Source organism: Ziziphus jujuba, chromosome 12 (genome assembly GCF_031755915.1).
Source record: "Ziziphus jujuba cultivar Dongzao chromosome 12, ASM3175591v1".
In the NCBI taxonomy this organism is placed as follows: domain Eukaryota; kingdom Viridiplantae; phylum Streptophyta; class Magnoliopsida; order Rosales; family Rhamnaceae; genus Ziziphus; species Ziziphus jujuba.
The window spans coordinates 1,557,876-1,629,964 of NC_083390.1; the positions used below are offsets into that span (position 1 = coordinate 1,557,876).

At 35.6% G+C, this 72,089-nt stretch overlaps 2 protein-coding genes and 1 long non-coding RNA gene across 3 annotated transcripts; 2 read left to right on the forward strand and 1 right to left on the reverse strand.

Annotated features, from left to right (window-relative positions):
* Nucleotides 1–1,372: 1,372 nt before the first annotated feature.
* LOC132800319 (uncharacterized) lies at nucleotides 1,373–2,341 on the reverse strand. Its single transcript, XR_009635353.1, has 3 exons — nucleotides 2,066–2,341; nucleotides 1,872–1,929; nucleotides 1,373–1,725 (listed from the first exon to the last, which is right to left on the reverse strand). It is a non-coding gene; the product is annotated as an uncharacterized LOC132800319 (long non-coding RNA).
* A 7,501-nt stretch (nucleotides 2,342–9,842) lies between these two features.
* Nucleotides 9,843–18,725, forward strand: LOC107433948 (alanine--tRNA ligase). Its single transcript, XM_016045346.4, has 23 exons — nucleotides 9,843–10,261; nucleotides 10,615–10,853; nucleotides 11,680–11,820; nucleotides 12,237–12,383; nucleotides 12,658–12,810; nucleotides 12,924–13,053; nucleotides 13,285–13,381; nucleotides 13,785–13,905; nucleotides 14,272–14,331; nucleotides 14,938–14,988; nucleotides 15,064–15,159; nucleotides 15,341–15,442; nucleotides 15,883–16,005; nucleotides 16,180–16,323; nucleotides 16,419–16,490; nucleotides 16,584–16,659; nucleotides 16,746–16,888; nucleotides 16,990–17,098; nucleotides 17,184–17,371; nucleotides 17,525–17,614; nucleotides 17,730–17,912; nucleotides 18,143–18,322; nucleotides 18,486–18,725. Exons 1-23 carry the CDS (start codon nucleotides 9,937–9,939, stop codon nucleotides 18,555–18,557), a joined length of 3,042 nt encoding a protein of 1,013 aa, XP_015900832.3. The 5' UTR covers nucleotides 9,843–9,936; the 3' UTR covers nucleotides 18,558–18,725.
* Nucleotides 18,726–20,987: 2,262 nt separating this feature from the next.
* LOC132800235 (uncharacterized) lies at nucleotides 20,988–22,194 on the forward strand. The gene is made up of 2 exons (XM_060813493.1): nucleotides 20,988–21,259; nucleotides 21,354–22,194. Exons 1-2 carry the CDS (start codon nucleotides 20,988–20,990, stop codon nucleotides 22,192–22,194), a joined length of 1,113 nt encoding a protein of 370 aa, XP_060669476.1.
* Nucleotides 22,195–72,089: the final 49,895 nt, after the last annotated feature.

Consider the following 72,089-nt stretch of genomic DNA (forward strand, 5'->3'; position numbering starts at 1 on the left):
AGTTACACATATGTAGATGATAATTTCTATTTGCATTTTCCAATAATATATAAAAATAGTATACATATATGAACTTTTATTTTTTTTTAATATTTTTGCTTAACTCATCTTTATAATAATATTATCGGTTTTTTATCTATCATAAAGCTCTGTTTTAAATCATTTGCAGACCTCTATTTATGGCTTTGTTTTATACTGATTAGTTATACAAAATTTTTCTGTACCTACTGGGCTCTAACTTACGTCCACTATCATATGAGCCGTGTATTGTCGATAGCATTTATATACAAATATACATATATATATATATATATATATATATAGATATATATGTATGTATATATATTCATAAATTAGGAAGGATGATTTTTAGCACCAAGTCTTGATGTATAAGTTATTCAGTGACCATTGTTATAAGGATTTTCCCAAAGAAACTAGCATTTTTTTTTTTTTTTGAAAAGTAGCATTTACATACATACACATATATATATATATATATAGGTTTAGATCAGATTTTAAAGTTCCTAATTTTATTAGACCAATGCCTTATAATATGTTGTATAATAAATTTGTTCACGTAAAATATTATGAGATATTAGTTTGGATGAAATTCTAAACTTAAAAATCTAAACCCAACTTTTCATATATATATATATATATGATTATGTTAAGAAAAGGCCATCAATTTATTACCAAGAATAAATTGGATTTTCAAGTTTATTGCGCATAATACTGATGGAGAACTGTTGCACATTGCAACAAAGCAGTGTATATATATATATATATGATTATGTTAAAAAAAGGCCATCAATTTATTACCAACAATAAATTGGATTTTCAAGTTTATTATGTCCAATAAACTGATGGAGAACTGTTGCACATTGCAACAAAGCAGTACACACACACACACACACAACATCCGCATAATGGCACTCACATGCATCAATTAAAGTCTCTTCCTATTGAAAAAAAAAATTATAATAATAATAAATAAATAAAATAGTTTCTTCCTCGCAAGTAGGGGTGGGCTCGGTGCGGATTGGTTCGGTTTTTGAGATTTTTTTAAACCTAACCGACCAATTCGGTTTGGGTTGTTTACATAATCGAACCGAATCGAACCCAATACAAAAACCGAACCGAACCGAACCGACCATACTTGATCGGTTTAGGTTGGGTTTGCGGGTTGGGTCGGTCTGGGCTTCGTGTTGGGCCTCGGCCCAAATTGTATATATATATATATTTCGAATTTGGTATTTTTTGGACCAAAATTGTATAAAAATTTTTTTAGACCTTTTTAATCATCAATCTATATTTTAAATTAGATATTCTTTTCAAATTATTCTTTAAATTAAATAATTTTAACATACATCCATCCACCTAAACAAAAATACCAAATAAGTTAATTATTAAGCATCAAACATATTAAATAATACAACACATAATCATACAACTATAATACAAATCTACAACTACCACCACCCAATTATAAACCATACATCAACAAATAAAGTATATAACAAGTCTACAACCATTATTAGCTACAAAATAAAATACAACCCATTTTGAAATCTAAAATTTTAAAATAAACTTATAATTAAATAAACTAATAATCCATAAAAATAAAAATTAGTTTAAATATTGTTTTCTTCCACATTCTCCATTGCATGAAAAGCCACCAGCAGCAACCACAAGCTCACTACCTCAATAAACCAAATTCCATTCATCCTTCAACAAACATTAAAATTATACATAAACATTAAACATTAAGCATTAAATGTAAAGAATTAGCAATCCATAAACATTAAGTGTATTACTAAAATATTATCTAACTTAAAAGATAATTGATGATTTGGAATTAACAACAAACTTACCAAGTAATCATATATCAATTAGGTGGAGGTAAACTTTGTTTTGTAACCCAAGATGCTCCTAAACAAATTAAAATATGATATTAGATTAATTAGTAAGCTAAAAGAAGTTGTAAATATTACTAAAAAATTCTAAAAACTCTAAAATAGATAATAAAAATAAAATTACAAATAATAATAATAAAAAAAATTCTTACCCGATTCAATAGAATCATAATATGCGACATCTTCTATTGGTATTTCAACTCTATAATCATACGTCATAGGCTTTGATTGCAACCAATTTTGAGAACAAATCAAAGCCTCCACCATTTTTGGACCCAATGAACTTCGGAATGCATCAAGAATACGCCCTCCGGTACTAAAAGCAGATTCGGATGCTACTGTAGAAACTGGAATGGCGTATACATCTCTTGCAATTTGAGATAAAATTCGATATTTTGTCCAATTATTTTTCCACCAAGCCAAAATATCAAATTCCATTTTTCTTTTTTTAAATTGTGATTCTTTCAAACGCCGACGATCATCTATGCTTCCATCATCCAATGAATCCATCATCATCCCACTTTGTTGTGCTTGCATTGATTGACCATCATTTGAATTTGACACTTTAGAACTCCCATTCATAGAATCAATTTCCTTATAGAAGTTGTAAAGGTTAACTAAAGTATCTTTTACATCCCTAGTCAAAGATTCAACCATACCACTTTCATAAGCATCCTCAAAAAGATATGATACATATTCCAGCTTATATCGTGGATCAAGCACAATGGCAATAAGCAACAACTTGTTGACATTTCCAAGTGAACCCCAATATTTGTCAAACTTTATCAATATTTTCTTTGCCATATCGGCCATCAAATGATTTTGACTATTACTCCATTCAACAAGTGCATTATACATCAAACTCAATTCATGAAAACATATATTAGAAGTAACAGTCAAAGAGGCACTAAACTTTAAGGTAACTTCATAAAAAGTAGCAAGAAATTTCACAAAAACCCTTGCACTATCCCAATCTTTAATTAGAGGTGGTCCGGCTCTCTTCCTTCCTACTTCATGTTCCTCAAAATATCCAAGATAATGTCCATCAGCATCTATCATCCTATCAAAACCTTTTTGATACTTCAAAGCCGAGTTCAACATCAAATAGGTGGAATTCCACCTAGTAGACACATCCAAAACCACGGTTTCTTTATATTCAATTTTCTCCTTCTCTACACATTTTTTAAATTTGTTTAACCTTGAAGGAGATGATCGAACATATCTAATAGCATTACGAATTCCAGCAATACTATCATGGATTTCCTTTAATCCAAATGTCACAATTAAATTTACAATATGTGCAGCACAACGAACATGTAAAAACTCACCATCCAAAACATTTCCTTTCCAATAATTTAATTTTTCTTTCAAAAAATTAACAGCCACATCATTTGAAGAAGCATTATCAACCGTTATTGTGAAAACCCTTTCAATACCCCATTCAATCAAACAATTTTCTATAACCTTACCAATTGTCTCACCCTTATGATTTTGCACAATACAAAAATTTAAAATTCTCTTATGCAACTTCCAATCATCATCAATGAAATGAGCGGTAAGAGTCATGTAATTGTTATTTTGGATGGAAGTCCATGTGTCCGTCGTAAGACAAACCCTTTGCTTCCTCAATGAAAACACACTCTTCAAAATTTTTTTCTCATCTAAGTACAACTGAAACACATCTCTAGAAATTGTTCTACGAGATGGCGGTTCAAACTTAGGGTTCAAAGCATTACAAAACTTTCTAAACCCTTCTCCTTCAATGTGGCTAAATGGTAACTCGTCCATGATGATCATTTCTGCACATGCAAGCCTACATGCCTCTTTACTAAATGTTGTACTCATAGAGACCAAATTGCTACTACCACTTTCAAATGAAAGAACTTGTTGCTTTTTATCCTCCATCCTATTAGGGTATTTTTTGCATTGGTTCATCAAATGGTTTCGCAATGTACTAGTTCCACATCTCTTGGTATTACATGCATAATCTACCCCACAATGTTTACATTTGCACCTAGGATTATTTGGATCATAATCTGGAATTTTTTCAAAATGTTCCCAAACCCAAGATGGAGCCCTAGAAGGTTTTCTCTTTTGCGTTTTATAAGGTTTATCCAACTGTGAAGGTTGAGATTCAGCTTTATCTGATTCATTTAAATACTCTTCCAATTCATTAATATCATACAAATCATTGTGGCCCTCATCCATCTAGAACCTATTAAAAACAAAATAAACATATACATATATGTATATATATATATATATATATACAAATATATATACACAAATATATATACATATAGCTGTCAAAATCAGCAGGCCAGGTTATATTAACAACTTCACAGCAATCAAGTCACACATCACTTCACAATCTCCAAACTTCACAGCAAACAATTTCACAGCCTATGCTTCACTACACTTTCCAAAAGCAATTTTTGACCTTCCCACATGCAAAAATAACGAGAAAAAGGCTAAGTAACTTACCTCCAAATAATAGACAATCACACAATTGTTTGTGATCTTGGAATTAAACGAAGAAAAGGAATGCTATTCGATTTATGCAGGTGATTCAGGCAAGCTGTTTGGTCCTTGAAGGTGACTGAAGAAGTAGCTTTCTTCCAATATATTCTGCGATTGTGAACAAAAAATGCAGGTTAAGGTTTTTATTCATATTTATCAAGACAAAAAGTTTTAGTTATGCATAAATAATTTTGAGTGACTTGAGGAAAAGAACCTCATATATAATTATATATAAATATATAAATAAAAATTTGGCAAATGACCATGGCAGATTTAGAAGCCAGAAAGACCCAAGCAAGAAAAGATTGTTTACGACCACACCGCATTTCTATGGTGCGAAATAAAGGATCCACATGAATTAAAGGATATTAAAATTTGCAGTTGAACATCCAAGATTGTTTATGAGGTTTTCAAGAAGTGAATCAGTATATTTATAATTCTCCCACCAATTCTTCCAAATTTTGTTCACCTTCATTTAACAAACTAAGGACTGAATATGGACTTCTAAGTTCTAACTAATATTGTGCAGCCACAACATTAACAAATGTCCCAGTCATAAGTTACACTGACCTGCATATCTGAAGTCCAAAGAGTGAGGTTGTCCCTCAACAGTTGCATGATAAGAGTGCTGTCCTTGTAGGATTCTTCACCCAGTGTATCGAGTTCGGCAATAGCTTCCTCAAATGCCTTTGGATGACAAAGAAACAGTTACAGGAAATCTAGTTGAACATAATGCAATATTTCATGTAAATCAAAATAGATACTGTTATTACAGCATTTAATGAAGAGAGTTATGCAAAATATACAATAAACATAATAACAAGGTAGAATGTTTCCATTAAATGTTGTGTATTTACCATGCAGTTGTCATGTCTCTTTAACTGTCCATCTTTTTGTTTCTTTCTTCTTTAAATTTCTTTACTTTTTTAATTTTAAATTTGGTATGACATTAGAAATTAATTGCTCCAAACTATTTCCAAAGCTTTTAGGTGTTAATCTTACTGAACCAATTAGAATTTTAGTTAAGTCTAAACAAGCGTGTGTGTGAGAGAGAGAGAGAGAGAGTAGTAGAAATTTATGTGGTTTGGCAAACCTAACATCCTTGAAAGAGGGTGATTGACAATCCACTATCAAACTGTCATAACAAGGACTTTACTGCAACTGTCAATCATAGACTCACACACAAACCAAAACGTCTCCATCCATGGCAGAGAGAGATGGAAAATGCTCTACCAAACAAACACTACAACGATTTCCTGCAACGCTCAACCTCCCATACCCACAACCCAAAATCGAAAACCACAATCTATTCAAGTTCTCAAGTCTACTCCACTCTTAGACTCTATTAAACAACAGCTAATAGCCTTTCTATATGCTTAAGAAGAGCCTATACTACTAAGGAGTAAGAACACCATCAAGGAAGTCATAAATTTTCCCTTAAGCGTTATATTAGAAAAGAAGAAAATCAAATACTAAATAAATTTATATTAGCAAAGAAGAAAATCAAATACTAAATAAATAAAAAATTGAGACATATTTAACCACCCTGGTTCAAACTCTCCAACTTCCAAAATAACATTAAGGGTATGACCTTAGTAGTGTAATCTTCTTGCATAAACTTTATGTTAGGCTACTCCTAACTCTTCTTGAACGTGAAACAACTTGTATAGGTTTAGGCTAACTCAACCTTGAGAGTATATGATCCACCGCCCTTCGGCATGACAAGGGAACCAAATTCAGCCACTTTTTTGTGTTTTTAGATCCTCAATGAACCGCATCTGTTTAGCAATATTTCATTCTTCTGTGCCTGCTTCCCCCCCCCCCCCCCCCCTTCACATACGTGGCAGGGAAATTTGTGTGCTATGTGTCTCATAGCAATGCGTGAAAGGTGTAATGCAGTGGTTTTAATTGGTTGTGCAAGTTGCCAGTGTGGACTTATGAAGATTATATCATCAAAGCTTTGAAGTTGTTGATGCTAAATGCCAAAGATGGCCAGTAAGGCCTGTACAAGAAAGACAAATGGAAAAGCCTTAGACCTCCACGCCTACCTCGTTAGCTGTGAAACTCTATTATCGAGTTGCCAAGTGTGTGCATATTAGGAAGCACATTGGGTTGGATTTACAGAATCAACTTTATCAGTCAAAAGAAGTTTTCACAATCAATAATAACTATAATAATAATAAGAAATATAATGATTTTTACCTGCAGAGCTTGGGACTTGGGTGGGCGACGAGTGGTGGCGAATGGAGCTTCCGCTATCGAAGAAAACCGGAAAAGATTGGCTCGCCTCCTCCTTTATCCCCAGTTTAGAAACCTGCCCGTGTTGCCTGACTCCTAAAGCCTTCGAGGTTTTCAACACCGAGCCTTTCCTAGATCAGCGGCTGAATATGATCAAAAGCTTGATTTAACTCCAGGGCCTGGAAGTCGAAGTCAGGAATGGAAAGAAGTTGTTGAAACTCCGAAAAAGGAAATTGGGTCTGCCGACGGTTGTTCAAGTGGTGGCTCTTTCCATTATTTTCATTATTTTCATTAAATGGAAAGAAGTTGTTGCTTGGGAGTTCAATCGGGTGGTGGCTGGCCGGAGGATGCTGCCTGCGAGTGGCGACTGGCGACGCGAATGCTAGGGCTTCAATTTCGTTTTGTGAGAATCGGAGATTGTGTTGACTGTTGAGTGCTGTCACTGCTGTGTATTGTGTTTTCATCTTGAAATCCAACGGTGGTAATTAGATGGTGAGAGATCAATGGCTTACAAAATTGCATAGAATAATTTAATGAAAATAATTTTTGCAAAATGGCTCTTTGGGTATGAAACGGTTTGGTTCGGGTTGGGTGGGATAAAATTCCTTCCAACCCGTAACCCGAACCGAACATCTAACATTTTTATATGTATAACCCGACCCAAACCGACTAAACAATAAAAACCAACCCAAATTCTTCGGTTTGGTCGGTTTTGTCGGGTCAGGTCGGTTTTTGCCCACTCCTACTCCCAAGCCCAACCACATTTTCCTTATTGAAATTATTTTTCTTTTTTCTTGCCATTTTAGTATGTGCCACATGCCTGCCCCAATAGTACTTTTTGATGAATAGTTTGTATCAATTATTTATTTATTTATTTTGGCGATTAGTTTGTGTAATTTATGTTACAAGTCTTTAAGCCAGAGGTTGCTCAGCTCTTGCATTCTCTCTTTCTCTGCTATTTACTCGATCTTCTAAGCTTTGGATGTTTGACAAGTAATGGTGGCCACCCAATACATATCCAATCCCTCATACTAATGTTGATGTATAAATAATAATAGGGTTAATTTCATTTAAATCCCCTCACATTTAGTATAATTACTGATATTATCCTTAGTTTTAGTATAATTTCATTTGTTTTCCTTACCATTAAGTTTTTTCTATTAGATTTAACTGAAAATAGATAATAAGGTAATTTTAGATTAAAAATGTGGGTTTCATATTTGAGATGATGTTGAAAAAGACTTAAACAATGTGCAAATCATGTTGAAGAAGTTTCTAGCTCTCATGTGGGATTTTTTTTCTTCTTCTTTTTAGTATAAAAAATGTGGGTTTTTTTGCTTATTTTTTATTTTTTATTTTTTTTAACACAAATCTATGAGGTCTGCATTTTCCTCATCAACAACTTCTCTCTCCAACCAGACAAAGCTCTTGTCGTCTAGTCGTCGTTTCCCATCCCTCCGCCGTCCTCACTCTCCCCTGGCTTAAGCCCGATGGTCAATTCCAACTCAATGATGACACCATCCCACTCTCAGCAAAGATCTATGTCTCCATGGAGGATTTGGCCACTTTGTTGTTGCTGGATGTGATTACCAAGAAGAGAATTAAGAGGTTGGCGATAAAGGTGGGAGAGAACCTATTCAATTTCATGCAGTCATTTTGTGAGGTTTATGGGAGCAAATTGGTGGTTCTCTTAGATATTTTGAATAGATGGTTCAAAAAGTTGTGGAGAGGAGAGAGAAAGCAAAGAGTAAGATGAGATAGCAGAACTGGAAGATGAGCGGAATTCTTCCTAACCATTATTTCAACAATTTTTAAAATTTTAATAATTTTTTTATTCCCAACGGTTACGTCAACTGATGAAACAAGGATATTAATATCATTGCAATATACCATGTAAAAAAAATAATAATAATAAATATAAATAAATGTATAACTCCGTAAAAATGATGATTGAAATATTACAAACTTTAAAATCTATTTTGTATTTTTCCGAAGGAGTCTAATTAGAATTTTCCCATGATAATATAAGATTTTGAAAAACGTCCATGTCAAATTTTCTCTGCTTCACGACGAGGAAGGAGGAAGAGGGCTTGGTTTACTGTTTATGTGGGGTGGTCCGGCCCATTGATCATAAATCCCGTTTTCGGCCCTTAAAGGCTTTAATTCAATCCTTTATATTTAATTAAACACAAACATTCTATTATCTAGATTTTGCTTCTTGAATAATTTTCTACACGTTTCTGTGATCATCTTTACTCACCAAGAAGTATAAAAAAAAAAAAAAATCTAAAAATACCTACAAGATGCCTCTTTATATTCAGAACCCTAAAATTTAATAATAATAATAATAATAATAATAATAATAATAATTTTTAAAATTTATATTCGAAAAAATAATGCCTCTTTATATTTGAAAAAATAACATTTAAATTTTTAAAATTTATTTGGAATATCTCTATTGGTTTCGTATGTTGCAATGTTTTTTTTACTACATTATAAAGGTAGACATTTATTAAGAAAAATATACTTTCAAGGAGGATGTATACTTTGCATAACTTAACAAAACAATTATTATAAAAAATATAATATTTTTAGAAAAGAATAATGGTTAGATACATCATTATGAACAGTTAATTATATATATATATATATATATATCATTAATTAATAAAAATTTATATAAAATCATTAGATATGAATTTTTGAACTGAGTATAAAAATTTATATAAAATCATTAGATATGAATTTTTGAACTGAGTATTCATCAAGCAAGCACAAAAAAATACAAATTTCCTAGAAGGAAAATTAATGAAGTCACATTGTCTTGTATAATTTGCTTGTTATCTTAAGAAAAAAGAAATAAAAAAATAAAACTAGTGATCTACTTTTGAAAATATTAATATAATATTAAATTTAACAAACTGCAGAATAGAATCCGTAACTCAAACCATATGATTAGATTTAATAAGATCAATTAAAATTAGGATGAAAAATAATATTCGGATATAATCTGCGAAAAAAAAGAAAGAAAGAAAGAAAGAAAGAATCTATAAAACATTTGTACTCACATAAATCAAAACGTTACCCTTTTAGCAAAAAAAAAAAAAAAAAAAAAAAACCTTACCTTTTATAAACCAATTGGCAAAAAAAAAATAAATAAATAAAAAAAATAGAGAACAAGAGAAGGGGTGAGCATATATTCAGAAAGAGAAAATGATTTTATAACATTTTAGCGTTGAAGTTGAGAAAAAATGAAGGGGAATGAATGAGGTGTGGATGCCGTGGAATACTTAAAGCTTTGGCTTATCATCCTCTTCCTCTTCTTCCTAACCCTCTTCTCTCTACTGCTCCGAATACTTTTTTGGCGCCGCCACTTCCTTCTTTGTCTCCCTTTTTCACTCTCACTCGGATTCTTTCTTCTTCTTCTTCATCGTTTGCTATGCCGGGGGTCGAATCGCAGGGGTTGGAATGGCCGGCGAAGCGAGTCAGGGACACCTTCTTTAAGTTTTTCGAGGAGAAGGATCATCGAAACTGGAGGTCTAGCCCTGTTGTTCCTGTCAATGATCCAACACTTCTCTTCGCCAATGCCGGTACCTTCACTTTTTTATCTTAAATTTTGGTTTTCGTTTATTTATTTATTTATTTTTATCTGTTTCTGTTCTGAGAAAATTAAGCAAGACTTGATTTTAACTGGGATTTCATTATGTTCCCTCGGGTTTTTGACGTGGGTTTTGTTTTGATTTCTTTTTTATATCGTGAGAAAAAAAGAACCAAAATTGTGATATTTTTCATCTAGAGTTCCCTTTGTTATCTCTGTTTTCGAAGTGGGTTTACTTGTTTGGTTTCAGATATTGAGAATTTGCTATTTATAACTAGTTTAGAGCTCTGGTTATTATAATTATTATTATTATTTTTTAACTCTAAAATTCGATCGAAATAACAGGGATGAATCAGTTCAAACCGATATTTTTGGGGACGGTGGATCCCAATACCGAGTTAAGCAAGCTGAGTCGAGCGTGCAACACCCAGAAATGTATTCGTGCAGGTGGCAAGCACAATGACCTCGATGATGTCGGGAAGGACACTTACCACCACACCTTCTTTGAGATGCTTGGCAATTGGTCTTTCGGTGATTACTTCAAGAATGAAGCCATTGAATGGGCTTGGGAGCTTCTCACCAAGGCAAGTGAATATGCATACTTGGGTGCTTAGTTTTTATTCGTTAAAGTCTCACTTCATGTTTATCGAGAATGACACTGTCGAATATGAGTAGTCGATAAGAGTGGAATTGCTGCTGGATTAGTTGTGTTTTCCACAGTAGTTATTTGGGTTTTGCATTCTGAAAATGTTGGGCAAGTATATTAGTTGATGTAGAGCCGAACCATTTTGTGGCAAAATTTACTACTGTTGCACATTTTGATGATTGTTGGATAGTAGTTGGGATGTGATTATGGGTATTAAATTGTTGTCCCACATTTCTTCGTCCCCCTTGTTTCAGCCCTATTGTTTTCAACTTCTGTGAACCAAGAGTGTGTATTTCTGTTGGCTACCTGCCTGACTCTAGATTTCTTGGCATCTTTATATTGTTCTCGATCACATACATGAACTTGTTTAGACTAACTTCCATCCATCTTCACGTGTATTAACAACTGAATCATTGTAGCATTTCATTGTGAGCTAAGTTTATCTGTTCGAGAGAGAAAAAGTTAACCAGCTTTAGTCGGTACCACTTGAGGACTATTTTTTGCTTCTTGTACGTGGAGTTGTGGACCCAACTAAGAGTAACTTGAACGTGAAACTAGTGTGTGCAGAATCCTGTTGGATTTCAACATATATTTATGGAATTATATTACCGGATTAGAGTTCATTTTTCTTTTTGCTGAATAATATTTGATTTGTGAGCCAGGATCCATTTCATTCTTGGTGTTCTAATAAAAGCTTGCATAGCTTCTGTAAAGATGGGCATATATAGTAATTTCTTTATATGTTTTGGTTTATTGAGTTGCAGGTTTATAAGCTTCCTAATGATCGGTTTTATGCCACCTATTTTGGTGGAGATGAGAAAGCTGGTCTTGCTCCTGATAATGAAGCCAGAGATATATGGCTCAAGTATTTACCTCCAGAACGTGTGCTGCCTTTTGGCTGTAAAGTATGCTTTTTTCTGCTTTTGCTTTTCCTTGCATGTTTTGTTGATAAGGCCCCACGAATCTCGGAAATTGAATGTCAAGGGTATAATATTTTAAAATTGTCACTATCTCCACAAAATGTTGCTCATTTAGTTTACAAGAATCTTGCAGTTCAAGTGATTAATAGGAATGCATGTTATTAGTGACAATCTTTCCTTCTGCCCTTAACTTCAGCTTCTTTAAAAGCTTGTTTTAACTGAAAATAATATGTCACTTAACACATGACACACATATTGCTTATGTATTGAAGGAGCCAACTGAGTTGAAACTTTTATCACTCTTCATTTCTTAAATTGTATGTTAATTACGAATTGTTGTATTGGTTCACACTTTATGGTATCACTTATACATGGTTTCTCATTTTCGCATTACTAAATAGGACAATTTTTGGGAGATGGGTGATACTGGTCCATGCGGGCCATGCACTGAGATACATTATGACAGAATTGGTAACCGTGAAGCTGCATCATTGGTCAACAATGATGATCCTACATGCATCGAGATATGGAACCTTGTCTTTATTCAGGTAGCACCTTGTCATTGTTGTTGTAGCCCTTGGCATATTTATTTTATGATTATGAGCTCTTTGTAAATTCATTACCATTGCTATGATGGTGTGTTCAGAAAATCTGCCTTAATATGCTTGATTTGTGTTTTGACTTTTCTTATGATTATATGTCTACCACATCTGCGACCAAAATAACCTGCAATTGCTGGATGGCTAGTTCCTTATCTCTTTGGTGCCTTATGGCGCTAAGATTAGTGATTTTTTCATTTTCCCCCCTTGTTGCTGTGCACAGTTCAACAGGGAAAGTGATGGTTCCCTGAAGCCTTTGCCTGCTAAGCATGTTGATACTGGGATGGGATTCGAAAGGTTGACTTCTATCCTTCAGGACAAGATGAGCAACTATGACACTGATGTGTTCCTACCCATCTTTGATGCTATCCAACAGGTACAAAGTGTGTGTCTCCTTATAGATTCTTCTTCATTGCACATTGGTTTCCATTTAAATCGTTGTCATTGCTATATTCATAGGATTTTCTTTTTCTTTCAATTTGTTTGTAGGCAACTGGAGCTCTACCATACAGTGGAAAAGTTGGATCTGATGATGTAGACAAAATAGACATGGCATACAGAGTTGTTGCAGATCATATAAGAACTCTTTCATTTGCCATTGCTGATGGTTCACGTCCAGGTAGTGTTCTGGGATAGAGATAGAATTCTTGTTACAACTTTCATTTATGAGACCAGTGGCGTTTTTGCGGAGTTTCTTGACGAATACTTAAATTGATATTTTTGTGTATTGTTTCTTGGTTGCTGATGTATTTATATTTTAACCTTCCAGCTGGTTTAATATTCTGCAAATTTATATTTTGTAGTTGTGATTTGTTTGTGTGATGACTTGTGACATTTTACTTGGCATTAGGCAATGAGGGTCGGGAATATGTACTTAGGCGAATTCTTCGACGAGCTGTTCGATATGGAAGTGAGGTCCTCAAAGCTCAAGAAGGATTTTTCCATGGGTAAGAATAACAAATGTTCATCATTCTTCTGAATGATAAACTGTCATTATTACCAATAACCTAAGCTGTTAGGCTATGATGATTTAATTTTTCTCTTTGCAACACTAGAACCTATAGAAATTTATGATGTATGAAACATGACTTGAGGTCCAACTACTTCTTTTTTGTTATCATACTATGACAGCTTACCAACTTTTAAAAATAAAGAAATTATGCGTAGGACATGGTGAACCAATAACTTTAACCTTCTTCATTTGGTTTCCCAAATGTTGTTGTTTATGCAATCTTCTTTCTGATTATCGTATCCTTTAATTTCAATGTGTTGTTTGGAAAGAAAAAGTATTTTTTGGTAATTCACTTATAATTAATTCTAATCCTTTTTTAAATGTATTCCTAAATCCAGACTTGTAAATACTGTGGCAAAAGTGATGGGTGATGTTTTTCCAGAGCTGATACAACATGAAATGCGCATTAGGGAAATAATTGCTGAAGAGGAAGCAAGTTTTGGCAAGACATTACTTAAGGTGACCATGAGTGTTATCTATTGGTGGCTGCATTATTTTTATATTGATAATTTTTTGTTGTTTACAATGATATATGATGTGGATTCTCTTGGAGCTTCCTGGTTAAACTTTTCCCTGCAATTTAAACTTTTTCATATTGCTAAGTTAAAATATATGTCATTTTGACTTGAGAGGTCGAATTTACTAAAATTTTGCTTGAGAGATTTATTTTTCTATTTTCTCACTCTCTTCCATTTGGTTGTTATCCCAAAGGAATGTAACAAGTCCTTTTCTGTATGAGATGTTTTTTTAGCTTTCATGTAGACATTGTCTTTTCTTTGTAATATGCTGTTAACCTGACTCGCTTGATTGTTGGATTGTGCTAAGGGAATTGAGAAATTTAAGAAAGCTGCTCAAGATGTTCAAGGGAAGATATTGAATGGGCAGGCAAGTATCATCCCAAACTTCTATCCTTGTGAATGACCGTGTATTTTGCTTTGTAATAGGCATCAGTAAGTTGTTGAACTTGGTGAGATTACATCATTTCAGTTGGTTAAAGTTGATTTTCGAATGAAGTCTGCTGTTCGTCTAGGTGTTTCAGATAACTACTGTTTTATAGTGATTTTAATATTTGGATTGAAGTTTTTACTGCTGCGCTCATGAATACCAGTGTTGCTTATTATGTGGTGGTGCTCAAAGATCTGCATGAAAGTCTTTACTTTTCTTTATCATTATTATGTCAAGACAAGAAACCTTAAATGTACTTTTGGTTCAATCAATAAAACTGTTGGATTTCTCCTGGGAAATTTTGAACTCTTAGGTAATGCTTGTTCACCATGCCTCATCAATGTTGAAAATTGGACCAAACAAGTATACAATTAAAGGAGATATCTATCCTCCATTAATTGGATGGAATACATTGGAAGAAGATCTTGTGTGAAATTGTGTTTTTATTAAATTACCAGTCTACATGATGAAGTCTATGTTTAGGGATCACCTTCATGCTCTACCTAGGCCATGGGTAATTTAACCCCCTTCATGTTTTGGCTGCAGGATGCTTTTGTTTTGTGGGACACATATGGTTTCCCATTGGATTTGACACAGGTTTGTGGTGTTCATTGTTGTTTTGTGATACACTATAATTATGTTCCTGTCTCCTAATGGTTCTTTTCTCTACAGTTGATGGCAGAGGAAAGGGGCTTACTAGTAGATGTTGAGGGTTTCAACAATGCTATGGATGAGGCAAGAGAAAGATCAAGGAGTGCTCAAAATAAGGTTCTAAGTTTCTTTCATGATTTCATTTTTATACATCTACGTATAGCAACCCATGTTTTTGGATATGGTGCTGGCTACCACCCAAGAAAATTAATTATTCTAATGCTGAAAGTAAAGAAGCTCTTCAAAAGGAGGTTGTGCATTCAACTTTTGATTTTCTTTTGATATTAATTTTTTGCAGCAAGGTGGTGGTGCTATAGTAATGGATGCTGATGCTACTGCAGCATTGCACCAGAAGGGAATTCAAGCAACAAATGATTTCTTCAAATTTGATTGGCCCGAGGTTGGTGTACATTTTTTTTCCCGCATTCAATTCTACATTAGATGTTTTATTTGTTTACTTTTTGGCATGAGAAAACACGTTTCTAGTTCTTTCCTCTTCATGTGACAAACTTCACTGCACTAGGTGTACCTTTCATTACAATTTTGATTTGCTTATGTATATAATGCTTGAGACTTAGGATAATACTTTAAGTAATCTATTGTATATATCTGTGGAATTTCAATTCCATAAGTCTTATTACAATTTCGATTTGCTTATGTGGATGATGCTTGAGCTTTTGGGAGCACTTTACTAATTATAGGAATTAGGTTAAATACTTGATTAATCTATTGTATATAGCTTTGGAATTTGGATGTCATAAGTAATATTTACTTTTGTTGTTTAATAACTTCACTACATCGATCTCGGTTGATATATTGTTTTTTCTGCTTATCTTTCAGAGTCATGAGAGTGTGATAAAAGCAATTTACACAGGCTCTGAATTTGTTGAAAGTGCTGCTGCTGGCAATGAAGTCGGTATAGTTTTAGAGTCCACTTGTTTCTATGCTGAGCAAGGTGGTCAGGTACTGTAAATCCTGAGTTTATTTACTGATTATTGTTTGTACAGTAGGAATGAGAAATTTGCAATTTTGTTTCTGATTTGATTGAACAAGTGATGACATATTTGCTAAAGAATTATTTTGATATATTTTTGCTTATTTGTAATGGTGCACTTGATATTATTTTCTCAATTGTAGATTTTTGATACTGGATCTCTTGAAGGCCCCTTTGGCTCATTTCAAGTTAGTAATGTTCAAATATTTGGAGGTTTTATTCTCCATATTGGTTATTTATCTGGAGAGAGTGGTAGATTCTCTGTGGGTGACAAAGTCAATTGCAAGGTAATTATTTGTTATCAGATTTCAGTGCCTATTTTAATTATATGTAGGGATTTTGGTTTGTCAATGTAGTAACTGTTTTCTGTGCTCTGCTACAGGTTGACTATAACAGACGTAAACTAATCGCCCCTAACCATACCTGCACGCATATGCTGAACTTTGCACTTCGGGTATACTCAAATTCCAGTGCCCTCAACTTGCTATGCTTTTATTTATTAATATATTTGAAGTGTAGTTCTTAAAATTTTGTAACATGATTTCAGGAAGTACTTGGAGATCATGTCGATCAGAAAGGTTCCATTGTTCTTCCTGAAAAGCTAAGATTTGATTTTTCTCATGGTAAGATTGACTAATTTTGGTAGATTAAAGTAGAATAATTCGTTCTGTGCAAGAAATCCCTGTAAGTGCTTCTGAAATTTTAATAGGGAAGCCAGTAGATCCTGACCATTTGAGAAAAATTGAGTCCATTGTGAACGAGCAAATTAAAGATGAATTAGAGGTTTTTGCGAAGGAAGCAAACTTGGGAGAAGCCATGCGCATCAATGGTCTGCGAGCAGTTTTTGGTGAAGTAAGCTTATTTTTATTGACATCCATTTCCTTTCAAGCATTCTTGTAAAAACCATGTTTACTCGTATTATTATTATTAAAAAAAAAAAAAAAATATTTTAGGTTTACCCTGACCCTGTTAGAGTGGTGACAATTGGTCGGAATGTTGACGAACTCTTGGCTGACCCAGACAATAAGGAGTGGTTATCAGTTTCAGCAGAACTTTGTGGAGGTTAACATCTTGAAATTATGAGTCTCTCTTGCAGCCTTGCTTAGTCATAATTTATGCTGAAGTCTGATCTTTTGGACACATATAGGGACCCATATACAAAATACACGGGAAGCTAAGGCCTTTGCCCTTTTATCTGAGGAGGGAATTGCTAAAGGAATACGAAGAATAACTGCTGTCACAACTGATATTGCTTTTAATGCAATGGAATTGGCAAACTCACTTGAGCAGGAAGTGAATGATGCATCCAAGACAGAAGGAAGCCAGCTAGAAAAGGTAGTCCTTTTCAAAATTTACCATTATGCCCTCACTGGTAGTGTTTAGGATATTGTTTTTCAGTATATAGTATTGACTTTTGACCACAGAGCACATTATAGGTATACCTGTAGTTTATGCAGTCAATAAAATTTTAGTTTTTTTCCTTTACAGAAAGTTGCCTCCTTGAAAAGTCGTGTTGACTCAGCACCAATACCAGCGGCAAGGAAAGCTGATATCAGGAACAAGATTTCCCTGCTTCAGGTAATGCAGCTGGGCTAATTAGAATGTTTCTTCGGTTTTGGCTCTAGTGTTCTTTAATTTTGCCTTCCTCCTATTCTACTCAAACATTGTTTATTTATTTATTTATTTTTTATAGACCCAAGTGAGAAAGGCACAAAAGAAGATTGCTGAAGAGAATTTACAGCAAGCAATCAAGCTTACAAATGAGATTGCTGAAGCTGCTGTTTCAGATGGGAAGGCATTCTGCATATCCCATGTTCATGTTGGTTTGGATGTAACTGCAGTTCGTGAAGCTGTCCTGAAAGTTATAGAGCAGAAGGTTTTTAGCCAATTAACTCAATTTCTTTTTGGGTTTTTTATTTTCTCCATCATTGCAACCTGAATGGCTTAATTTGTTGTCTGCATATAAAGTTCATGACACACCCACTAGGAGTTTTTAAAGTTCAAGAATACTAGGCTTCTTCCTGAAATTTTAGAAGTTTAACTTCTGTCCAGTTATGCTTACAATGTAGCTAGAAAATTTAAGAATATGGTGGTGTGTGTGGACAGGGGATATCTGCTATGGTATTCAGCACAGATGAAAGTACAAATAAGGCAGTTGTATGTGCTGGAGTACCAGATAAAGGAAACAATAGCAAGCAATTGGATGTTTCAGAGTGGTTAACAGCAGCTTTGGGGCCCCTAAAAGGAAGATGTGGCAAAGGAAAAGGTGGTCTTGCTACTGGCCAGGTTTGTCTGCTTTTTCCGTACTTTGGAACGATAAAAGCTGTTAATATAGTCAGTGCGTCTCTATAATATTATAGATGTTGGATTTTCTATTTTTTGGGGTTTAATATCTTATCCCTCATCAATCTTATAGGTTCTGTTGTATTTGTTGATATGAAATTTTCAGGGAACAGATGCATCACATGTGGATGAGGCTCTGGCTCTTGCAGAATCGTTTGCATCCATGAAATTGAGATGAAGTGCCATGTTTTGCTGTTTTAGGCCTTACAGAAGTTGATATACTCAAAAGTCACTAGAAAATTGATTCAGGAACTAATCTGATGAGAAAACATAATTCATTTTTAAATATTAATTTGGATGTACTTTCATATTTTATTATGTTTCTAAATATAATCAATTACTTAAAGAGGGGGAACAAAAAAAAAAAAAAAGAAGAAAAAAAGATGAGAAAGGAGAGTTGACTCCCAAGTGTTTTGGACCATTTATGAAATTACCAATTTCTTTGTTTTGATGTGTCACCTCTGAAAAAAAAAAAAAAAAAGAAAAAAAAAATTAAACAAGAAAATTAAATAGAAATTGAATAGGTGAAATTGCCAAACAGTTTGGATAAATGTCGGGGATTTCTAAAATGGAATTCAAACTGATAAGTTGGTAGTGTTTCTGAATTACCAAAAAAATAATCTCAAGCAAGCACCAACAAGCGCACTAAGAAGTGCGGATGCTATTCGCTTCCGACTGGAGTACAAGCATTCTCAACCTCCAAGATATATTGGCCCAACTTTTAATAAGAAAAAACACACGCACACTCTCTTTCGACTTTGGCGAGGTGAAGCACGTAATTAGTGGTACCTTAAATTAAGGGTTTAATAACATGTGAGGGGGATTATCCAGCTATTACATTTATATATGGAGTCGACTTGTGCTTATGCATAAGATATTCCCAATGAAAAACTAGCCATAGAGCTGCAGCTATACCAGTAAACATATCTTAATCTTCATCCCGGAATTTGAAGATCGATCCAATAATCTGCATGTAGATTATTTTCAAGTTCCTAAAGAAACACCCCTTTGCATCCGCAACATACTGTCACCCTTCTTGAGTGACCTCCACTGCATGATTTGCAAGAGCTTCATTGCATTGCATGTTGCAGTAGAATCAAGGATGCATTTGTCCTTCATTGTACACACTGTTCCTTCAGTCTTAACATTGGACGTCCTTATGTAGAGCTTACTGTCAAATATGATTGCCATGACCATCTTCTTGCCTATTTTGATGGAATAGATTTTGATGATGCTGCCTGTGATACACTCTGCCATGATAACTTGTATTGTTGTTGCACCGGCAATTTCAATATCGACTACAAATGTTTCTTATATCCACTTATTGTTGATCACGAAGATCATGTGCACCCCCTTGCTCTTCTTGATTCATTGAAAGAAGACGAATCGAGTGTGTATTATTGTGACAGTGAAAAAGAATGATGCAAACCATGGCGTTTATTCATATCAAGGTTGCGAAGGATGTTTGCTTATTGCTCATTTTGAATGCATTCTTCATCCGGAGTGTATGCCATAATATTTTTATTTTTTTTTTGGGATTTAGAATTATCTACCAAGTTTATAAGTAAAAAGTTTGATTAGTTAATTAAATATGCCTCTAGCTTTCTTGTAATTGATTGGTTTCAATATCTCTGACTTGAGAATATATCCTATTTCCTTGCTTTTAGAACAATGAGATAATGGCAGTCATCCTCACATCAAATCCCAGCCACTGAAGGTAGGAAGAATGAAGGAAAAGAAGAATATCCAAATTTGGCATCAATTTCTGATGAAGTAATCTCACAATTGGATATGAAGATAGAAAAGATTGGAGAAACGATAAAAGAACTGCTTATGGAAAAACACCGAAAAGAAGCAATAAAGAAACTCGAGGAAACTCATCCACAAGCTGAAGGTATGCTAAGGCAACTGCAGGAACTAATTAATTTATACGAATTAGTACTGATTAGGCAAAAGTTGTAATCCAATGTTTTAGCCAATTCTGTATTCTTCATGGTTTGTATAACAAGTTTTTGTTACCCTTTTTGGTTGGAATCTGGCATCTCTTATATATTATCATTTCTAATAACTAATATAAATGAATGTTGTATTAATTATGTAACTTTAAAATGTGTTCCTTTAAAATCAACTCCAAGTCTCTGCTCTGCCCTCGTTAACTAAGCTCACATATTAGAAATTTTTGTGCAGATCAGAATTATCTCTATTATAATTTAAGTTAATGTCAAGCCATTTTATAAACTAATGTATTTTCATCAAATTATATATATTTGTTTTGAATAATTTTTTTTTCCCTTTAAAACAAAATTATTACTTTATTATATTTATAATAGCAATTAATGTTCTATATAGTTTTCCAGGCAAGAGCGTTGAGAGTAATGAACAACCTCGCCACCAAATTTGACTTTGTATTAGGATGTCCAAAATGAAGCTAATACATGCTTTTTAATTTATATATATATATATATATATATCTATATGGACGGCATCTGAATGAAAAAACTAGTCATGGCTGCAGTTATATAGCAATATTATATATAAGCATATCTTTATCTGGTTCTTCATATCTTGATCTTCTTGTTGTTCTTGTTCATCCCTGGAGATCGAAGAGATGGAGGATCATATTGTTAACCATCCGGGGCACAATCATCTATTGAGGGAATTGGGAAGGGGAACTGTTTTTCTGGACGGTGGTCGTGCATGCTCCGTATGCAACCGAGTGTTGGGATATCACCAGAATGTGTTTTACTGCCCAGAAGAGGGGTGTGAGTATTTCTTACACTCGTGGTGTGCTTACTGGGGATGTAAGGATGATTATTATTCAGATCAGATAGACCACCCTCTACACCCTCAACACCCACTTACTCTTTCACTCTACTACTAGTTATCCTCCTCCTCCTCCTAATAATAATAATAATAATAATAATAATGGTCGTCAAACTCAAACAACAGATGATCATTAGTACTTTGTATGCAGCTTCTGCAAGCAAACAAGAACTTCAGGCTTGTTACTCCACTGTGCTCCCTGTGATTTCTACCTTGACTTTTTTTGTGCACGAGAGTTTGAAGACAAGAAGCAGTTACTTTCTCAATATGAGGTTCAACATTTCTTCCATAAAAAACATGCCTTGTTGCCTCATCGTCATTCATTTTATTCATTTTCGTCCTCCGGTTATGAGCGTTATCATTATTTTTCTTCACCTTCCGGCTCCCATTTTTGTGGAGCGTGCGGCATCGGCATTTATGATGGTGAGCACGTCTTGAAATGCAGTGGCAGGGGATGTGAGGATTATTATCTCCATGTGGGCTGTTTTCGAGTCCCGGAAGAGATGAAACATCCGTTGCATCCCCAACACACTCTCACTCTTGTTCCAAGATCTATTATTCAAGTTGGAGACGAAGACAAAGGAGAAGCCCTTACATCCAAAACATACTATCACCCTTCTTTTAAGAACAGGATTCAAGGTGGAGAAGAAGACACATACTATCACCCTTCTTTTAAGCACAGGATTCAAGGTGGAGACGAAGAGGAAGAGCAAAAGCTTCGATGTGGCGCATGTAACAATCTAATCAAGAGGAATGCATTTGCGCTCAACTGTAACCAGTGTTCCCGAGGAGGTTTCGCTTTTGACATGAGATGTGCTTTTCTAAATCCCACTGTCAAATACGACCGTCATGATCAGCATCTTCTGGCACATTATAATCATATAGATGTGCAAGATGCTCTCTGTGCTGCCTGTAATAAGCGCTGCCTCTGGAATTTGTACCGTCGTTTTGCCTGCAATTTCAATATCCACAAAGCATGTCTCTCGTGTTAATGGAGCTTGAAGAATTTTGTAATTGCTGCAATATTTTGTAAAGAAGATGATGATAGCTTGAGAGAAAAGTTAGAAGAGAGAAAAACGTGTGCTCAGCTTGTATATTTCCATATTGCCACTTAATATTGCTGATTATGACCAACATGTGCATCCCTTTACTCTTGTCAATTCCTTGAATGAAGATCAATCTGGTACATATTATTGTGATCTTTGTGAAGAAAAAAGAGAACCAAACCGTGGCCTTTATTGTTGTCAAGAATGTGTTCCATCATTCGTCGCTCATTTCGAATGCCTTCTACCTCCAGTATGTATGTATATATGTACGTATGCCGATTATAATACAATCTCTTAGAATTTCGTATCAATATTATATCTTCTTAACTTGAATTTTATACAATTTCTGTTTATTTGAAGACCTACACAAAGGGAAACGAACCGTGGATGCGTCGAAAATTTATACATGAGGATGAGGAATTAATGCCTGATGATAAACAACTAGTCTCACAATTGGATAAGAAGATAGAAAAGATGAGAAAAATTGTAAAAGAACTGCTCCCGGAAGGAGTACTTGGGAAAAATGTGACACGAAAACTGGACAAACTTGAGGAAAGCAACGCAGAAGCTGAAGGCCTGATAAGACAACTACGAGAATTAATTATTGATTAATATTGCTGATTAGCGAGGCAAAAGGTGTAATCCAATGTTTGAGCAAAATATGTATTCCTCAATGTTTTTATTTTAGGCTATGTTTTCTGAGAACCAATCAGCACACAAATCGTTCATATTCTTAAACCTGGTTTTGTGCTTCTATATACATTAATGATGAAATTTTACATTTTTGTTCCTACACACTCGTATGATTAATGAGACAAATTATTTTATCTTTTCAAGTGCTATGTTTCCTTGTAACTGAAATTTGAACTAGCAGCCTAGTTCATACCATGGCTGATAAAATAGTAAGCATATATATTCATAGATGCGATATTTATCCATTATAGCACCAACTCCATGAAATCAGAAATTCTGTTTCCTTAGTCCGGTTAACAAACAGAGTGTTCTCGAAAAACTCCATGATGATGGCAACCAAAGAGTTGATTAAGAACAACCCATGTTATATGATGAAATTATGGTATCTGCTTCCCAGATTATGATCAATGAGATGGCAAAAAGCTGCATTTTTTTAATTATTTTTTTATATAATTTCTTCTGTCAAAAATTGCAACCATAAACAATCCATTCTGCATTTCAAGAAACAGAGGAGGAGAAGTTGCCAAGAGGGACGGAAAATATGGTAAGAGTTCCAGTGCATTTTTTTTGTTTTTTGCCTTCGAGCATAGCTATCACAGAATAATAACCATTAAGTAAAAAAAAAAAAAAATAAATAAAAAAATGAGGAGAGCAATCAAGCCTACAATTTTTATTCATGTTTGTTTTTTCCTTGCATAGATTTTCTATTTGATAATCTGTCAATAATAATGTTATGCAGTAAGTCATGTAGGAACCATTTTTTTGGTATTATGTGCCTCAGCATTAATTAAGCTCCTTGTAGGATTAGTGAGTCCTTAGAATCAAGAAATTAATCAAATATTACGTGGTATTTTAGTTTCCTCGGAATGTTTTAGGAAATTTCTTCTCCTATATACAATTACAATATCCAGCAGCCCTGGTGGTGTTAGCATTTTTCACTTGGCGTTTGTGAGTATAATATTTTAGAGTAAAGTAGAGTCATTTTTTATAGTTAAACAGTACAAGGTGTTTAATAATGCAATCAGTTTTGATTGATTTTAAAAACATACAACTAGTTAACAACCCGGCTGCCTTAATTTGACTTTGAATTAACATTTCCAAAGTCCAGCTAATGTGTGGTAGTACAATTGCTCAAGAACTGAAGAGATTGAGAAACTTGAGGAAAGTTATGCAAAAGCTAATATTTATGCTGATAAAACTTGGTGAAACTTCTACAAGACCTAGTTAGGCAAATCGTGCAATCCAATGCTTATGTTTGCTTTATACTATAATTTGAATGAATTCCACTTGTACACCACAGGCTAATAATGGTCCAAAAGCATGAAATTAGAGGTCCTATTTTCAATTCTGTCCTAGGTTCTTAATTTCTGATAACTTTCAGGTTTTGCATTTCTTTTCAATTTACAATGCCTTGCATTTAATGGCTGGTACATATCATATACCAACTTGTAATTTTAAATAATATATACTAGATTTTGCTAGGTCTTCAAATAAACTGTGACTTTTTAATATATTTATAATTTGCATTCCTTTTCACATTGATGGATGATAATTTTCTAAGAGAAGCTAATTAAACAATTAAGTTATAGAAAAAAAGAAAAAAGAAAAAGACAAATATTTATTCTTCAATTGGAGGACGCCTCACATTAAAAAAAGAAAAGAAAAAAGAAATCTCAGCACTCAACAACCGGCTTAGATATATACTAGTCCAAAACTTGATCTGTTGGGGAACTATTTCCCGATCCATAATATGTATATATATATATATATATATATATATATAAAATTTATAATGAAATATATGACATGTGATAAGTGTCTAGAATTGCTATACTCCTGACCAAGTTTTTAGTTTTAAATTCATTAATTGATGTCTCCTGTTATTATAAGCTAAGAGATTGATAAATAGGATGTACACTTTTTTATTCCATCTTCTACGTGGAGCCAGAGAGATCGATAAATAGGATGTACAAAGCATTATTATACCTCCTAGGCATATTTGCCAACCAACTTGGAGTTAGAATGAATATGTTCTTATAATATATAAACAGGGCAGACTTAGCAAGATTGTCAAGCATGTAATATTTGATGCTACCTTAAAATAAAAGTTTAATCACATCATACAGCTAATATTTTGCAATTTTAATTATATATATGGTCCCATGGAGTCAACTAGCAATAGTACATATACAATGTACAAACATATATATGTTTGTTGTTCTTCTTCCCCAGAGCTTGAAGGGAGAGAGAGATGTTTGGGCCTAATATTGATCATCCAGGCCACCACCATACTTTGTTCAGCTGGACTCGTAGATCTAATTATCCAGTGCCTTTTAAATGCAACGGATGCACACAAGACGTTGAACCAGAGGGCTTTTATTGCCCAGAAGAGGGTTGTAAGTTTTACTTAGACTACACCTGTGCTTATTTTGGGCACGGTGCTTATACCAAGATACACCATCCTCTACACCCTCTAACACTCCACTTTGAGAGTTTTCCAAATCATCAAACAGAGTTTGTATGCAGCTTCTGTAAATAAACCAGAACATCAGGCTTTCTACTCCTACCTTGGCTTTATTTGCTCTCATAATTTCAAACAAAATCAGCTTTTACTTTCTCAATATGAGTTTCAACATTCCCTTCATCCTTATGAAAATCATACCATGTGATAAGTGTTTAACTCACTTATTTAGTCTTCTATAGCTTAATTATTTGTGGAAAACTCAAGCATTTATGGTTATTTTGATATGTTTTTGTGTACTTGTGTAGGTGAGCTCAAAAGTGAAGTTAAGAGTAATATTCATGGTTTTTGAAGCTTTGGAGATCATTTTGGAGAGGAAGAAGGCTCAACATATCTCAGCCAAGTCAAACATGCCACTAATTATTCAATATTTTCAAAATGTTGACTTTTCATGCCTTAATTTCTAATTTTGATTTTCATTGACTTCGGTCAACATGTAGTTTAAACAAGGGCATGTGCAAGACATGTGCCTTTAGTGTAGAGATTTGCATGTGCAAATCATGTGACTCATTTAAATTAGGCATGTGAAAGCCATGTGCGATTTTGATCTAAAGGTTGGATTTAATGCTAGGGTGGTTTTAGAGATGATTTGAGGGGGTTTTATTTTGGGAGGCTTGGTAGAAAGAGAAAAAGGAGGAGAAGCCACCATTATAGATAGCTTGGAGAAGAGCTAGAGAGCAACACACTCAATTTAGAGAGAGAAAGAGCAAAATCTAGAGAGAGAAAGCTTGGGCTTGGAAGAAGATTGAAGATTGAAGAGATTCCTCTACAAGATTCCTCCTCCTTTGAATTTTCTCTATCCTTTATTACTCTCTAAATTGTATTTGTATATTAATATTGTGTTTGACATGGGTTTAATGATAAATATATATTTTATTTTGGATTTGGTTGATATTTTGTATATGGATTGCTAGATTTACTATATAGGGTGTTGATGGAACTTTTATTTGGATTCTAATTGAATGTTGGGTTGATTACTATTATACAATTCTATTATTTTCTTGTGTATTCCTTGGATTTAATGTTTTAATATGCCTAATTAGATTGACAATCAATTGAGTATTGGGTAGATCTATAAATTTCACCTTGGGAAAGGGTTATTGAATGGATTTGTCACTAGGATTACACAACCCATATTTTAATTAGAGTTGGAAAGCTTAATTAGGAAGTGGGTAAGCTAGAAAAGGGAAATTAATGCATGGCTTTTTAGGTTAATTTAGGAAGGGATTTTTGAATTTCCACTAATTATCCATAGATTCTAATTTTCCTAGGGATAGGAAATTGGAAGTAATTAGAAACCTTTTGGTTAGAATTAAGGATAGAAATCCAATAGTAATCACCGAATTTAAGTTCAATTATGGGAAGAATAAGAGGGAAATCAATATCCTAGAGCTTTAGATCATAATATTTGCCATTTCCATTACTTGTGTGTGTTGTTTCTCTTAATTTCTCGTCCCACTACTTTAGTTTAATTTTAATCTTAGTTTTAATTTATGTTTACACTAGTTTTAAGTTAAATTGGGTGCCTAAACAAAAAGAATTAATCAATAATTTTGGTACTCAGTAAAGTTTCGAACATTAGTCCTCGAGGGAATGACACTCACTCATCACTTTATTATTTGTGCGACTTATATACTTGCGAAAATAGCGCATCACCATGTCGCCTCATTTTTTAGGTGATATTTTTGCAAAATTATTTATTTGTCAAGGATGTGGCGGCCGTAGCAGTTCCACTGACTCATTTCTCTTCAAATGCACTAAATGAGAATATTATCTTCATACAGAATGTTCCCAAGTGCCTAAAGAGATGAAATACCCCTTGCATCCCAAACACAGTCTCACCCTTCTTGAGAGAATTCCACCAGATGATTTGCAAGAGCTTCGTTGCAATGCATGTTGCTACCGAATCAAGAATGATGCATTTGTCCTGCATTGTTCACAGTGTTCCATTGGATGTGCTTATGTAAAGCCTAGCGTCAAATACGACCGCTATGACCATCTTCTTGCCTATTTTGGTTGGAAAGATATGGATGCTTATGAAGCTCTCTGTCCTGCCTGTAATACCCCTTACAGCCACAAATTGTATCGTTGTTTCGCCTGCAATTTCAACATCCACTAAGAATGTTTCTTGTACCCACTTGTTGTTGTTTATGAAGATCATATGCATCCCCTCACTCTTGTTAATTCATTGAAAGAAGACGAATCAAGTGTATATTATCATGAAAATTTGTGAAGAAAGAAGAGAAGCAAACTGCGGCGTTTATATTTGTCAAGATTGTGAAGGATGCTTATTTGCTGCTCATTTTAAATGCATTCTAAATCCGATATGTGTGCCCATAATCCTTTATTATTCCAGCCTCAAATATACTAGGTTCATCAATCTTTATATTTGCTGTCTTACAATGGAAGGCAAATCAGAAAATCCAAATTTGGCATTAAGTACTGATGAAGTAGTTCCACATTTGGATATGAAGATAGGGAAGATCGAAGACGTGGTAAAAGAACTGCTTAAGGAAAGACTCCAGAAGGAAGTGAGAGAAAAACTCGCTTCTGCAGGAATGCTAAGGCAACTATGGGATCTAATTAACATGAATTATTGCTAATTAAGCAAAATCTAAGCAATCCATTACTTGTGTTAAGCAAATTTTGCATTGGTTAAAATTCAAAAAAATATTATCAAATATACACTCGTATCAGGGGTACAAATGATACCCTCCAACATGTTGCGCAATCCATAATTCCAGCTGTCGCTAGCATCCTGCTACCAATACAGTCCAGGGTAGTTGCCTAGATTGGCTGTCAAATCCCCAGAACTCGTAGGCAACATAGTTACGAGGCTAGCTCTTCATGGACCACATCGGATCGCTGTTCCTGTACGATGTGATACATACAAAAATAATATATATATATACACAAAAGATAATTGATGCACATACTATACACCAGTAGTGTGCCCAGCATCCCAAAGCACCGTCTGACGGGAAGGTTAAAGAGAAAAACCGGCATAGAGTCGCGTGGCGTCCCACCGTGCTGCTGCTTAAACTGTCATCCCGGCCATGGAGGGGGGCGGCTATGGCCAATATCAAACTTGCCTATCCTCGGTCCGATGGCAACTCACGAGAGACTAACCTGCGCGCTAATCACATCCACATCCACTTGCGTGCTAATCACATCCACAACTACAGAACACCGGTACGTGTATGGTGCATCGAAAACCGATAAAAATATTTTATAATATTATATATTTTTAAAATATAATATAATATTATAAAATTTGAATTTTTATATGATACACTTAAATTTATGCACTTTTATCAAATTCACAAAATTTCATGCATAAATAAATAATTAAACACATAAATATAGTTTTGATCACAATAATTCAATAATCAATTCCGCAAACCTTCAAATTAATTCATACTAAATGTCAATAGAACCACATACAATTCCACAAATAATTAAGCATATAAAGATACATTTTATTAGCTATCATAACTTCACAGTAACCTCACAGTAAAGTTAACAATAATTTAACAGCAGTTTAAAATCTACATCTTTCCAAATTTAAGAAACATTAATTCAACCCATATTTATGCAATTCAACATAATTGGACATTATCAGTATAAATAGCAATTATTTAAACATCAAACATACATTTTTCAGATTATCACATTAAGATAATAATATTTTATCCAAAAATGGCATCTTTCAAAATACTCAATCACAATTCACAAATAAGGTACCAAATCGAAGCTTATAAAAAGGACGTCAAGAATATACCTTCAATTTGCCCCACTGTTGTCGGAGATGGTCGGAATCCCATTGGGGAGTCACGACCAATTTTGAACTCCACAATATCCCACAAATGAGCGAGGTTTGAGCCAATTTGAGCTTGGAAATGGACTTAAGGGGTTCAAATTGGTGGGAAGGGACTGGTTGCATAGCTGATAGCCGCCGGAAAACCAGCCAATGGGGAGGAAGCCGACCGCCTGCGTTATGTACCAATTCCGGCGTGTTAGCCACTCCATCGGTCGGAGATTGAGTGGCTGAGGTCGTACCATTGTGGGTCGCCGATTTGTCCAGTGTGTGTGGCCTACTACCGTCCGCACAGTGGTCAATCGGCCAGAAATGAGGGAGGAGGAAGGTGGACCCATCGAGGGGGAAAGGAAAGAAGAGAAGGAAGAAGAAAAGAGAAGAAAAGAGGAAAAAAGGAGAGGTGTTTTTCCCATGTGGGGAAAGAAAGAAAAATAAAGAAAAAGAAAAAAGAGAATTAAAAATAAATAAATAAATAATATTAAAATAATAGAATTTTATCATAATAATATAATATATAAAATAATAACAAAAATAATATAATATAACATTTACTTGTGGCTGACAGGTGGCATTTTCTCATTGTGACACACGGCACCATTAACTAAGTTACACGTGGCATATACTGTTTACACGTTTAAAAAAAATAATATTAAAATAATACGGTATTTGAAAAACTTTGCAGATCCATAACTTTAAAACCACATGTCCGAATCGGACGTGCCGCTAGTCTATAAACTTGTATCGACGAGTACTTCACGACCATGTATGAGTCAAAACTCAATTTCACAAAAATAAAAAGTCAACTCTGACACCCTCAGACAATTTGGACATCAATTTGTTCTGCTCATAACTTTCAAACCGTAGCTCCGTTTTTGATGTGCTGCTAGTCTACGGACTTGTGTCGATGTGTACTTCATAATGGTGCCTCGATCAACCTAGAATTCTTGCTGAGTCAAAAAGTCAAAGTTTGACCCTTCTTGGTCAACGACTGTCAAACCCAGTCAACCTTGGTCAATATGAGAAAATTCCAGGGTACCTCGGGACAGGGTGTTACATTTGACTGATAAATTTTTAAAAGCACGGATTCTAAATGCAATTAGGAGATCAATGAGGGGTCTAAAGCAATTTTCCCATATATTATATATATATATATATAGATACGAATGCAAGAGTAATTTTATCTTCCATGGAGGTTATGGGGAGGAGATTCTAAATGAACTTGTTTTCAAGTGCAATAGCTGTGACTTTTATCTCCATACAAATTGTTCTCAAGTTCCTTGAGAGATGAGACATCCGTTTCTTCCGCAGCACTCTTTTGTTTTTGTAAAGAGTCCGGAAGAAGAGTTCCGTCGCACTGCATGTCACAAGAGAATATTGGAGAATCAATTTTTTCTCCACTGCACTAAATGTCCCAGTTTCAATATTAACATGCGACGTGCTTGCCACGAGCTCAGCGAGAATAAAAATGCGGCACATGAACATCTTATTCTGCATTTTGATGAGATATATATGGGTGATTATGATTATGTTCTCTGTGCTGCATGTAATGTCCTCTGCAGTAAAGACTTGTATCGTTGTTTCATCTTTAGTTTCAATATCCACACTCGGTGTCTCTCTTTGCCACTCACTGTTGATTCTTATGGTCATATGTATTCCCTTTTTCTTAGTAATTCATTGGAAGAAGAGGAATCCAGTGTGTATTATTGTGATGTTTGTGAAGAAAGAAGAGTTGCAAACCATGTTCGTGAAGAATCTCCTTCATTTTTTGCTCATTTTGGTTGCATTCTACCAGAGGTAGAGGCAGAGCCAGAGGCAGAGACAGAGGAAGATAGAGAAGTTGAAGGCGAAGCAGAAAATAATCCAGCTTTGACATTAACAACTAGTGCTGAATTAGCCTCACAATTGGATATGAGGATAGAAAAGATTGGAGAAACGGTAAAAGAACTAATCAAGGAATTTCACGGGAAAGAATTGGCATAAAAACTGGAGAAACTTGAGGAAACTCTTGCAGAAGCTGAAGATATACCAAGACAACTACAGGAGCTAATTAACATGAATTAATGCTAACTAGACAAAAGCTACAATCAAATAAATATTTAGCAAATTATGTGTATTAGTATTAGTTGGAATAGTTTACAACTTTTATTATCATTTATAAAACAGAAGTTAAATCAAGGTTGTATTAATTAATGTTCTGGCCTTTCTGGTCACCTAGTTAAAATAGAATGATTTTCTTCATTGTACATGAAAAGGAAAATAGGTTAAGAAAGTAAGCACTATTACGATTAGACGTAATAATGAAGTAATTACTAAACTATTACTTGTTATTTTAATTTCCTTAAAAAAAAAAATCAATATAAGTACGGTGTTTAGCAACCATGGTGGTAATTTGTCAGTCGCTTTGCGTGACTTTGTAATAATATTGAAGACTAATTAACAATTTGTATGTTTTATTTTAATTTATAAAGACTTTCTGCTTGCAATTCGCTTTTCCCCATTATACATATGAATTGTGAAAAGTGCCGCTCGTGACTATGTAATAATATATTAGAGGCTAGTTAACAATTTGTATATAAACTTTCATCTTCTCATTGTGAAAAGTGCCGTTCGTGATGTAAGTATAAGTTGCACTACTCGTGTGCTAGATTGGGACATTATAGTTATTCAGAGAGGTAGACCATCCTCTACACCCTTAACACCCACTCACTCTTCACTTCAATTAGACTAGTTATCCTTATGATCATGAAGCCGAGTTCATATGTAGCTTCTATAAAAAATCAAAACCATCCTCTACACCCTTAACAGGACTAGATATTAATTTGGATATACTTTTTTATTTTATTGTGTTTCTAAATATAATCAATTCCGTAGGAGGGAAGAAAGAAAAAAAAAAAAAAAAAAAGAGAAAAGAGAATTAACTCCCAAGTGTTTTGGACCATTTGTGTAATTTCCAATTCCTTTGTTTCGATTTGTTAACTTTGAAAAAATTAAATAGAAATTGAATTTTTGTGTGTGTGTGTGTTGGTGTGCATGTGCGAGTCTGTGTTTGTGTGTGTGTGCGCGTAGGCATGCCCTGTGTGTGTGCGTGTGTGAGGGTTTCTTCTTATTATAAGTTGGCCAATGTCTTTGGAAGGATGATATGCTTGTTCTCGAGTCTAAAGTGAATAGCATCTGTACTTTCTTATTGCGCTTGTTGGTGCTTGCCATCTGCAATCTTATTTTTTTGGTAATTCAGAAACACTACAACCTATTAGTTTGAATTCCATTTTAGAAATCCTCGTAATTTATCCATATTGTTGATGCATTTGTCTTGCATTGTACACACTGTTCCTTCAGTTTTAGCATTGGACGTGCTTATGTAAAGCTTATTGTCAAATATGATTGCCATGACCATCTTCTTGGCTATTTTGATGGAATAGATTTTGATGATGCTGCCTGTGATAACCTTTACCATGATAACTTGTATTGTTGTTTCACCTACAATTTCAATATCGACTACAAATGTATCCACTTGTTGTTGATTACAAATAACATGGGCATCCCCTCGCTCTTCTTAATTCGTTGAGAGAAGATGAATCTAGTGTGTATTATTGTGACAGTGAAAAAGAATGATGCAAATCATTGCGTTTATTCATGTCAAGGTTGTGAAGGATGTTTGCTTATTGCTCATTTTGAATGCATTTTTCATCCAGAATGTATGCCATAATTCCTTTTTTTGGATTTAGAATTATCTACCTAGTTTATAAGTAAAAAGTATGATTAGTTAATTAAATCTGCCTCTAGCTTTCTTGTAATTGATTGGTTTCAATATCTCTGATTTGAGAATATATTCTATTCCCTTGCTTTTAGAACAATGAGACAATGGCAGAGTCATCCTCACATCAAATCCTAAGCACTGGAGGTAGGAAGAATGAATGATAAGGAGAAAATCCCTCAACCATCTCATTTTCGATTTGCATACTTGCATTGGATATTTTGAATACCTACTAATCGCATAATGTGGCATCAACTTCCATTGAAGTAGTCTCACTATTGGATAAGAAGATAGAAAGGATTGGAGAAATGGTAGAATAACTGCTTATGGTAAAAATACCGAAAAGAAGCGATAGAGAAACTTGAGGAAACTCATGCAGAAGCTGAAGGTAGCCAAGGCAATTGTAGGAACTAGTTAATTTACATGGATTAGTACTGATTAGGCAAAAGTTGCAATCCAATGTTGTAGCCAATTCTGTATTTTTCATGATTTGTATACGAAGTTTATGTCACCTATTTGGTTGGAATCTTGCATCTTTTGTATATTATCATTTCCAATGGCTAATTTAAATGAATGTTGTATAAATTGTGTACTTTCTGATCACCTAATCAAAGATATGGTCCTTTCAAATCAACTCCAAGTCTCTGCTTTGCCCTGGTTAATTAAGCTCACATATTAAAAATTTTTGTGTAGATCAGAATTATTTGTTGTTTAATAGTGTTGGTTATATGATTCAAAGAAGTCAAGCTTGAGGCTTATTTTTGCTGCATAATTGCTGTTATCAAAACTACATCGTTTCACGTTTTGTCATTGAATAAAACTGTGAGTTTTGGCTTGGTGGTTTAAAAGAGAAGCTGGTATAGTGTGAGATCTCACATCGGTTGGAAAGGGGAACGAAGCATGCCTTATAAGGGGTTATGGATACCTTTCCCTTGAGAAGCCTTTTAAAACTGTGCAGGTGGGGCCCAAAGCAGACAATATCTCATGCGGGTGGACTGGGCTGTTACAATTGGTATCAGAGCCAGACCTGGATCGGTGTACCAGCGAGGACGCTAGGCCCCAAGGGGGGTGGATTGTGAGATCCCACATCGGTTGGAAAGGGGAACGAAGCATGCCATATAAGAGGTGTGGATACCTTTCCCTTGAGAGGCCTTTTAAAACAGTGCAGGTTGGGCCCAAAGCGGACAATATATCATGCGGGTGGACATGACTGTTATAGTTGGTATTAGAGCTGGTTACCTGGGTCAGTGGGACTAGCAGGTGAAGGGGTGGGACTCCTAACCCATGAGAGGCTTTTTAAAACCGTGCGGGTTGGGCTCAAAGTGGACAATATCTCATGCTGGTGAATTGGGCTGTTACAGTTGGTATCAGGCCAATATCCAAATCGGTGTGTCAGTGAGGACGCTAGGTCCCAAAGGGGGTAGATTGTGAGATCCCACATCGATTGGAAAGGGGAACGAAGCATACCTTATAAGGGGCTGTGGATACCTTTCCCTTGAGAGGCCTTTTAAAACCGTGTGGGCGAGGCCCAAAGCGGACAATATCTCATGCGGATGAACTGGACTGTTGTAATTGGTATCAGAGCCAGACCCGGATCGGTGTGCTAGCGAGGACGCTGGGCCCCAAGGGGGGTGGATTGTAAGATCCCACATCGGTTGGAAAGGGGAACAAAGCATACCTTATAAGAGGGTGTGGATACCTTTCCCTTAAGAGGCCTTTTAAAACCATGCAGGCTGGGCCCAAAGTGGACAATATCTCATGTAAGTGGACTGGGCTGTTACATATAGTCACGTGAAGGCCTTTCCAAGAGTCCTAACAGCAAGAGTGTTCTGCAGCAGCAACTGTTTTCTTTGGTGTAATATAATCTAAGTTCTCTTTCTCTTTAAGGTTTTTTTTTTTTTTTTTAAGAATTCTCTTGGGTGAGAGTTGTGAGGGGAGAACGGTTGTAAAAGGGGATTTTGGGTCTGGTATATGGGTTTTAGGTGGAGCTTCTAAAACAAAGAAAGAGAACTAGTTAAACTGTAAAACATATTTAGTTATAGTGCATTTGAACTCCTTGTGGAGCTCCGAGGACGTAAATTCAATCTTGAATCGAACCTTATAAATTCTATGTGTTTTTTTGATTTATATTATTAGTTTATTTCTTGAATGTTAGTGTGTTGAAATTGTAACAGTGGTATCAGAGCTTTTTTCAATACATTCAAGGATTAGAGGAATTAACTCTTGCCTGCAACGCGTTTGATAAAATTCCTAAGAAGCAACTTTATGGGTTCAAAGGTTGAACTTGAAGTATTCAATGGCAAACGGGATTTTAGTCTCTGGAGGCAAAAGATGAAGGCTATTCTAGTTCAGCAGATAGTTGCAAAAGCACTAGACAATTCCTTCCCTCCAGAACTGACCGAATCATAGAAGAAGGATATGGATGAGATAGCTTATAGCACCATAATGCTCCATCTTGCAGATAGTGTTCTAAGAAAGGTAAATGATTCAGATACTACTTTTGCTCTTAGGAAAAAATTAGAACAATTATACTCTATAAAATCTCTTCCCAACAAAATATATCTTCTAGAAAAATTTTTGGATTCAAGATGAATCCTTCTAAGGATCTAGATGAAAATCTAAATGATTTTAATAGGTTATGCTTGGATTTAGCAAACTGTAATGAGAAGTTCTCAGATGAGCACCAAGCTGTGATTTTACTAAATTCAATTTTGGAAAACTACACGAAAGTAAAGAATGTAATTAAATATGGGAGAGACGTTCTAACTACTGAAATTGTAATAAGTTCTTTAAGATCCAAGGAATTGGAGATGAAAATTGAAAAACAAGAAAATATACATGGAGAAGGGCTTAGTACTAGAGGCAAGAAAGGTAGCAGAGATTTTGGAAAGTATAACTATAATTGGAGAAGCGAATGTAGAGGAAAGAGCAGATCTAAGTCCAGAACAGGAGGAAAAATATGCTTCTATTGTAAAAAAGAAGGCCATTTTATCAAAGATTGTTATAAAAGGAAGAACAAAGAAAGCAAAGAAAATAGAGAAAGATTTGAGGAAGATGGAGATGCTGCTCTGGCCAGCAATGAGAGTGAAATTGGTGATGTTCTTGCTGTATCAACTGATCAAGCAAGTCAAGAATGGATACTAGAATCGGGATGCACTTTTCACATGTGTCCAAGAGAGGATTAGTTTAGGAACTACAAAAGGATTAGTGGTGGATGGGTTTTATTGGGAAATAATATGGCTTGCAATGTGGTTGGGATAGGCAATATCTTAATCAAAATGGCAGATGGAGTGGTTAGAATATTGAGCAATGTGAGGCATGTATCGGATTTACAAGAAATTTGATTTCTGTTGGGGTATTGGATGAAGTTGGATACTCTTGCAAATATGAAAATGGACAAATGAAGATTTCAAAGGGAGTTTTGACAGTCATGAAAGGCATCAAGAGGAATGGAATATATGTTCTTCAAGGGCAAACATAATAGGCTCTACTGCAGCTGCGAGTTTAGAAAATCATGATGAAACACAACTATGACATAGAAGATTGGGGTACATTAGTGAAAAAGGGCTTAAAGTACTTAACAAACAAGGTTTCTTTGGAATAAACAAGATCAGTAAAGCAGAATTCTATGAGTATTGCATTTTAGGGAAGCAACACAAGTTGAGTTTCAAGCTAGGCTCACACAAATCAACCTCAATCTTGGATTGTGCACATGCAGATTTATGGGGACCTTCAATAACACTAACTCATGGAGGTAATAGGTATTTTCTATCTATTGTGGATGATTTATCTAGAAAGGTTTGGGTTTTTCTTTTAAAGCATAAAAATGAAGCTTTTACAAAATTTAGAATCTGGCATGCTTTAGTACAAAACCAAACCAGCAAGAAACTCAAAGTTTTAAGAACTGATAATGGTCTTGAGTTTTGCAATTATGAATTTGATAATTTTTGTAGAGAAAATGGTATCTTGAGACACAAAATAGTTCCATATTCCCCTCAACAAAATGGTGTTGCTGAGAGGATGAATAGAACCTTATTAGAAAAGGTTAGATGTATGCTCACTAATTCTGGTTTACCAAAGCTTTTTTGGGGTGAGGCTATTTTAACAGCAGCATATTTAGTTAATAGATGCCCTTCAACGGCTATTAAGTTAAAAACTCCAGAAGAAAAGTGGAGTGGTCATCCTGCAGACTATACAAAGCTGAAAGTTTTTGGATGTGCAGTTTATGTACATCATAATGATGGAAAAATTGAGCCTAGATATTTAAAATGTGTTTTTCTAGGCTATCCCGAAGGAGTTAAAGGATATAGACTATGGGTTAGAGCCTCAAAAACTTATAAAACAATTATTAATAGAGACGTTTTGTTTAATGAAGATATAATGCCTTGTTTGAGTGACCAAGTTGCAGATTCTAGTAAAACAACGACTAGAAATACGGTATAGTTTGAGATGGAGACTTATAACCAGCCAAGTATTAAAGAAACTCAATAGCCAGCAGGTGAAACAGGTGAATTTCAGCAAGTACAACAGCTGGAAGAAGTAGATGTACCTCAAGGAGAGACAACACCTCAACAAAATCAAAGATCTGTCATCTCACAGCAGTATAATCCTCTACAACATGACAAGAAATAGAAAACGAAGGGTGGTAAGAACCCCAACCAAATTTAATCCTTCTGATTATAATATGTTTGCTTTGGTTTCATATTAGGATCTTTTAGAAAATGAACCACAGTCACATATCGAGGCAATAAAAGATAAACAAGCTAAGTAGTGGCAAAATGCAATGTTAGAGGAGTTAGAATCTCTACATAAGAATTAGACATGGATTTTGGCTCCCAAACCAAAAGGTCAGAAGTTGGTAGATTGCAAATGGATATACAAGGTGAAAGAATGTATGAAAGATTCATAACCTATAAGATTTAAAGCTAGACTTGTGGCCAAGGGATTCATACAAGTAAAAAGGTATAGATTACAAGGAAATCTTTCTCCTGTGATAAAGTATACAACTATTAGAGTAATACTATCTTTGGTAGCTCATTTCAATTAGGAATTGGAGCAGCTAGATGTTAAGATAGCTTTTTTACATGGAGAATTAGATGAGACAATTTATATGAAACAACCTGAAGGTTTTGAGGTGAAGAATTCAAAACAGGAGCTGGTTTTCCTATTAAAAAGGTCATTATATGGGCTGAAACAATCCCTTAGGCAATGGTAGAAGAGGTTTGACACCTATGTAATTAGAATTGGTTTTAAGAGGAGTAGTTATGATAGCTATTTGTATTACAAAGGTGAAAATATTAATTTTTCAGTTTATCTACTTCTATATGTGGATAACATGTTGCTTGCGGTCAAAGTTTAGAGAATATCAATTAAGTTAAGGAAGCTTTGAAAGCTGAATTCGATATGAAGGAGCTTGGACCTGCAAAGAAGATTTTGGGAATGAGTATTAAAAGAAACAGAGAAAGAATTTGTTATTCTTGAATCAGGAAGGTTATATTCGAAAAATCCTTTCTAAATTTTCAATTTCAGATCGAGATCAGCAAGTCTTCCTTTGGCAAATCACTACAAGTTATCTGCAAAGCTTTGTCCTAGCACTGAAGAAGAAAAAGAGGAAATGGCTAACATTCCATACTGTACACCATGATTTGTTGTAGATTGGATTTGGCTTATGCGATTAGTGTTTTGAGTAGGTATATGGCTAATCCAGGAAGAGAACATTGGGAAGCTATGAAGTGGCTGTTAAGGTATCTGAATGGAACTTCAAATTTTGGTTTAGTATTTAATCATTGGAAAGATGGTGTGGTACTTAGAGGCTATGTAGATGCTGATTATGGAGGAGATAGAGATAGAAGAAGATCTACTTCAGCTTATATATTTATTGTGTGTGACAATTGTGTTAGTTGGAAATCACAATTACAGTCTCAGGTAGCTCTCTCCACAGCTGAGGCTGAATATGTTGCAACAACAGCAGCTATGAAGGAAGCACTTTGGTTGAAAGGCATGTTAGAAGAGTTAAAGTTGTTGGAGCAAAAGGTAGTGGTTTATTCAGATAGTCAGAGTTCTATCCAACTTTGTAATAATCCAGTTTTTCATGAGAAAACTAAGCATATTGATATTAAATATCATTTTAATAGAGATGTGGTTGAGGAAGGTTTGGTAAATTGGAAAAGATATCCACAGAAAAGAATCCTGCAGATATGAGAACTAAGGTGTTACCTGTGAGTAAGCTTGAGTTTTGCAAAAGTTTGCTCAAGGTTGATAATGAAGAAAGTGAGCTGAGAAGCAAAGGAAGTTCAATGCACTTTAAATTGCTTGGCTTATTTGAATCAAGGTGGAGATTGTTGGTTATATGATTCAAAGAAGTCAAGCTTGAGACTTATTTTTGCTGCATAATTGCTGTTATCAAAACTACGTTGTTTCACATTTTGTCATTAAATAAAACTGTGAGTTTTGGCTTGGTGGTTTAAAAGAGAAGCTGGTATAGTCACGTGAAGGCCTTTCCAAGAGTCCTAACAGCAAGAGAGTTCTGCAGCAATAGCTCTGCAGCAGCAATCATTTTCTTTGGTGTAATACAATCTAAGTTCTTTTTCTCTTTCTCTTTCTCTTTAAGGTTTTCTTTTTTTTTTTTTTTTTTGGGGAATTCTCTTAGGTGAGAGTTGTGAGGGGAGAAAGGTTGTAAAAGGGGATTTTGGGTCTGGTATATGGGTTTTAGGTGGAGCTTCTAAAACAAAGAAAGAGAACTAGTTAAGCTGTAAAACACATTCAATTATAGTGCATTTGAACTCCTTGTGGAGCTCCGAGGACGTAGATTCAATCTTGAATCGAACCTCATAAATTATGTGTGTTTTATTTATTTATTTTATTAGTTTATTTCTTGAATGTTAGTGTACTGAAATTGTAACAAATAGCATCTGTTTAGCTGTTTTATCTTAGGCTATGTTTTTAAGAATCAATGAGGAAATTAACAACTGATTTTAGCTGTTCATACATTTTTCATATTCTCAATACCTTCAAGATACAGCGAAAAGTGAAAAACGGTTAATTGAGGGAAAAAAAAATTTGTATAATCTCTGCAATACACAAGAGGACAGAGCCATGTGAAAGAGAGATGAACAATGTTTGGTATTAATGGTACTTACAAAAATATGGGATATAAGTTAAAATAATTGTCTTAAAAAATTAAGATATGATATATACATTCAATAATAAAGTTGAATACTCTCCCCAGTTAAAAAAAAAAAGAAAAAAAAGTTGAATGTGCAGGGTCAAAACTTGCTTTTGCTCTTCTACTGGCCAAGTACAAATCTATTATGTGAGCCAAACTTGGCAAAAGCAGAGTCTAGATTTGAGAAAATAACCCAAAAAAAAGAAAGCAGAGGGACAGATTACATTAAATAAATAACAGCACCGAGCAGATATATCATAGTCTATCCTGCAGCTAAGAATCAACCATATACTTTTTTAATTGATTCAAAACAACTTTTAAGTTTTCCATTATTTATTTATGTGTTACCTTATACTCTCATTCGCTAATGCATCATATTCTAACAGCTCGTATTTTGGAAAGAATATCAGACTTGGCAATGTCAAGCATGCAATTTAATAATATTGCTTCCATAGCCTAAAAAGGTTCCCATCACATGTTCACGGTATCAATATTAAATTAATGCCAAACCATTTAATAAATTAATAATGTATTTTCATCAAATTATATATATTTTTTTTGAATAAATATTATTTTTCTTTTTTTTTAAAACAAATTATTACTCTATTATAGTTATAATAGTAATTAATATTCTATATAGTTTTCCAGGCAAGAGTACCGTTGAGAGTAATGGACAGCCTAGCCACCAAATTTGACTTCGAATTAGGCTGTCCAAATTGAAGCTAATAAATGCTTTTTAATTTATATATATATATATATATATATGGACAGCATCTCAATGGAAAAACTAGTGATGGCTGCAGTTATATAGCAATATCATATATAAGCATATCTTGATCTTTTTCTTGATCTTGATCTGATTGTTGTTCTCGATCATCCCAGGAGATCGAAGAGATGGAGGAGGCTATTATTTACCATCCGGGGCACAACCATCCTTTGCGGAGATCGCCATGGCTGTTTAAGTTTGTGGAGGGTAATTGTGCATGCTCCGGATGCAATGGAGAGTTCAATGATGTTTCGTTAAATGTGTTTTACTGCCAAGGAGAAGGGTGTGAGTATTACTTACACCCGTGGTGTGCTAGCTTGGGATGTATGGGTGATTATTATTCAGATCAGATAGACCACCCTCTACACCCTCAACACCCACTCACTCTTCACTTTACTACTAGTTATCCTCCTAATAATAATAATAATAATGGTCGTCAAACTCAAACAACAGATGATCATCAGTACTTTGTATGCAGCTTCTGCAAGCAAAGAAAAACATTAGGCTTTTTACTCCACTGTGCTCCCTGTGATTTCTACCTTGATTTTTGTTGTGCACATGAGTTTGTAATCGAGAAGCAGTTACTAACTCAATATGAGGTTCAACATTTCTTCCATAGAAAACATACCTTGTTGCCTTATCGTTTTCCTCGCGGTATTTTTCATCCTTGTCAGTTATGCAGCTTACTCATTGACGAGGATGACCTCGTCTTGAAATGCAGTGCCAGGGGATGTGAGGATAATTATCTCCACGTGGGCTGTTTTCGAGTCCCGGAAGAGATGAAACTGTAACGTTTTAATTAATTTTTTTTTAATTAAATATTAATGTGAATGATTTGATAGGGCCATTAATGGGCTTGTCATATTTGGTTTTTCAGTTTTGGAATAAGAAAACCGTTTTTGGAATAAGAAAAGAAAAGGAGAAGAAAATAAAAAGATTTGGGAGGTTTGTGTGGAAAAGGATCTTTTTCCTACGTGAGTTTTGAAAATAGAGAGGGAAAAAAAAATCAATTGTTTTTTTTAGAAACTTTTTGAGAGACAGAGGAGTGTGGTAAAGCAAAGGTATACCGAGAGTTCGAAGGGAAGCTTTGGAGGTGCTACGTCCAAAAGCTTAGACTCCGTTGTATCCTGAGAGACAACCGTCGGGAAACATCTGCACCGGTGGGACGGAAATTGTCTTAAGGAAATTGTGGTACCACACAGACTTCGGACAAATTCATCAAAAGCAGATTGAATACTAAGGCTCACAGGTTTCAAATCTAATCTTTGATTTATTTATTTTCCTTGTATTTTGTTTACATCTGTAGATCCACATGTATATACATATATTCATATTATATTCATATTATTTTGCGACAATCTTAAGATAATTTCCGCATGAATATATGTTTATATATGTGGATTGTTCAATCTTGTTGTTGTTTAGTGACTTTCGGGTGTAAAGTTTTTTGTTTTTTTTGTTTTTTTTTTTTTAAAAAAAAGGCTTCAAACCCGAGTGGGTTGTGTGATGGACATGTGGTATTTTTTGTTTTTACTTATTCAAATGTTTATAAATATTTTCATAAAATATACATGTCCATGATTTGATCTATTTTTTGTGTTGGGTTTGTGACAAAGCTGTTTCTTATGGGTTTGAAAATTCTTGGGCAATTCCTTATCATTGTTTAAAATTAAAATTTTTTTTCCCAAAATTGAATTACCCATGAATTTTAAGATTTTTGATGATTTTTGGGCAATTTTTGGTGTTGGATTAGTGAAAAAGAGGTGAAAAAATATGAACCGGGTTAGAAAACCCGTTTACCAATAAAATGGGTCAAATTTGAACCGGTTGGAGGTTGAAGAAGGGTTAAAAATGCGTAAACGGACCGGATTTTTGGTTAATGGGTCTGAAATTGATCTGGCCCAGTTCAAAGGCCCAACCCAAGTTAGAACATGCTACTGTTCAACCCAAGGCCCAAGCCCAGATAAGACCTAGCCCAGATGAACAGTGACACCGTGCACAGTGGCTAAGCTATGTGGCGAACCGTGGAGATGCCACGTGTTGCACAGTAGCAAGGCCACGTGTCGACCATCAGAGACGTCACGTGTCGACCTGTCATAGATGACACATGTCGTCTTCTGAGAGAACCACGTGTCGGACCATGGAGTTGACACGTTACGACCTATTACAGTTGCCACGTGTCGATCTCCCGTGGTGCCATGTGTTAGCATATAACAGCGCCATGTGTTGTCACCTTAAGTGTGCATGTGTCACATTGTGAATGAGCCACGTGTTGGCCTTCGAAGATGCCACGTGTTGGCCTAGGGTGCGCCATGTGTCGGCCTAGGGTGCACCACGTGTCAGTCTCTGGTCACGCCACGTGTTAATGAACAGTGCACGTAAACAGTAAATTTGTGGGTGTATACAGAAACCCTACAAAATCATATTGTTTGTGTTTTCCTGTTGGAAATTTGTTGGAATTAGTTTGTTAAGATAGAATAACAACTAATTGATTTATGGTTTTTGTGATTTCATAGAAATGGTAAGTGGAGATGTGCCCGTTGCACAAGTGGCAAAACAGACTCCTGTGGTTCAAGTTCCTCCTACTGCAAGTCATGCAGAAAGACCTGAGAAATTTGGTGGAGCGAATTTCAAAAGGTTGCAACAGAAGATGTTGTTTTACCTGACTACATTGGGCCTTGCAAGGTTTCTGACTGAAGACGTGCCACCGAGTAGTGAAGAGAGTGACAAAGAAACTCTGATGGTGGTCGATGTGTGGAAGAATTCCAATTATTTATGTCGAAATTATGTCCTGAATGGCCTATTGGATTCCCTTTATGGAGTATACTGTAGCTCGAAATCAGCGAAAGAGCTGTGGAAAACTTTGAACTGGAAGTACAAGATCGAGAATGCTGGATCCGGAAAGTTTGTGGTAGGTAGATTTTTGAACGATATGATGATGGATACCAAGCCACTAATGAGTCAGGTACATGAGTTGTAAGTGCTCATCCAAGAACTTCTTGCTGAAGGGATGATCATTAATGAAGCCTTTCAAGTGACTTGTATGATTGAGAAACTGCCTCCAAGCTGGAGTGACTTCAGGAATTATCTGAAGCACAAAAGAAAGGAGATGTATATGGATGCTCTTGTTAGCAAGCTTCGTATAGAATATGATAATAGGAGATCTGACAGGAGATCCATGAAGGCCGCTGTGAAGGCCAATGTTGTGGAGCATAGGAGTAGCTCCAAGAGTCAAAAGAAGAAACCTGGATTGAGTTCCAGGTTGGGGCCTAAAGGAGGCATCTTCAAAAAGGCCAAGTTCCAAGGAAAATGCTTCAATTGTGACAAGATGGGTCACAGAGCGGCAGATTGTAGATTGTCGAAAAGAAAAAAGAACAAAGAGGCATAGATGATGGAGCACATCATAAGAGAGGTTGATAATATTGACCTAAGCGCTGTTGTCTCTGAGGTGAACTTAGTGGGTTCTAACCCAAGAGAGTGGTGGATAGATACAGGTGCAACCCGCCATGTGTGTGCAGATAGGAGCATGTTCACCTCCTTCGAACCAAAGGCAAATGGGGAGAAGTTGTTCATGGGTAACTCTGCCACATCGAAAATCCGAAGGGAGGGCAAAATTGTCCTGAAGATGACCTCTGGGAAGGATCTGACTTTAAATAGTGTATTGTATGTACCAGACATTCGAAAGAATTTGGTGTCTGGATCGCTGCTAATCAAACATGGTTTTAGATTAGTGTTTGAGTCAGACAAGGTTATCTTGTCCAAGTATGGGATGTTTGTGGGAAAGGGCTATGAAGTTAATGGCATGTTCAAATTGAATGTAATGACTGTAAAGCCAAAGTTTATTAATAATAAAGCTAGTACTTCTTTCGTTTACTTGCTTGAGTCTTCCATTTTGTGGCATGGTAGACTAGGTCATGTTAATTTTAATTCTCTGCGGAGGTTAATTAACTTGAATCATATTCCCACATTTGATATTGATACCAAACATAAGTGTAAAACTTGTGTAGAAGCGAAATTAACGAGGTTGTCATATCAAACAATTGAAAGAAATACTGAACCTCTGGATTTAATATATAGTGATGTACGTGATTTAAAGTTTGCACCGACTAGAGGTGGTAATAAATATTTTATCACCTTTATTGATGATAGCACGAAATATTGCTATGTGTACCTGCTTAAGAGTAAGGATGATGCTATAGAGAAATTTATTCTCTATAAAACAGAAGTTGAGAATCAACTCACCCGCAAAATTAAAGTGATCAGAAGTGATCGTGGTGGAGAGTATTGTGCTCAACATGGCATAATACATGAAGTTACTCCATCATATTCGCTGTAATCGAATGGTGTGGCTGAACGGAAAAATAGAACTTTGAAAGAAATGATGAATGCAATGCTGTTAAGTTCTGAAGTACCTTAGAACTTGTAGGGGGAAGCCGTTTTGTCGGCAAACGATCTTTTAGATAAGGTGCCCCGTAAAGATCAGGTGAAAACACCTTATGAACTTTGGAAAGGAAGATAACCTACCTATAAATATTTACGAGTGTGGGGGTGTCTTGCCAAAGTTGTGGTACCTACTCTTAAAAAAGCTAAAGATAGGTCCCAAAACAGTAGATTGCATCTTCATAGGATATGCATAAAATAGTAGTGCATATCGGTTTCTCGTGTATAAGTCAGAAATTCCTGATATACACAAGAATACAATAATGGAATCGAGAAATGCATCATTTTTCGAACATAATTTTTTGTGTAAAGTTGAAGAAGGACCGAGTTCGTCTAAACGAACTTATGATGCTATCAGTAATGATAATCATGATAGTGATCAAGATCAGGAGACCGGAGTTGAGACTGAGGTTGAATTAAGATGAAGCAAAAGAGTAAGAACGGAAAAATCCTACGGTCCGGATTTTCTTACTTATATGCTAGAAAGTGAACCTCAAAGCTTCCAAGAAGCTGTTAGTTCTCCTGAAGGAAATTTATGGAAAGAAGCCATAAAAAGTGAGATTGATTCCATCTTGCAAAATCATACCTGGGAATTAGTAAATCTTCCTCCAGGTTGTAAACCATTAGGTTACAAATGGATATTTAAAAGGAAGGTGAAAGCAGATGGAACAATAGATAAATACAAGGCAAGGCTTGTAATTAAAGGATACAAGCAACAAGAAGGCCTTGACTATTTTGATACTTATTCTCCGGTGACGAGAATAAATTCCATAAGGATGGTACTGGCGATTGCTGCATTACGGAATCTTGAAGTACATCAAATGGATGTGAAAATAGCCTTTCTTAATGGAGATCTCGATGAAGAGATCTACATGGAGCAACCTTAGGGTTTCTCCACACCAGGACAAGAAAAGAAAGTCTGTAGATTGGTAAAGTCCTTGTATGGACTTAAACAAGCTCCAAAGCAATGGCATCAAAAATTTGATAGTGACATGCTTAGTGATGGATTTAAGATAAATGAGTGTGATAAGTGCATCTATGTAAAAGATATAGAGAATAGATATGTCATTCTTTGTCTGTATGTAGATGACATACTCATAGTAGACAGTGACAACAATATGGTCCAAACTACAAAAGTGATGTTGAAATCAAAATTTGATATGAAAGATATGGGGCTTGCAAATGTGATTTTAGGGATGAAAATCACGAGGACTTCGAATGGTATCATTCTTAGTCAAATGCATTATGTAGATGAAATACTGGCTAATTTTAGTAAAGATGACATTAATATAGCCAGAACACCCATTGATGTGAGTTTACACTTATCTAAGAATAAAGGAGAGAGTGTAGCTCAAGTGGAATATGCAAAGGTGATTGGAAGTCTGATGTACTTAATGAATTGTACAAGACCAGACTTAGCCTATACTATAAGTAGATTAAGTAGATACACGAGTAATCCAAATGATGAACATTGGAAAGGAATCGTTAGAGTATTAAGATACTTACGATATACTCGTAAATACGGACTGCACTATACGAGATATCTTGCTGTATTAGAAGGATACAATGATGCTAACTTAATATTACATATAAAGGATTCAAAATCTACTAGTGGCTATGTATTTATATTAGCGGGTGCAACTGTAACGTGGAAGTCCCAAAACAAACAGTAATAGCTCGATCCAAGATGGAATCAGAGTTCATCGCATTAGATAAATGTGGAGAAGAGGCAGAATGGCTACGCCAATTCTTAGAGGACATTCCAAGGTGGCCTAAACCTGTGCCAGCTATAAGTATACATTGTGATAGTCAATCTGCGATTGGCAGGGCACAGAATATTATGTATAATGGAAAGTCTAGACATATTTGTCGTAGACACAATTCTATTAAACAGTTAATCTCAACTGGAGTTATCTCGATAGACTATGTAAAGTCAAAGGATAATATTGCGGATTCGCTAACCAAAGGGTTAAATAGAGAACCAGTTGAGAAGACATCGAGGGGAATGGGATTGAAGCCCGTGAGTAAAGTCGATACGATAGAAACCCAACCTAGTTGACTGGGGATCCCAAGATCTAGGTTCAATGGGACAACGCAATTGTAAAGACTGGTATGAATCACTGTGGGGATTAATCCTCTGCCCATTCCTATGATGAAATAGTGATAGATAGAGGTTAAGCATGAAGTATGCTTTTAATGATTCCTAAAAGTGTGTTTTTAGTAATCTATGCATAGTTATGCTAATTACATTGGAAATAGGAATCATCTATGTGAGAGAGAAGAATGGCTGTTTCAAAGGAGAATTGTTAAGGGTGCAATTCTTTAAAAAACTCTCATAGAACCAGGAAGGTGTTCAAGGCCAAAATGAGCACAACAGTGAGAACTGTAGTGTACTAGGAAGGAATCTGTGTGAACTATGTTGTCATTTACACAAACGACGAAATGGTTCAAAGATATCGCATCTACCATTAGTCAGTAAAGAAGATATAGTTTCATAAGGGAAGGTTCAAAGAGTAACATCTACCTATCCTATGTAGGTTCCAACTGCAGAGCTTTACCACCAGAGTCTTGCATAGTCCTTAGAAGTCAAATCATTCATGTGGGGGATTGTAACGTTTTAATTAATTTTTTTTAATTAAATATTAATGTGAATGATTTGATAGGGCCATTAATGGGCTTGTCATATTTGGGTTTTCAGTTTTGGAATAAGAAAACCGTTTTTGGAATAAGAAAAGAAAAGGAGAAGAAAATAAAAGGATTTGGGAGGTTTGTGTGGAAAAGGATCTTTTTCCTATGTGAGTTTTGAAAATAGAGAGGAAAAAAAAAATCAATTGTTTTTTTTAGAAATTTTTTAAGAGACAGAGGAGTGTGGTAAAGCAAAGGTATACCAAGAGTTCGAAGAGAAGCTTTGGAGGTGCTATGTCCAAAAGCTTAGACTCCGTTGTATCTTGGGAGACAAACATCGGGAAACATCTGCACCGGTGGGACGAAAATTGTCCTAAGGAAACTGTGGTACCACACAGGCCTCGAACAAATTCATCAGAAGCAGATCAAATACTAAGGCTCACAGGTTTCAAATCTAATCTTTGATTTATTTATTTTCCTTGTATTTTGTTTACATCTGTAGATCCACATGTATATACATATATTCATATTATTTTGCGACAGAAACATCCGCTGCATCCCTAACACACTCTCACCCTTGTTTCAAGATCTATTATTGAAGATGGAAAAGAAGAGCAAAGGCTTCGTTGCAGTGCATGTCACAATCTAATCGAGAAGGGTGCACTTGTGCTTAACTGTAACCAGTGTCCCCTTGGCAGTTTCGTGCTTGGCATGAGATGTGCTCTTCTAAATCCCACTGTCAGATACGACCGTCACGATCACCATCTTCTTGCACATTATAATTATATATATGTCAAAGATGCTCCCTGTGCTGCCTATAATACCCCTTGCCTCCGGAATTTGTACCGTTGTTTTGCCTGCAATTTCAACATCCATAAAGCATGTCTGTCTTTGCCAATTGTTGTTGATTACGAAGATCATGTGCATCCCTTTACTCTTGTCAATTCCTTGGATGAAGATCCATCTGGTACATATTATTGTGATGTTTGTGAAATAAAAGAGAACCAGGCCATGGCCTTTATTGTTGTCAAGAATGTGGTCCATCATTTGTTGCTGATTTCGAATGCGTTCTACCTCCGGTATGTATGTATGTATGTATGGCGATTATAATACATTCTCTTAAATTTTCGTATCAATAGTATATCTTCTTAACTTGAATCTTATCCAATTTCTGTTTATTTGAAGAGCTACACGACAAAGGGAAACAAACCGTGGATACGTCGAAATTTTATACATGAGTATGAGGATGAAGAATTAATGCCTGATGATAAACAACTAGTCTCACAATTGGATAAGAAGATAGAAAGGATGAGAAATATTGTAAAAGAACTTCTCCTGGAAGGATTACTCGGGAAAAATATGACACCAAAACTGGACGAACTTGAGGAAAGCAACGTAGAAGCTGAAGGTCTGATAAGACAACTATGAGAATTAATTAATTGATTAATATTGCTTATTAGCGAGGCAAAAGCTGTAATCCATTGTTTGAGCAAATTATGTATTCTTCAATGTTTTTACTTTAGGCTATGTTTTTCAAGAACCAATCAGCACACTCATTGTTCATATTCTTAAACCTGGTTCTATAAATTTTACATTTTTGTTACTAGACACTCGTATGATTAATAAGACAAATTATTTTATCTTTTTCAAGTGCTATGTTTCCTTGTACCTGAAATTTGAACTAGCAATTGAAAAAGTATGAAATTTTTCACCTTTTATGATAGTACTAAAAAATATATAAAATCAATTTTTGTTTAAAAAAGAAAATAAACGTACCAAAAAATATATAAAATTAATTTTTTTTAAAAAAATAAAAATACTTTTTTTTTATTAATATTGATAACTATATATATATATATATAAATTCTGACATATATCATCATATGAATACTTAAGTTTCCCTTCAAAAACATAAAAAAATTCATTAATTATTATTAGGTTGTCAAACAACTATAATGAAATTTTCTCACATAAAAAATGTATATATTTGATTTTATTTATTTTTGGTGAAATTGACTGTAAAATTAATGGAATGAATACCTGATTATGAATATTTTATATAAAAAATCAATTGATATCGGATATATTTGATTTTATTTAGTTTTGGTAAAATTGATTGTGAAAATAATGGAATGAATATTTGATTGTGAATATTTCATATAGAAAATTGATTGATATTGTATATATTTGATTTTATTTAGTATTGGTAAAATTGATTCTGGAAATTATGGAATGAATATTTGATTGTGGACATTTCATATAGAAAATCACTTGACATTGAATATTACAATAATAGAAATATATATAATATTTTATATAACAATCACTATGATAAAATTATTCGTATTTATTTGGACAAGCATTATATGGAAAATAATAAAGATATACATAATTTTACCATTAAAAAATTACATAAATAATGTTTTATTTTATTAATAGAAAAAATTTGAAATATTCATTTTCAGAATATAATTGTTAAAAAAAAATCATCTTTTTATTATTATTTATAATTCTATCAAATTATTAATCAATACCAAATATAACAGTTATTAGCTTGAAATTTTTTACCTTTATTGGTTGTATTCAAAAATATATATTTTTATTATTATAATATTAGAAATTGATTTTATTTGTTATGGTTGTACTCAAATATATATAAAATCAATTTATGTTTTGAAATAAAATTTAAATAAATAACAAATATATATTTATAATATTATATATTATAAATTTTCTATAATGAATATTGCCATGCACATCAAATATAGATCATAATCAAATTATATGTGATATCAAAATAAAATACATAGAACACATCATAAGTTATATGTAGTTTGATATTGATTTGTATCATAATGTATAAGTTGACACATATAGTAGTGAAGCTGTATATATATGGTATGTACTTATATACATCTCTTTTAAATATAAATTATCGTTAATTAGGCTATAATAATAATAATAATTAAGTTATATTATAAGGATTTAACATAGGAAAATTAGTTATTTGCAAAGTATAAAAAAACACATTTGAATTTAAATTTTATAAATGGAAATATTATATAAATAAATTTAAATTTGAATTAAATTATATAAATACATTTGAATTTGAATTTGAATTTGAATTTGAATTTGAATTTGAATTTTACAGATGGAAAAAATTAAATAGGTAAATATTTTTAATCTAAATTTCATAAATAATTTATCTTATAAGGTAAAAATGTATTTATAGGATAAATAAAAATAATAATAAACAATTAAATTACATTATGAGTATTTAACATATAGAAATTAATTATTTGCAATGAATAAAAAAATACATTTAAATTTGAATTTGAATTTTATAGATGGAAAATATTATTTATATATATTTGAATTTAAATTAAATGATAGAAATGCATTTGAATTTAAATTCTATAGATGGAAAATTAGATAAGAAAATTCCATAGATTAAAAAAATTATATAGATAAATATTTTTGAATTTGAATTCCATGATTGAATAGTATTATATATAAATGTTAAATTTATAGTTCTTAACAAAATTTTATAATATAGAGTGAAAAAAAAAATCCAAATATACTTATAATTAACAATAAAACTTTTAAATAAATTTTCAAATATAATTAATTATTATAAATTATTTTTTAAAATAATATATTATGGTTATACATGCCATACATCGTACGAGGATGAATACTAATTTTGATTAATTTAAAAACATACAACCTGAACACCTTTATTTGACTTTGAATTAACATATCCAAAGTGCAGTTAATATGTGGTAACACAATTGCTCAAGAAAGTACAAAGTAATTAAGGAAGTGACAGAAGAGATTGAGAAACATGAGGAAAGTCATGCAAAAGCTAATATTTATTCTAAAAAAACTTGTGAAACTTCTACAAGACCTAGTTAGGCAAACCCTGCAAAGATTAACTGAGCGTATTTAATTATGTTTTGCATTTAATTATTATTGAGATGGCTTTTATATATGGGAAAGTGAAATTTTTTAGACAATCAATTAAGATACCATGTGATATGCACATATACATATATATATATATATATATATATATTGAACAGATAGACCTTGTGATATATGGATGCCACTTATGGTTGACAATTATCGTTTTTCTTAAAATAAAAGTTTAATCACATGAGCAATGCATCATCCGAGAAGTTTGATAATTATTTTACAATTATTTCAAAGTCTTGCATACGTGCTGTTACTCATCCATGCATGTAACCCTCCAACCAAAAAATAAAAACATTTTAAGTATTGCTTCACATCTCATTGATGAAAGCTTTCTCTAATAGGGGGATTAAACACTTCATTTATTTATTTTTTTGCAACATGGAATAAATATATTTAATCATAGAAAATAAGAAAACACAAATGTATAGAACTACTTAATATATGATGTGCTTAGTTAAATAATAAATTGCCTATACATATAGGGTAAAGTTTATTACATATCAATTTTTTTTCCAGTATACATGTTCTTGTTTAGTACAATATTATTTATTAAGCGTTGAATTTCATTAATATATATACATATAACATATAATTAGTTTCATATATATATATATATATATATATATATATGTATGTTTAGCATGTTCATGTGTGGTAATATTGTTTTATTGAAGTACTGTTGACTTTCTCAACATGGTTTAAAGCAGAAGAATTTTCATTTATTGTTATTATTAATTATTAATTATTTTTAATATTTAAAGAAATACAACAAGCTAAAAACCTGGCCACATCTAATTTGACTTTGATTTAGCTAGCTAGCGTGTTCAAAGTCCAGCTAATATCCTTTTTACTTATGTGGATGATTTCAATAATTCCGTAATCATCTTCTACCTCGGTGAAGCCGGAAACTGATGGGAGAGATCATGCTGGGGAATTTTGATTATCCAGGCCACGACCACACTATTGAGCTAGGCTTATAAAGATGATGATCCGGAAGACGATATAAAATGCCACGAATGTGGAAGATACATATGCTAAGAGTTTTGCTATTTGCCAGATGAGCAGCATCATTGGGATTTATTGTTGAGATAGCAAAGATTAACTGAGTGTATTTAATTATGTTTTGCATTTAATTATTATTAAGATGACTTTTATATAAAGGAAAGTGAATTTTTTTAGACAATCAATTAAAATGCCATGTGATATATACATATATATATATATATATATATATATATATTGAGCTGAAATACCATGTGATATATGGATGTCACTAACGGTTGACATATATCATTTTTCTTAAATAAAAGTTTAATCACATGAGCAATGCATCATCCAAGAAGTTTGACAATTATTTTACAATCATTTCAAAGTCTTGCATACTTGCTGTTACTCATCTATGTGACCCTACATCCAAAAATTAAAAACATTTAAGTATTGCTTTGAAAGCTTTCTCTAATAGGGGGATTAAACACCTCTTTTTTTTTTCTTTTTTTCTTTTTTCAAATATGGATTAAATCCATTTAGTTATAGAAAATAGGAAGCACAAATGTATAGAACTGCTTAATAGATGATGTGCTTAGTTAAACAATAAATTGCCTTTACATATATAGGGTAAAGTTTAATACATATCACTTTTTTTTTTGAGCATGTTCATGTGTAGTAATATTGTTAGTTTTATTGAAGTAGTAAAAGTAGTCACTAGTTTAATTATTTTCCCTGATCAGTGGAGTCTCATTAATGCATAACGCTTAAAACATTATAATTGTTATAATGTGAGATATTGATTTCCAAATAAAAATGTGACTTAAAGTGATTCTGTTGCAAGAGAAGTATCAATACTGACTTGAAGGTTCTAGAATTACCTAGAATTTATCTAATACTTGGGCAGCAAGTAAGCTTTTGATGTGGCGGCAAGATATAATATATTTGATTTTATCATTATTTTGTTAGTATTTAAGTTTAAATATCAGAGTCTATAAAGGCTTTTGTATATAACAGTGTAGTCTTTGTGTAAAATACTTCAGTATCATACAAGAGAATTTATCCGAACAATTTATTATTTAAGTTTGCCCGCAAATGCCGCACCTAGAAGTTGGTGATACCCCTTGCCGACAAAGAATTTCCTCAACTGAAAGCCTTCTCAAGAACAAACGCCAACATAACAAAGATTTAGCTGATGAAATCAAAGGGGCCCACGGATATTTAATACAATTCTCCGAAGGAACCAGATTCAACAGCCACAAATACATATCACGACAAGTTAAAAAAACCCCTTGACAGTAGGCATCCAAAGCATAGAATCATCAGCATTAAATCAATATCAATGCCTTCAATACAGTGAGATAACTCAGGATATATAGTCAACCTTAAAAGAAACCGTCAAAACCCACTTTCCATCAATAATACAATGAGACACCAACAAATTAGGACCACTTTGAGCAGTATTTAACTTCAACAATTGAAAAAGAGGCATACCCAAACAATTTTCAAACCAAAAGCTGACAATTTCAATTCCGACCAATGATACGTTTACAGAGAGGAAAAATTAACAATTGAAGCTCACGTATGGCCAGCCAAATCGATGAATGAACATAGAATGCTTTATTGAATTTACCAATTTACCTAGTTCGCAGAAAATCAGAAATGAAAGGAGGATCATTCATCACTTCCCAAGTAAGCTTACTAAGTAAAGCTTTGTTGAAGAGATTCAAGTTCTTTATTCCAATCCCGCCATAGTTGATGGGAAGACAACAAGTACTCCAAGAAACCACCACCCCTTCTCAAACAATAGTAGAACACGTTCAGAGAAAATATCTAATTGCCCTGTTCATCCATTTCAACAAAGAAGAAGGCCATTTGTATATAAAAATGAATGAACAAACTTTGAAGTTATAACAGAATAAATCAAGCAATAAGACAATTGTTTTCCCACCCAAGCATCAACAATAATAATAATAATCTCAATGAAACGTAGTTTATATATATAGCTAGCAAACTCTTTGAGAATAATATGAAGGCAGTACTGTGAGAGACAAATTAAATGATGGATGATATTATCAGTCATCCAGGCCACGACCATCCTTTAATCAGGTGAATCTTGATACATAAAAAGTTTTCCTTGAGAGTTGTCATGCGACGGATGCAAACAAGGGCTGCTAGAGACCTTGGAGTATTTGTATGGTTGCCCAGAAGAGGGTTTTGAGTATTTCTTAGGAATTCGTCCCAAGGTAGACCATCTAAGAGTTATCCTAATGATGAAACAGAGTTTGTATGCAGCTTCAGTAAAAAAATAAAAAACATCTGGCGGCTGTTTTATGCTCCACTGTGCTCATTGTGATTTCTACCTTGATTTTCTATGCTCAATTAGATTTGAAGAAAATAAACTATTACTGTTTCAGTATGAGTTTCAACATTTCTTTCATCCTCATCAATATCATAACCTTTTGCCTCATTATTGTATCTATAATGTTTGTTGTAAAGTGTAGCAATTAATGCTGCAAATTTCTCAAGAGGAATTAAAAATTAATTAAAAAAATATATAAATAAAAAATAATTACGTGTTTCTACAACTACTTAGGCTGCTTAGTAAATCATGCATAGAAATTGACAAAGATATTTATGTAATTATGGAAATTGATGAAGAAGATATTTATGTAAGTTTGAATAGAATGCCTAGATCATTCATGAACAATTCTAGTTAGCAAATGAACCGACTTTCTCTTGTATAAATAGGAAGCTATTGCTTCCACAATATAATATAATAATAACAATTATATTAAAAAAAAAAAGTTTTAGCCATATTTTATATTTCTTTCTCCGCCAGAGTATCCTACCTTTTATTGAAATAATTCAACTTATTTCTACTTTTCTTCGTTACCTAAATTAAAATACCCTTCAATAAATTCCATCATAAAGCATGCGGCTTAAAATTTGATTATGGTGAACTCGTATTGCAATGCAGTGGCTTTTGATCGTGTCACTATTATATCCATGTACTTTGTTTTCGGGTCGCAAAAGAGATGAAACACCCATTTATAGAACTCTAATAAAAGAGATGAATCTAATTCATATGCCCATATAACATATAATCTCTAACAGGGAATTAAACAATTTTTATTTTATTTTATTTTATATTTTGCAACAAGGATTAAATAAATTAAGTTATAGAACATAAGAACCACAAATATATAGAACTACGTAATATATGATGTGCTTAGTTAGGTAATAAATTGCCTATAATATAGGGTAAAGATTAATACATATCTTTCTATTTTTTGGGCTTATAGATGTTCATGTTTAGTACAATATTATTAACTAAGCCTTGAATTTTATTAATATATAAATATACACATATAATTACTTTCATATATATATATACACACACACACACATTTAGCATCTTCATGCGTGCTAGTACTGTTCTTTTGAAGTCGTAAAAGTAGTCCCTAGTTATTTGTTTGCCCTGATCAGTGGAGTCTCATTAATGTACAATACTTATCAACAGTGTCATATTGATTTCCATATAAAATGTGACTTAACCTGATTCTATTGTAAGTGAAGTATAAATACAACTTGAAGGTTCTAGAATTGCCTACACTTTATCAAATACTTGGGCAGCAAGTGAGCTTTTGATGTAGTGGCAAAATATAATATATTTGATTTTGTCTTTAGTTTGTTAGAATTTAAGTTTAAATATATGAATGTATACAGGGGGCTTGTATGAGAATATTAGAGAATCAATTTGTTTTCCATTTGTATTAAATGTCCCAATTTCAAACTTTGACATGCGATGTGCTTGCCAAGAGCTCACCGAGGATAAATATGAGGCACATGAACATCTTCTTCTGCATTTTGATGAGATATATATGGATGGTTATGGTCATGTTCTCTACGCTGCGTGTAATGTCCTCTGAAATAAAGACTTGTACCGTTGTTTCGTTTGCAATTTCAATATCCACACTCAGTGTCTCTCTTTGCCACTTATTGTTGATTATTATGATCATGTGCATTCCCTTGTTCTTACTAATTTATTGGAAGAAGACAAAGAAGACGTGCAAACCATGCTTGTGAAGAATGTCCTTCATTTGTTATTCATTTTGGTTGCGTTCGGCTGGATGCAGAGGCAGAGGCAGAGGCAGAGGCAGAGGCAGAAGCAGAAGCAGAGGTAGCGGCAGAGGCAGAGGCAGAGGTTGAGGGCAAAGAAGAAAATAATCCAACCTTGACATTAACAACCAGTGCTGAATTAGCCTCACAATTGGATATGAAAATAGAAAAGATTGGAGAAATGGTAAAAGAACTACTCAAGGAATTTCACCGGAAAGAAGTGGCAGAAGAGTGGAGAAACTTCAGGCAACTTATGCAGAAGCTGAAGATATACTAAAGACAACAACAGGAGCTAATTAACATGAATTAATGCTAATTATACAAAAGCTGCAATCAAATATATATTTAACAAATTATGTGTATTAGTATTAGTTGGAATAGTTTACATCTTTTATTATCATTTCTCAAAAAATAATTTAAATCAAGGTCGTATTAATTAACATTCTGTCCTTTCTGATCACCTAATTAAAATAGAAAAACTTTCTTCATTATACATGAAAAGGAAACCAGGTTGAGAAAGTAACCACTGTTACTATTAGAAGTAATAATGAAGTAATTAATAAACTATAACTTGTTATTTTCATTTCCTAAAAAAACAAAATCAATATAAGTCCGGTGTTGAGCATCCTTGGTGGTATAAATTTTCACTGGCTGTTCGTGACTTTGTAATGGTATTAAAGATCAATTAGCAATTTGTATTTTTCATTTTAATTTATAAGGAATTTTTGCTCGTAATTCGCTTTTCCACATTGTACATACGAATTGTGAGAAGCACTGTTTTGACTACGTAATAATATTAAAGGCTAATTAACAATTTGTATGTTTTATAAAGTTTCGTCTTCTCGTTTTTCAATTTACTGAGATTATAGCTTTTTATTTTATTTTTACAATTTGATATACTATATATATATATATATTTTTATCATTTGCATTTTGAATAATGAATTGAAGCAATTATTGCCTTTGAACATTATCACTTGCATTTTTAATAATAAATTAAAGCAATCAGTGCCTTCAACGTTATCATTAGCAATATTAATAATAATATTAAACCAATTATTGCCTTGAACGTTGCACACGCCTAGTGTGTGTGTTTATATATATTTGTCATTTTCTTTGGTTATTTTAAAATAAACAACTAATACTTGTCAAGGAGAGCCCAGATGATAGTCCGGAATTCCCGCTGACTGTCCAGCAACGGAGCCATACACGGTAATTCATATCATCTGGTGAACTTGTGCGTTTTATTTCATTTTATTTTTACATTTTGATATACTGCAATAACAAATATGTAATGTCATATATATATATATATATATATATAATTGTTATCAGTTGCATTTTTAATAATGATAAATTGAAGCAATTATTGCATTTGAACATTATCATTTGCATTTTTAATAATAAATTAAAGCATTTATTCCCTTTTTTTTTTTTTCCTTGATAAATAAAGCAATTATTGCCTTGAACATTGTGATTAACAATTTTAATAATAATATTAAACCAATTATTGCCTTGAACGTCGCACACGCCTAGTGTAAGAGTCGCACATACTTCCGCATTTTGATTGTAAATATCAAACCAAGTTCATCCAGGATCATTAGTCAAGCCCATGGTCACTTGCTTGGATTTCTAGCTTTTGTTATACGAAATAGTGCCATTATGATTCCTCGCATATTTTGATATGTATTCCTGTCGGAATTAAAATGCCCCGATAAGCTCTTTGGAGGGAGGTGGCTAGTCGGCGAATTGTTGGGCTAGACCACTAGCATAGGTGAGAACTCTTGATAGGGTGCTTGTAAACCTCTCTGCTGTTCTCTCCATCAAGATCGAATAAACTTTCCATTTCATCATATTGTTGCCTTGTTTACTGATCATTTTCTAACGATTGTGTGATTACATGCTTTATTTTATTGCTTGCTTGGTATATGCACAATACTAATATCGTGTGGGTTATTTGCTTGCGAGGGACATTAACGGTTGGTTTACTACCCGCGAGGGGCGAGTAAGCACCGCATGGTCCCGTTGTACCCTTAGAATGGTGGGACTGTGATAGTTGGTATCAGAGTGGGGTTGGGAGTCACTCGCATAAGATGCCGAAGCTGACAAATGAAATGCGGTTCGTACCATCGACCAGCAGCTCGGGGAGCTTGCTGGCGTTGTAAATGCACATATTAAAGGCCACAACTGGTAGGAGGCCTTCAAAAAGATGGAGACAATCGATGACATAGCCAGTCGACTGAGCGCACTCGAGAGGAATCAAACCTTGTGGGGCAATACCGGCCCTTCGAGCTCTACTGCGGGGGAGCGAGATGGAGTAGTGGAAGAGGAAATAGAGAGATTGATGTCTACAGTCAACGAACTGACGGAGGACTTTCGAGCCACTGTGGAAGCCTTAAAGATGGAAATGGGGCAAATAAACACCAAGCTCGCCATCACCATGCGAGCGGTAGAAAATCAACTTGCTGTCCCAGTGGGCGGGGACTATGGAGGAATGAAAGTGCTTGAGCACCGAGCATATGGAGGGGCACGAGATGCGAAGGAGCCCTAATCCCAGGGAAATACCACCGAACCTTCCAACGGAAAATCCGGCAGCACCTCCCCTAAGGGTAGAACTTACCAAAAATTACGTGTACTGAAAACACACTTCTATATTCACCCCCTTATTCCTCCCGCAAAACTACAAGTTGTTCCACAATTTACAGCATTTCACAACAATAACAGCAGCCCAGTGCATAAATAAAACATAAGTGTCCAAATAGTATACAGAGCTTTATGAAGTGCTAATCAACAAAAATACAACAAAGATGAAAGAAATAATACAACTGAAATGAATGAGTACAAAGGTACTTCTCGAAACACGATAGCAGCGGAGAATTGGTTCGCTCCGGAAGAACGTCTACCACCCCTTGCACCTAAGGGAATGGAACTTAAAAACGTGAGATGTTAATCATCTCAATGAGTGACCCTAACTACTGAACACTTTTAATGATAATAATAATAATAATATAACAAATAAGGGAATTGAATTAATACCAACAATTAATAAATAAATAATAATAGTTGGAAATAATAATTTTTCCTCAAACTCTCACCAATCACTCCGTTGGAAATGTTCCCTTTTAAAAACGATTTCACAAAACCCGATATTCGTACTTCCAGAAAACCAAGGGATCAACATTTGATAAACAATAAATAAATAAATACCCCAATATATAATTAAAATGTAGTAAATTATAATAAATAATTTTTGAACACCTTTGGGGTTTGAAACTTTATCTGAAACTTACACTTGACGCACCACACCATATACCAGTGATGCCCTCCGATACCCAGCGTCCCGAGCACCGACTGGCGGGGAGATTAAAGAGAGAAACTTGCAAACGGCACTTCGGCGTCCCAACAGTACCGCTGCTGAAACCGTCATCCCGGCCAAGGGAGGGGCGGCTGTGGCCAATAACAAACTTGCCTGCCCACGGTCCAATGACAACCATGGGAGACATAATACTTGCGCGCTAAACCACGTGTACATACACCAGAACACCAATACTGTATGAATGCGTCTAAAATAACTATTAAACCAACCGTACCGTTTCCAAAATTGCCATGGGAAACATATTAAATTTTCACACTTACCATCCCACATTTTTTTATTTAACAAACCGGTACGAAAACATCGATAACAAATACCAAAATTTTTTCTCGTAATACGAGGTTCAACAAATAAATACCATGGGCATAATTATAAAATTAAACCACCAATTTAAACGAATATTTTCATAAAATATTTAAACCAATTATGCCCATAAATAATACTTAAAACCACGTACGATTATTACCGAAATATACTTTGCTCATGCATAATAAATAAATTAAATCACAATAAAACCATAACCAAATTGTACCACATGAGCATAATTTAAATACCAATTAAACATAATTAATTGCCCAAAATATTTTTGAAGGTGGGTCACTTACTTTAAGCGTGTAAATCACTAAGATCCTCCGCAGGATCAACTCCACTACTCGTACGCGCACCTAAAACATCCACAGTATACCAACCAAATATATTAATATTTTAATCGGGTAATTCCCAAATGGGTACCCAGGGAGCGAACACAACGACAACTAAAAGTTACGAGTTATATACCGAATCGAAGCTTGAGTGATGAGGATCACGGATTCGGTCTTGCTTTCCGGTGTTCGGACCCGAGGTGGCCGGAATCTCACCGGAAAGCTTTCGGGTTTCGACTCCTCAATTCTCCCAAACCATCGCGAATTAGCGGAAAAGGATGCCGGATTCGTGTTCAGGAGGTCGAACACAGTGGACAAGGACTGGCGGTGCGACTGGGTACTCGGCGGAACAGTAACTTCCGACGAGCCGTCGCGGTCACCGGCAACCGTCGTCGGCGGCGGCGCGTGCGATGGCCGTTGGCTAAGATTTTTGGCGGTTTTGTAGATCGAGGGGAGAGGAATCCAACGGGATCGACGGTACGGAAAACGGAGGCCGGACGGCAGAGAAATCGGGGTTTGAAGATCCCGGCGCGTCGGAGGTCCGGTGGCCGTGAAATTTGGTGGGTAGGCCGGACTTGAGGAGGTGGTGAGGGGTGGTTGGCGCGTGTGGCCGGAAAATGGCCGGAAAGGGGTCAAACGGCTGTGGAGGGAAAAATCACCGCCGAGCTTCGCCGCCTCGATCTGGGCTCGTCCGGCGGCCGGCGGTCGTGAGATTTTGGGGTTTGGCCGGAAATAAGGAGAGGCTTCCGTCTGGCCGGCGCGTGTAATGAGAATCGGCCAGAAAATTGGTCGAAATCCGGCGGCCGATCGGTTTCTCTCTCTCTCTCTCTCTCTTTCTCTCTCTTCCCTGAGATTTTTATCAAATAAAAGCCACAGTGGTGACACTGTTCATCCACGTGGACCAATAAGGTGATGACACGTGGTATTTTACTGTTCATCGACTCAAAAACATTAAAATATTACGGTATCCGGCAAACTTCACGCGTCCATAACTTTTTAACCAGATGTCCGTTTTAAGCGTGCCCCTAGTCTGTGAACTCGTATCGACGAGCACTTCACAACCATGCATGAGTCAAAGCTCATTTCCCCATAAATTAAAAGTCAACTCCGGCACCCCTTGGACAGTTTGGACCTCAATTTTTTTTGCTCATAACTTTCAAACCGTAGCTCTTTTTTCAACATGCTACTAGTCTACGAACTCGTGCCAACTTGTACTTCGTAACGGTACCTCAGTCAACCTAGAATTCCATCCGGGTCAAAAAGTCAACTTTTGGCCCGTTCGATCAACGATCAGCGGTCAAAGTCAACAGTCAACAGTCAACCTCGGTCAACGTGCAAAAATTCCGACATGGTTCGGGACGGGGTGTTACAACCTTCCCCCCTTACAAAAATTTCGTCCTCGAAATTTCTTTCGTCGTTGAAACGTCTAAGAATATTGATTGCGGATTTGTGCCTCGACCTTCCACATTGCTTTCTCGACTAGATTAATTTACCACAAGACTTTTGATCTGAGAAAATAGTCTTATTGACCCATATGCATTCTTCATGGCTTAAAAATCTGCACTGGTCGCTCCTTACATGATAGGTCTCTGATGTCCTTTCGTAGCAACAACATGTGAGTTACGCTGCATACCCATGTCTGCTTCCCCGAAAATGCTAACTTGCATGCCACAAAACCAATTCTTCCAATAACCCTGTAGAACCAATGTAACAAGAACTTGGCCTTCTCTATCAACCAAAGCATACGACCCTCTTCTACGGAGATAATTTCAAAACTTAATCTCGGACTTTGAGCTTAACATCTTTTCCATGTACATCGGTTGAACTCATTTGTCAATTCCTGAGAGGTCTCCAGAACTCTCTCGGATGACCTTCGCCTTATTCGTAGTCATTCGTAGGTGTTCGCATCCAATTCACGTTGGTCGTCGTATGGTGCTTCTCCTTACCTACTTCACTCCAATATAGTAGGGTTTGACACTGCCTTCCATGTAGAGTCTCATACGAAGACATCTCGATGCTCGCTTGGTAGTTAATATCGTGACGAATCCTATCGATGGAAATTGCTCAATCCAGCTCCTTTCGACATTGCATAATGCACGGTCTCAACATAACTTCCAAGTACGAATTCTACACCTTGCTTGTCCATTGGCCTGTGGTGACAGGCGATGCAATAGATAAGTCTCGCTCCAAGTGTATCTATATACACACAACCGTATAGCTCTTCTTCCGAACCTGAGCAGCTTAACTTAGCAAGTATAATAGAGGCCTCATCCACTATCACTACACTACCATTACGCCTAATAGTGGATTTTAACTTTCCTCTTGTGCAACTTTCCTTCTCATGCCCCTAATTAAGGATATTCAAACTAGGCCATGAGAACACAATCTACAAGTCTTGGTCATAGTCGAACGCTAATCATAAGGTGCTTCTGAAGCATGCATCCTTAAATCAACAGCCAACTCTCGTAACTTGATTAGCAATTCAAAAGGTAAGATTAGAACTTAAGTCTAATTTCCTCAAATACTGGTATCACCAAGTTAAGGTTGAGATTAATTCTCTTAGTACTTACAATTATAAAACCCTTGCTCCTCATTGATTAACTAATAGTCTTAACCTCGACAAACATCAATCTTTCTTTTAATGAAATTCATCAAGGTCATGAATAAAATTTCTCAACATCCAAATACCATTCTTGAAAACCCTAAGTTCCCCCAATTTCAAATAAATTCCATGAATCCACACCTCAAGCAATAAGGAATTTAAATCTTAATTCTAGCATCACCACCAATACTATGAACAAATCACTAGATCCTTAACCCATAAAAGTATTCCACACTTTTTAAATTCTAACTACGTCCCAAAAATCATACTCCTTATCATTGTAAATTATCACCAACAATATCAACCACCTTGAATCGATAAAGCACCATCAATACGAACCTCATTAACCTCATCGACCACCAAGTAGAACTTTAGTTGCTATCTGGATCTTGTTTGATTCTCTAAACGCTGTCGTACCTTCTCGTTGTGAACGATAGTTTAAGCACGAAATCCATGTTTACATCTCCCCACCCGACACTGAAATGGGCAAGGATTAAAACTACCTCAACGTTTCTACTCCCCACTTTTACTTGTTGGCGACTTAAGTGCCTTTATTCGAATCTAGTGAGCATTCCGTACATCTTTGTACCCTTGGGGTGTATCGCATACATTGAATCGTGTGCTTCCTTTAGGATCTCCTTTTTGAACTCAACGATACCCTACTTTGGATTCTCAACTGGCGATACTTAACCCTTAAGTCGCTCTTGGAAAAAAAAACCATAACATAAAACAAATAATAAAATATATTTTTCAAATATACCTAACTTGCATAGGCAATTGTTAAAACTCCACATTGGAACAATAATAAAAACATGAATAAGTGCACAAAATCATATCTTAAAATCCATAGCATAAAATAAAATATGCACACTCGTAAGGGAGGTACGTACGATACCTTCTAACATGCTACGTGATCCATGATTCCAACTGTCGCCGACACTCTGCTACCAATACAAATCAGGGTGGTTGCCTATATTGGCCGTCCAATCCCCTGGACTCGTAGGCAACATGATCATGGGCTAGCTCTACATGGACCACATTGGTTCGCCACCTCCATATGGTGCAGTATAATATCAAACAATATAACATACAAATACATGTACGAACATAAACAAAAATACTTGAATAAAACACCTTTAATTTCAAATATCACTTTGAAACGTATTTAATTTTTAATAATCGGCCGGGAAAAATATTTTGACACCTTGAGATTGATCGACACACATCCATACTCGACAACAAGTATCGATTATGGGTGATGACCGTGCTAATTCATTGATAACCGATACACACCCTTAGGCAATCATCCTTCTTCTCCATGAACGAAACGGATATCATTCACAATGATAAGCTTGACCTAGTGAAACCTTTATCCACTAAATCTTGCAGCTGAACCTTTCAGTCCTTTAACTTTACTGGAGTCACACGGCATGGCGGTACTGAAATAGATCGATGCCCAAAGCCAAATCAATAATGATTTGATATCCTTTTTACGGTCGTAATCCAGATAACTTGCTGGGAAAATACTTTCAAATTGCTTCCCACTATTAGCGGTTCCAACGCTCACCATCTTCTTTGGCATCAACCACTTGGGCCATAGACCCTTAACAACCATCCTTCGATAGCTCTTTACAATGATTGCAGAAATTAACCTCCGTAAAGACTTCCTAACTCCTCCACGAAGCACCACTTCAGGCAAGCTGAAACACTTTAACTTTACTCCTTTATGGTAGCGGTCCATAAACATAAGTTGCATAACCACTCGAACCATATCTAGGACCACTTCAATTCCCAAAAAGATTCATAGAATTCGATCTGCCCCCATTACTTGAGCTTTGAAAAGAAAAGGAAATCCTCGACCATCGACTAGGCCATAGGAATTCCCCGTTAGGATAGGTGATTCTCATTGACACCCTCGAAGATTAGAGTTATTTTAACTCGGACCATGAATTTACTTCGAGATAAAGGGAAAGAACGCTTTAAGAAGGGAAAAACGAGAGATTAGATACAAATGGGATGCACAACAATGCACAGTCCCTTAGGAATACTAGAACCTAGAGCTCTGATGTAACACCCCGTCCCGAATCGCACCGGAATCCGTGCACGTTGACCGAGGTTGACTGTTGACCGTTGACCAAAGGGGTCAAAAGTTGACTTTTTGACTCGGTGGGAATTTCGCGTTGACCAGGATACCGTGGCGAAGTGCACGATGCCACGAGTTCGTAGACTGGTAGCACGTCGAAAACGGAGCTACGGTTTGAAAGTTATGGACGAAACAAGTTGCGGTCCAAACTGTCCAAGGGGTGCCGGAGTTGACTTTTTGTTTATGGGGAATTGAGCTTTGACTCATGCATGGTTGTGAAGTGCTCGTCGATACGAATTCACAGACTAGCGGCACGCTCAAAACGGACATCCGGTTAAAAAGTTATGGACGTTTGAAGTTTACCGGATACCGTATTATTTTAATATTTTTTTTGGGTCAGTGAACAGTGAAATGCCACGTGTCAGCTTCTGATTGGTCCACGTGGCATGAACAGTGTCACGCAGGGTTTTAATTTTGAAAAACTCTCGGGGAAGAGAGAGAAAGAGAGAGAAGAGAGAGAAAGAGAGAGAGGAGAGAGAAAGAGAGAGAGAGAGCCACCGCCGGCCACCGGAGTTTTCCACTGTTCCGGCCGAGTTACTGTACATGCGCCGGACAGAAAGCTTGCCCACCTCATTTCCGGCAAAACCTCCAAATTTCACGGCGAACGGCCGCCGGACGCGCCCGGATCGGACGTCCGAAGTTTGGCGGCGATTTTTCCCCTCCACCGCCGGCCACCGCGAATCGGCACTGTTCCGGCCACTTTCCGGCCACACGCGCCTGACAGCCTTGATCCTCTCCTCAAGTCCGGCCTACCCACCAAAAATCACGGCCATCGGACCACCGACGCGCCGGGATCGGAGCGTTTTCCGGCGAGGGGTCAAAAATCTTCAAACGGTGATTTCTCCGCCGTCCGACCTCCGTTTTGCTCACCGTCGGTCCCGTTGGATTGCTCTCCTCACGATCTACAAATCTGCAAAATTTCACAGCAAACGGCCACTGTCGGAAAATACTGTTCCGGTGACGGTTGCCGGTGACGTGGCGGCCGCCGGAAATTACTGTTCCGGCGAGTACCCGAAAATTCCGGCCAGCTCCAGTCCGCAGTGTTCGACCTCCTGAACCCAAATCCGACTTCCGTTTCCGCCAATTCGCGACGGTTTGGGAGAATTGCGGAGCCGAAACCCGGAAAGCTTCCCGATAAAATTCCGACCCCGTCGGGTACGATCATCGGAAAGTAAGACCGAATCCGTGATCCTCATCACGCGAGCTTCGATTCGGTATATAACTCGTAACCCTTAGATGTCGCTTGGTGTTCGCTCCCCGGGTATCCATTTGGGAATTACCCGAATAAAATATTAATATTTTTGGTTTGTGCACTGTGGTTGTTTAGGTGCACGCGCGAGTAGTGGAGTGGATCCCGAGGAGGATCTTAGTTGATTTGCGCTCTCCAGGTGAGTGACCCACCTTCAAAAATTATTTTGGGCAATTAATTAAATTTAATTGGTATTTAATTTAGTATTTAATTATGCTCATGTGGTGTGGTTTAATTATGATTTTAATGCGGTTTAATTTAAATTATTTGTTATGCATGAGCAAGGTATGTTTCGGTATTAATTTTACGTGATTTCAAATGTGATTTCTCGGGCATAATTGGGTTAAATATTTTACGAAAATATTTGGTTATATTTTATAAAATATGCCCGCGGTATTTTTATGGTTGCATTTCGTATTTCGAGAAATTGTGGTTTGTTGTTATCGCTGTTTCGTACCGGGTGATTGGATAAAATATGTGGGATGGTGTTTTGTGAAATTTTGGTATACTTCCCACGGTGGTTTTTGGAAAAACGGTACGGTTGGTTATTATTGTTTATTTTTAGACGCACTCATACAGTATTGGTGTTCTGGTGTATGGTGTATGGACACGTGGTTTAGCACGCGGTTATTATATGGTTTAGCGTGCGGTTATTACTTCACCCGTGAGTTGCCATTGGACCGTGGGCAGGCAAGGTTATTGTTGCGCACAGCCGCCCCCCTCCTTGGCCGGGTGATGGTTTTTAGCAGTCGGTACTGTCGGGACGCCGAAGTGACCACTGCAGGTTTCTCTCTTTAACCTCCCGCCAGTCGGTGCTCGGGACGCTGGGTATCGGAGGGCATCACCGGTATATGGTGTGGTGCGTCAGGTGTAATTGTCGGTGTAATTGCAAATAATGGTTTAAACCCCAAAGGTGTTCAAAATTTATTTATTATAATTTATTATATTTTTATTATATATTTGGGGTATGTATTTATTTAATTGTTGTTGTTAAGTTATTTAATCCCTTGATTTTTGGGAGGTATGCACATTGGGTTTTGCGAAAAGGTTTTAAAAAGGGAACATTTCAAACGGAGCGATTGGTGAGAGTTTTGAGGGAAATCATTATTTTCCAAAGGTTATTATTATTATTATTAATTGTTGGTATTTGTTCCACTCCTTAATTATTATTATTTTATTATTATTATTAAAAGGTGTTCAGTAGTTCGGGTTACTCACGGAGATGATTAGCATCTCACACTCTTAAATTCCGTTCCCTTAGGTGCAAGTGGTGGTAGACGTTCTTCCGGAGCGAACCAAGTTTTCCGCTGCTGTTGTGTTTCGAGGAGTTTCTTTGTACTCTTTCATTTCAGTGTATTATTTCTTTTCAGCCTTGTTGTATTTCTGTTGTTTAGCACTTCTTAAAGCTCTGTATACTATTGGAATACTTCTGTTTTATTTATGCACTGGACTGTTGTTGCTTTGAGAAGTGCTGGAATTTGTGGAATCAGTTTGTAGTTTGTGGGAGGAATAAGGGGATGTTTTTAGAAGTGTGTTTTCAGTGCAGGTAATTTGTGGTAAGTAAATCCCTTAGGGGAGGCTCTGTCGGATTTTCCTTTGGAGGGTCCGGTAGGGTTTCCCTGGGATCAGGGCTGTCTAGGGTTCCGGGGAAGGAATTGTGGACGGGTCCTGACATCTGATACCAACTGTCAAGACCCGCCCATAATTCCTCCCCGGAACCCTAGAACAGCCCTGATCCCAGGGAAATACCACCGAACCTTCCAACGGAAAATCCGGCAGCACCTCCCCTAAGGGTAGGACTTACCAAAAATTACCTGCACTGAAAACACACTTCTATATTCACCCCCTTATTCTTCCCGTAAAATTGTAAGTTGTTCCACAATGTACAGCACTTCACAACAATAACAGCAGCCCAGTGCATAAATAAAACATAAGTGTCCAAATAGTATACAGAGCTTTATGAAGTGCTAATCAACAGAAATACAACAAAGATGAAAGAAATAATACAACTGAAATGAATGAGTACAAAGGTACTTCTCGAAACACGATAGCAGCGGAGAATTGGTTCGCTCTGGAAGAACGTCTACCACCCCTTGCACCTAAGGGAATGGAACTTAAAAACGTAAAATGCTAATCATCTCAATGAGTGACCATAACTACTGAACACTTTTAATGATAATAATAATAATAATATAACAAATAAGGGAATTGAATTAATACCAACAATTAATAAATAAATAATAATAGTTGGAAATAATAATTTTGCCTCAAACTCTCACCAATCACTCCGTTGGAAATGTTCCCTTTTTAAAACGATTTCACAAAACCCGATATTCGTACTTCCTGAAAACCAAGGGATCAACATTTGATAAACAATAAATAAATAAATACCCCAATATATAATTAAAATGTAGTAAATTATAATAAATGATTTTTGAACACCTTTGGGGTTTGAAACTTTATCTGAAAATTACACTTGACGCACCACACCATATACCAGTGATGCCCTCCGATACCCAGCATCCCGAGCACCGACTGACGGGGAGATTAAAGAGAGAAACTTGCAAACGGCACTTCGGCGTCCCGACAGTACCGCTGCTGAAACCGTCATCCCGGCCAAGGGAGGGGCGGCTGTGGCCAATAACAAACTTGCCTGCCCAAGATCCAATGGCAACCACGGGAGACATAATACTTGCGCGCTAAACCACATAATACTTGCGCGCTAAACCATGTGTACATACACCAGAACACCAATACTGTATGAGTGCGTCTAAAATAACTATTAAACCAACCATACCGTTTTCCAAAATTGCCGTGGGAAATATATTAAATCTTCACACTTACCATCCCATATTTTTTTATTTAACAAACCGGTACCAAAACATCAATAACAAATACCAAAATTTTTTCTCGTAATACGAGGTTCAACAAATAAATACCGTGGGCATAATTATAAAATTAAACCACCAATTTAAACGAATATTTTCATAAAATATTTAAACCAATTATGCCCAAAAATAATACTTAAAACCACGTACGATTATTACCGAAATATACTTTGCTCATATATAATAAATAAATTAAATCACAATAAAACCATAACCAAATTGTACCACATGAGCATAATTTAAATACCAATTAAACATAATTAATTGTCCAAAATATTTTTGAAGGTGGGTCACTCACCTTAAGTGAGTAAATCAGCTAAGATCCTTCGCAGGATCAACTCCACTGCTCGTACGCGCACCTAAAACATCCACAGTATACCAACCAAATATATTAATATTTTAATCGGGTAATTCCCAAATGGGTACCCGGGGAGCGAACACAACGACAACTAAAAGTTACAAGTTATATACCAAATCGTAGCTTGAGTGATGAGGATCACGGATTCAGTCTTACTTTCCGATGATCGGACCCGAGGTGGCCGGAATCTCGCCGGAAAGCTCTCGGATTTCGACTCCTCAATTCTCCCAAACCATCGCGAATTGGCAAACAAGGATGCCGGATTCGGGTTCAGGAGGTCGAACACAGTAGACAATGATCGGCGGTGCGACTGGGTACTCGGCGGAACAGTAACTTCCGACGAGCCGCCGCGGTCACCGGCAACCGTCGCCGGCGGCAGCGCGTTCGGTGGCCGTTGGCTGAGATTTTTGGCGGTTTTGTAGATCAAGGGGAGAGGAATCCAACGGGACCGGCGGTGCAGCAAACGGAGGCCGGACGGCAGAGAAATCGGGGTTTGAAGATTTTCGGCCCCTCGCTGGAAAACGCTCTGAACCCGGCGCGTCGGAGGTCCCGTGGCCGTGAAATTTGGTGGGTAGGCCGGACTTGAGGAGGTGGTGAGGGGTGGCTGGCACGTGTGGCCGAAAAACGGCCGGAAAGGGGTCAAACGGCGGTGGAGGGAAAAATCACCACCGAGCTTCGCCGCCTCAATCTGGGCGCGTCCGGCGGCCGGCGGTCGTGAGATTTTGGGGTTTGGCTGGAAATGAGGAGAGGCTTCCGTCTGGCCGGTGCGTGTAACGAGAATCGACCAAAAAATTGGTTGGAATCCGGCGGCCGGTCGGTTTCTTTCTCTCTCTCTCTCCTCTCTCTCTTTCTCTCTCTTCCCCGAGATTTTTATCAAATAAAAGCCACAGTGGTGACACTGTTCATCCACGTGGACCAATCAGGTGACGACACATGGTATTTCACTGTTCATCGACTCAAAAACATTAAAATATTACGGTATCCGACAAACTTCACGCGTCCATAACTTTTTAACCGGATGTCCGTTTTAAGCGTGCCGCTAGTCTGTGAACTCGTATCGACGAGCACTTCAAAACCATGCATGAGTCAAAGCTCATTTCCCCATAAATAAAAAGTCAACTCCAGCACCCCTTGAACAGTTTGGACCTCAACTTGTTTTGCTCATAACTTTCAAACCGTAGCTCCATTTTCAACGTGCTACTAGTCTAAGAACTCGTGCCAATGTGTACTTCGTAACGGTACCTCAGTCAACCTAGAATTCCATCTGGGTCAAAAAGTCAACTTTTGACCCCTTCGATCAGCGATCAACGATCAAAGTCAACAGTCAACAGTCAACCTCGGTCAACGTGCAAAAATTCCGACATGGTTTCGGGATGGGGTGTTACATGAGGGACCAATGCCGATCATTGCCAAAGTAGGGAGGGCGTCGTATAAGGTGGTTACCCTAGGATGGATGAGAGTACACCGGGTATTCCATGTCAGCGACCTCAAGCCATACTACGTCGACAAGGAGGATCCAGCGCGCAACACTCCAGCAAGAGCCGAAGTCAAGACCAAGCTGCCGAAGACAACCAAGGAAGTGGAGGAGATCCTTGCAGAAAGAACCAGAAGCGTGCATCGACAGCCAGTATGAGAGTACCTCATCAAGTGGAAGGGACTAGGAGAAGAAGAAACCAGCTGGGAGAAGGAAGGCAACTTGGCACCCTACAAGCAGCAGATCGAGGA

Bases quoted from the DNA above. Each gene is read 5' to 3' on its own strand.
- LOC107433948 (XM_016045346.4), top strand. From the start codon at position 9,937: ATGAGGTGTGGATGCCGTGGAATACTTAAAGCTTTGGCTTATCATCCT. The intron at 12,384-12,657 runs GTAGCACCTTGT...TGCTGTGCACAG, and splicing joins GGAACCTTGTCTTTATTCAG to TTCAACAGGGAAAGTGATGG. The intron at 17,372-17,524 runs GTAGTCCTTTTC...TTTCCTTTACAG, and splicing joins AAGGAAGCCAGCTAGAAAAG to AAAGTTGCCTCCTTGAAAAG.
- LOC132800235 (XM_060813493.1), top strand. From the start codon at position 20,988: ATGGAGGATCATATTGTTAACCATCCGGGGCACAATCATCTATTGAGG. The intron at 21,260-21,353 runs GTTATCCTCCTC...CTTTGTATGCAG, and splicing joins ACTCTTTCACTCTACTACTA to CTTCTGCAAGCAAACAAGAA.